This window comes from Apteryx mantelli, chromosome 16 (genome assembly GCF_036417845.1).
Source record: "Apteryx mantelli isolate bAptMan1 chromosome 16, bAptMan1.hap1, whole genome shotgun sequence".
Classification (NCBI taxonomy): domain Eukaryota; kingdom Metazoa; phylum Chordata; class Aves; order Apterygiformes; family Apterygidae; genus Apteryx; species Apteryx mantelli.
Genome location: NC_089993.1, coordinates 17,390,113 through 17,456,660, shown reverse-complemented (window position 1 = coordinate 17,456,660; position 66,548 = coordinate 17,390,113). Strand labels below are relative to the sequence as shown.

General features: G+C 58.2%; 3 protein-coding genes across 3 annotated transcripts; 2 read left to right on the top strand and 1 right to left on the bottom strand.

Moving 5' to 3' along the window:
* The first annotated feature begins 2,994 nt into the window (after positions 1-2,994).
* Positions 2,995-21,785, top strand: MMD2 (monocyte to macrophage differentiation associated 2). The gene is made up of 7 exons (XM_067306554.1): positions 2,995-3,041; positions 18,509-18,590; positions 19,038-19,198; positions 19,781-19,855; positions 20,171-20,272; positions 20,850-20,919; positions 21,388-21,785. Exons 1-7 carry the CDS (start codon positions 2,995-2,997, stop codon positions 21,589-21,591), a joined length of 741 nt encoding a protein of 246 aa, XP_067162655.1. The 3' UTR covers positions 21,592-21,785.
* A 12,516-nt stretch (positions 21,786-34,301) lies between these two features.
* On the top strand, positions 34,302-51,921 carry RADIL (Rap associating with DIL domain). The gene is made up of 14 exons (XM_067306120.1): positions 34,302-34,860; positions 39,965-40,275; positions 41,056-41,727; positions 42,064-42,101; positions 42,795-42,955; positions 44,841-44,953; positions 45,908-46,145; positions 46,787-46,959; positions 47,052-47,202; positions 47,315-47,508; positions 48,478-48,844; positions 48,974-49,113; positions 49,996-50,135; positions 50,906-51,921. The coding sequence occupies exons 1-14, from the start codon at positions 34,311-34,313 to the stop codon at positions 51,012-51,014; spliced, it is 3,357 nt and encodes a 1,118-aa protein (XP_067162221.1). The 5' UTR covers positions 34,302-34,310; the 3' UTR covers positions 51,015-51,921.
* A 2,101-nt stretch (positions 51,922-54,022) lies between these two features.
* AP5Z1 (adaptor related protein complex 5 subunit zeta 1) lies at positions 54,023-65,646 on the bottom strand. Its single transcript, XM_067306360.1, is given in 17 exon segments — positions 54,023-54,426; positions 54,754-54,968; positions 55,134-55,266; positions 55,741-55,838; positions 56,244-56,355; positions 56,603-56,752; positions 57,605-57,747; positions 58,489-58,667; positions 58,942-59,104; positions 59,184-59,221; positions 59,616-59,756; positions 60,205-60,373; positions 60,868-60,978; positions 61,924-62,085; positions 64,250-64,436; positions 64,796-64,933; positions 65,570-65,646. Coding segments are annotated over 17 exon segments (2,451 nt in total). The 5' UTR covers positions 65,611-65,646; the 3' UTR covers positions 54,023-54,155.
* Positions 65,647-66,548: the final 902 nt, after the last annotated feature.

The window sequence follows — 66,548 nt, the reverse complement described above, 5'->3', positions numbered from 1 at the left end:
GTCCCCTGGGCAGCCGGTACTCGAGGGAGCCGCCTGCGCGGGAGATGTGTCTGGGCCGGCTCCCGGGGCGGCGTGTGAACGCACCTCTCCGTCTCCCACCATCAAGCAGGTCTTGGCCGCGTGCAATTCTCTGGCCACGAGATTTGGAGGCAGCGCTTGGTCTGGAGTTATTCCACAGCAGGATTCGGGAGGCTTCCGTTGCCATAACAACTGAATTCAGGCTTCAAAAATAGTAACTTATTTTTCATTCAATTTGCCTTTTGCCCTCTGAGGCAGATCTATTTCAGGACTGATGGTTCACTCCAGGTGTCCCTCTCCCGACGAGCTCTGCATTCCCAGCCCCGTCCTGTCCTGGCGACGGGACAGAGGCTTTGTGGCTGGGGGTTATTTCGTTAAGTATGGTTCATCACCATTTTCTCTCTCTCTCTCCCACCAAGCCCGAGAGAAAGGTACAAGAGGGAAGAGGCATCATTAAATAACCTTTGCCAAAGCCTCATCATCTTGCAGGCTGGGGAAGCAACTTGAAATAAATCTTCACAGTTAAGTGGCAGAGCGTAGGAGTGGTTTTCGGAGACGATCTCGCTGTGCATCTTGGTTTGGACCTGCCACTCTCAGCCAGGGCTTGGCTGTCCCAGATAAAGTGGGAAGATCCTACCGAAGATGGAGATGTTCTGCTCCTCCTCGTGCCTCCTGGGGTCCTGCTGCAGTCAGCCCCGCGCCTTTGAAGGTTTCTTCCAGCTCCTCAGCCCTGCGCATGCTCAGCTGGTTCCCTGTGTGCTGAGAGGCTGCAGGATGGAGGCCAAACTGGCTTGAATCCCCAGGAGACAGGACCACGGTAGAGAATATGCTGCAATTTCCCTGGTGCTCTTGGTCTCTCTCACTGTCCTGCTACGGTTGCCCTGTGTTTCATGCTGATCTTTGCTTGCTAGAGCACCCAAAATTTCACCCAACATTTTCTGCAGGAGGAAGCCTCCCGCTTGCCTGCCCATGCTTCCTTGGTGGGGACACCAGGATTTCTGCCAGGCTAAGGAGAGGCCTTGACTTCAGCTGGAGAAGGGAGGTGGCACCGCAGGTGCAGGAGCCCTGCAACGGGCAGTCAAGTCAGCCCGGAAATCTCCACCTGGTGCTTGACCCATCTACGCAGCAAAGCAGTGGACCCCAAAAGCATCGCGTCCTGCAGGACTTCTTTTAAGCCTGTCACATCCCAGGAGGTGCCCTCCCTGTTCCCACGCGGAGCCGAGCATCCCTACGAGACGGCACCTCCAATGGTCCAGAGCTGTTTATCACCAACCTGTCCTAGATAAAATACATGCCTCCTTGCCAGTCTCCTGGTGACTGAGCAATGAGCACTGTGGTGCATCAGAGATGTGGAGGGAGACCTTGATACCCAGCTTTAAGCATCTAATTTAAGCCAGGTCCCCAGCGGAGCATAGCCCCTTTTCCAGCACCTCCAGCCCAGCCCCAGGAGGAAGAGGCTGCGTTTGGAAGTCTCCCTGGGTTTGCAGAGGCTGGCCGAAGGGAACCTCAAAATGCCTCAAATTAAAGCAGGCAGCACATGTGTACGCAAAACCCGAGGGATTTGGGGTTCGTCAGTACACACAAAGCAGCTTAAAAGCATGATTTGAAACCGATGAAAACGGGTGTTTCACACCAGCCCGAGACCACTACCCCTTCCCAACGCCCGGCAGCCTGCCTATCAATCAGCAAGCCCCCGTCTGCTTTTGAGGTTCCCCCTGGAGCTGCCCGACCTCAGATTCAAGTGGGGATCCCATATCCCAGGGCGGCGGGGGAGAGGATGGGGTTGGACCCTTGCAGAGAGGATCTCCAGCTCCATGCAGCCCCTCTGTCCCTCTGCTTCCCCTGTCCCTGTGCCGAGCCGGCACGGCCACGGAAAGCCTCCCCCGGGGATTGGGCCAGAGCGGCATAAAGGCTGAGGGGGGAAAGCTTCGGATGGAGATGGGGAGAGCAGCGCCGGGCTCTCCAGCCCGCGGCTAACTCCATCCCTTTGCTCCCGAGCGTGGTGAGATGGCTGGACTTTGCCGGAGCCGTGCCCTCACCCCGGGCACCCTGCGGCCACGGCCCGGCAGAGCCGCACAGCCCTGCTAGGGCCCCCGGCAAATAAATAAAAATAATAATAAAAATAATAAATAAAAAATAATAAAAGACAAGAAATAGAAGCAAAGCCAGACGCAGCAGTCCCCTGGGGCCGGTGGGGATGCTGGGCGGGCTGGCCCTGGCTGGGGGCAGGTCACACACCGGCAGGGACCCCGCGGGTCCCCTCTGCTCCCGGGGGAGCCCCGGCGATGGGGACAGGCTGGGGGAGCCGGGCAGCCCCCGGGGAGCTCGCCGCTCCCTTCCCCCACGTGCTTTAATTACATTTTCAATTCAAACCCGCTGCTATTTGATCCACCGGGGGGGGTGACGGCGGGGTGTGTGTGTGGGGGGGTGGTATTTTTAGCTGTGCTTAAAGCCGCCTGGGTGGATAAGGGGGATTGTGCAGGTTGCCGCGGCCAGGCGGAGTGGGGTGGGATGGGATGGGATTTCCCCCCCCTCCCTCCGCCGCCACTTTGCCTCCTCCTCATCTCTGAACATTGGATCGCCGGAGCGGCCGCGGCTCCCTCGCAGGCTGCCTCCCTTCGCCGCCTTTGTTTTCGCTGTGCTCTTCTCTTGTGCAACAGGGGGGCGGGCGGGCGGGCGGGGGGGGCCGGGGCCGAGCCGAGCCGTCGCTTTCCCTCCTTCGCCCGCTCAGCCGCGCGGAGAGCTCCGCTCCGCTCCGCGGTCCCGGCGCTGCCGCCGCCGCCGCCGCCGCCGCCGCGCGCCCCAGCCGAGGGACAAAGCGGGAGCCGGCGGAGTTGGTGCGGCTCCCCCGCGTCTCGGACAGCCCGGGCTGCCGCGGCGGAGAGCTGCCGAGTTTGCTCCCCGCCTCCCCGACGCGTCCTCCCCCTTCCCTCGGCGAGCCCTGGACCGGCGCTGGACTCTGATGGCACTGCCGAGATGTTCATGTCCAGAGTCCTGGATTTCCAGAAGACCCGATACGCCAGGTAAAGCCATTCGCATGGCATTTTCGATTCCTTCAGTTTGCTTTGTGTTTGCGCTCCCCAGGATAGTCCCCAGCCCGCGCATCCCCCTGCCAAGGGTACGGCTCCCGCAGGGCGGGGGGCATCGAGCCGAAAGAGACCTTCAAAAGATGCTGAGTTCCTCAAAGCCCAGGGCAGGTGCAGGCTGGTCCCTTTGCCCTCGCGTGCTTGCACAGTTTGTCTTTTGGGATAACGCAACCTGCCTTTCTGCATCCCTAAGGGATTCAGCCCAGTTGCATCTCTGGGAGCTGGGATCTCTCACTCCCTGCTGGAGAGGATGAGCCAAGAGTGACCAGGGACAGAGGTGCTCTTTGTTATTTGGGTGCTGTTTCGATGTACTGACCCTAAAAGCCTCCATTTGAAATAAAAGTATTGGAATCAAGTAGCTCTCTCAAGTTGGTGCTGGGTTTAAGGATAGGTCCCGGACTTCTCCCCCCAGTCCATGCTGGGTTTAACTTCAAGGCTGTCCTTCTACTGGTGAGGGACCTGGGAGCCCAGGTCCTGATTGAGTCAGTGGGTGCAAACCCTCCCCATAGGGGACAGACATTTCTCCATTGGTCTCACTGCGACACTGCTGAACCTGAAGTTCACCTGGGGGAGATGCAGGACACTTCGTCCCACACGCTCCCTGCACACACGGAGACAGGACCCTGGTGGGTCTCCAGGGCTGCCCATAGGCAGGGGCTTACAAGAGGATGGACCAAGCTGCCAACATCTGCAGACCCACAGGTCTGTGAGCACTGTCTGGAGCTTCCCATGTGGGGCTGGGGCACAGCTCCTTCCCTGCTGTGAGACACAGGAGGTTTCCACCAGAGCAGCTGTCTCCCACAGGAGCAGGACATGTTTTAATGGCTCAGGGCTGCTAGGAGGCAGCGGTGCTATCTGCTTACGAGGAAACCGGAGCAACGCTCGGGCCAGGTCAAAGAGCACGCTCGGCTGTGCACGCGCCGCTGGCAGGGCTCAGGTGCGGATGGTGTCAGCGAGCTGGTGGGTAACCCAGGGCCAAAAGCTGCCCCACATACATTGGCTACACAGCTCAGCTGAAGGGTGACTCAGAAAGCAGAGCCCTTGGCGTAAACTATAGCCAAAGGATGCTGCAGGGGAGGGACGCCAGGGATGGCTGGTTAAGAGATCTTCTAGCAGAGTTTTGCACTGAGGTCGGGTTTTGCCGACGGCTCTAGAGACCATGGCGATGAGCGAGCCTGGCGTTTTGGGGCTTTGCAAGATCCCTGGAGCGTTTGCCCAGAAGGGTTCAGCCTCCATAGCGTTCCCACTGGTGACAGTGGTGGGGAGGTTTTTGCAGCTGTGGAGGGGCTCAGCTGGCACTCAGATCTCCACTTCTGGTGGTGTCAGACTCAAAGTGGTCCCTACAGCTGGGGTTAGAGGCAGACGTCCACAGAAAAATAGATCTGGAGAGAACCAGGAGCAGTAACGGTGTTTCTTCTCTTGCCTCCCACTTCAGTACTCCCCTAGCAAAACCCATCAGCCCTGTCTTTTTTCCCCAACACCAGCTTGCTCAAACATTGTAGTCCTCCAAGGAGAAAACTTGTTGAATATGCATAGCATTTTAAAAAGAGCCTTCCAAGTGGCAGAGCACAAGAGATGGGTAGCACCGCAGCAGGCCTCAGGGCAAGATCAGAGCTTTGCATTGCAGGGCACAAGGAGGATCAGGTCCACAGGGCATTTTCCACATATTTTTCATCTCTTCCTGGATACTAGCACTTGAGCTGAGAACTGGGCCACTGGACATATCCCACAGATGACTCCAATAAGCTTTTGAAAGGCTGTGGACAAAGCAGGAGGGGAAGGGAGGAGATTTGCTTCTCTCCTGAGATGGGGACTCTCCGCCCTGCTTTTCTCCCCTTCCCAGCATGGTTCCCATGCATTGGACTATCTTCTCCACCCTGAGATGGGGAAAACCAGACAGAGGAGAATAGCTGGGTGATGTGGGAAGTCAGGGGAAGATAAAAAGCCATTGTGACTCCTGGCACAGAGGGGACAGGGGTGCCACCCTGAGGTCCCTGGCCAGCTCTGCAACACCAGTGACAGCCCAGCAAGCAGGATGGGATTCCTGCTCCCTCAGCTTTCACCCAGAGGAACACCAATGCATCGTCAGCACGTGACGCTAACCCAGAGCTTCCAACATCACCCAAGAGATCATCTTAGCTTATCACTTAAAAATAACCATCAGCTAATCCCTCTCCCCCCCGGGGCTTCACGCACAGGCTTTCCTCTCTGCAGAAAGCTCCCAGTGCCCCAGAGCTGAGCTGGGAGACATCAGGCCCACCACCACCAAGGGGAAAGGTGCTTTCTGGCTGTGCTCCAGTGTGGCACATCCCAGAGGGAAGAGCTGGCTTTGACAAGGAATGCGCTCGCTCCAGGCTCGCAGGAGGAAGCCCGGCTCCATCCATCCTCCCTCGGTGTCTGACTCGGCAGTCTGTGGGAGGAGGCTAAAGGGGGACACGGCACCTCGCGGGACAGGGGGTCAGGATCACCCTAGCTGACAGCAGAGAGGAGAAACATGGACAAACCATGCTGGGACATGCTGGAAAAGTGACCCTATAAACGGATTTTTTTTTTTTTTTTTTTTGCCTGGGGACCCTGTCTCTGCTCCTCAGGCCCAGGTGAGCAGTGGGGCAGGACGGGGTTCTGTGACGGAGGCTGGTATGAGCAGGAGCTGTGGGGTCACTGCTGCACACATCAGCACAAGCTCTTCAGATGGCCACAGAAATAGCTGGGCTTTGCAGGAAGGCAGTCGAAGCACCTCACCACATCTTTTTGGAGGAGGATGGGGAACACTTGCTTGTAGCCTTCCTCAATCCTGCAAAACAAAAGAAAATAGCAGATAGTTTTTCTTGCAGTGGAAGAGTCTGGAAAAACTCCATTTTTAATGTCATTTTATCTGACTTCAAGTGAGGATGAAGAAAGGAGGAATTTAGCCATCAATACACACACCAAAAGGAATAAATAAAATGCAGTGTTATGATGAAAGACCTGTTGGGCAAAAGCTGCAATGAAGGCACCAAGCTTTGAACAAAGATGAAAGGCAGTAATCAATGTGGGAGCGTTCTGTGGACTGCCAGGAGAAAACTAGGGGCTGAAGGGGCACAAGGATGACCCCAGGTGCCTCCCAGCTTGGCTTCGTGGTTTGGAGATGGGCATTGCAGCTGGGGTGGATGGAAAGAAAGAAACTGGAGGTGGCCTGTCACCATAGTGGGAGGGAAATATTGATGCACCACGATGCCTTTTGAGCAGATTGGGGTTATAAGTGAACCCCTTGGTGATTTTTGCCTTCAGCATGGGATGGTGGGGGCAAGCAATAGGTGAGGGCCTGGTGTCCCCTCCTCTGGAGCCAGAAGGACACAGGAGGCACAGGCAGGGTCAGCAAGAGCTGGGTCCCCTCTACTCCTCCTCCAGCAACTACGCCATAGGCAAAGGGAGTTAAAGCCCCTTCTGCTTCGTCTGGCCACCTCTTAGTTCCTCCTCGTTAGCCTTCTGCCCCTGCCCTCACCCCCTCCCTTTCTCCCCACTCACTGTATAAGTGGTGCTCACTTCCACACCCCCACATTAACAGAGTGGTGCCAACTGCACATCTTCATCACTTGAGCTCATCAGCTAAGTTACACCAAGCTGGTAACTGATACCATCCTCCACATCACCGCTTTGACACTGGTTTGTCCCACTTTTTACTCTGGATTCAGAAGTGGTCCAGTGCCTCCTGCCTACATTGCTAGCATCCAGCTGTGGCTTATCCCAAATCCCCCTGCAGGCACATAAAGTGCTTCCTGGACTTTAGTCATCAAGAGCTGTAATTGAAGGGAAACACGATTAGACAGGGGGCTGGCGTATCTGGCCATCTTCACCAGCCCTGGCCCAGGCAGTGGAGGGAGGTCTGCTGGGAGCCACCGGCTGTGCGGGGCACTGAATCATCATAATTTGCTGATACAGATTCAGGATCTGATTTATGCATTATTGCATTTGCCTGTCTTGCCCTGCACAGAATAAGAAGAAAAAGATGAGCAGCCAGGAAAGCTAACATTAATTTCTCAGTCAGGAAGGAGCAGGAGGTTAGAGAGAGTGAAGACCTTCATAGGTGCGCAGATCCAGGTCTGGCCCTCCTGCCTTTAGGAGCTGGCTTGTCCTTGCCAGCCCAATGTTTGCACCACCTCCTCTCCGGCATGAGGTGATGGAGATCCAAACACCACATTTCCTCAAAACCAGACCTTCTGAATCTGGGGAAGGGCAGCTGGGAAGACCTTCCTCATTGGTCCCAGCACACCTAGTTATGGAGCAAGCAGAGACATCAGCCTCCCCCCAAAGCTCCTCTACCTGCCTCTCCTGCTCGCAGATGCTGAGGGAGGGAAGGAGAACCAGCATGTCCAACACTCCACAGGGACAGCAGGAATAGAAGGGAGAGAAAACATTGGGATACTAAAATCACAAACAAGGAAAGAAAAGCAACAGCAGGCTGACAGCCCAATGAAAGCTCCTGCTCTCTAGTTACTGGATCAGGAAGATTCGCTCCATTTGCTTTGCAAAGAAAGCATGATCAGCCCTTGCCAGCTCCCACACGTTCTGAGATGCTTTCCAAGAGCTCTCCTTCCCCCACAGCCTGAGTAGGATGAAACCGCGAGAAGGGAAATGCTTTAAAGCACCGATACCATGGCTCTGAGCCACTGGAAAGGTGGTGGATCTTCGTGGTGCCCCCTTGCAAGGAGGGCCAGCTGCCCCATCCCTCTGTGCCAAGGAGGACCCTGCTGTCCTTGCAGCTGGCATAGCCCAGTGCCGCCCAGGGCTGGCCTCCAGATGAGCAGGTCCAAGAAAGGTGCTGCTCCAAGAGATGAGAGAGGCCACACAAGGCCCCTAAAAACATCTAAAAAAAACAGGATCATCTGATCTCACTGAATAATTGAATATTGCCTGATCTGTGGTGCCAGTTTGACTCAGATATCCTTTTAATATACCACCGGTAGGACTCGTCTCATGTAGTTTTAGATGTCCAGGGTGCAATTAGCATTGGAGCCAGTTATTTGGCAGGGAACAAGTACTCAGAGAGCAGGACTTGCACAGCCCACCGGAGACGAGGCTTTCCTTTAAGCTGCCCATACACCCTCACTGGGAGGGCCAGAGGGGACCACGCGCGGGGGCTCAAGTGGAGACCACCCACCACAGGAAGCGCACAGCAGTGGGCACAACGAGCCCTGCACCTTGCGCTCAGGACCGCCTCTTCCTTGGCAGGGAAACAGATGCACAATGGTCTTTTCCCTCTTGCCACTGGTGTTGGATATCAGCCTGATGTGATTTTTTTGGCACAGCTCGCTATGGCCCGTCTCACAAGATAGCAGCCAATGTGATGCATGGGAAATTCAAACCACCGCGCAGCTGGGAGCCCAGCGCACACAGGCACATGCAAGAAACCAGACGTTGCCAGAGCCCGTCTGCAAGGGCCTGGCGTGACCGCAGCTCCCCGGCTTGCCTCTCCCTCAGTCATCTCTTCCCACACCTCCAACCCTACAACATACCAGGTGACAGAGCTGGCAAACCTACTGCCACTCCTATGGAAAAGGGGGAAGAGCATGACTTTGCCGTCCCTGGGGGTGCTTGGCCGCAGCAGCAAAAAGAGGTTGTTCAAGTACCTAAAGAGATGCTGCAAGGAGATGGCCATTTGGATCAGAAAAGCCAAAGACAGCGGAGGAAACACGATTACACACACACTTCAGGTCTCCCTTTGGGGTTTACCAGGCATAAGCAGAACTTGAACCTCAACGTTTTCACAGTGCACACAACCCAAATGGGCTTAGCGTGATGCAGCGCAAGCTTCTCAAAACAAAAAGAAAATACTGTGAGCATTATATTCCTGGTGCTTGCCCCAGGAGTCAATTAGCTGAGCAACCCTGAACTTCAGGAAAGTTTAGATCAAAGTTGGTGTCCCTGTTCAAGTTTACAGCACAGGCTCGTTCCTGCCAACGAAAGGATTTTACACACAGAGAGACATCAGCAAGTCAGAGGTAAATAGTTACCTCCATGCTTGGCTTCCTCCTCTGCTGCAGTCAGCAACACTGGCTGCTACCCCATAGCATTAGAGATAGCCCTACCATTGGTTGTAGTAGTACTAATTAAAACCATTTTATCTCCTTTCCTGGTTTGTGAAACAGCTGATTCTCCTTCTCTGCATTTGTTGTCCAGAGGCATTTGCTGAATAATTTACAGAGATTATTTGTATTTCAGTAGCATCCAGAAATCCTAAATGAGAGCAAGACCGTGTCTCTCAGGGGATGCTATGGGGAGGCTCCAGACATGAGAAACAGCAACCTGCTCATGTAGGTTAGCAGCAGTGGTAGAAGTCAGGTCTAAATAAGGGCTCTAAACTTGGAGGCATCTAATCACTAGAGCACGTTGCTGGCTAGAGGGAACAAGGGATCTCCTTCAAGATTTTGAACCAGACTCCGGTCCCTGCTATGGGCAGGGCTTTAAAGGAGCTGCCTAGGGCCATTGGCAGCCTGAGGGTAGAGGTTTAGGAAGACTCCAGCCTCTGAGTCCACCCAACGCCTATGCCACAGGCCTTGATGGAGGGAACACAGCCAGCTGGGTCTCACCCCTGTGATGGGGCAAGCAGTTGAGATCACTTTCCTGGCTTCTGGGGGCTGTCACAGAGGTTTTAAACCAGTTTTAAGCTCAGAATTTGTCCCACTAGCTTCTGTACTTATAAGTAATGCAGGCAAGGCGGCAAGGAGCATGTACAGTAACTTTTCAAACAAGAAAATAATGAATAGACGATTTTTGGCTATGGAAGCAGTCCTCCTAGCATTTGTGAAACACCTGGGACAGAGTCATTTTGTGACTAAGCTGCTGCTGTTGGAGGTCTCATGAGTACCAAATGAAACAAGAAGTCCCAGCTCAGAAAATAATTTGGGGAACACTCACCAATCCCATCTGTCATGAATAAACAAACTGATCTGCTGTTGTTGCAGGGTCATTCATTGCCTTGAAAGAGTTAGAGATACCATCTACATAAACAGCAGAAACCCCACTGGGGAGAAAAATAAATATCCCTACAAATAGGGTGGGAATGGGGACAGATATAATCCTGCTGGCAATTACCTGCTGAATTTCGTTCCACCCATCAACTAAAACCCCAGAGATGCATGGGCTTTCACAGGCATAGGAATGGTCTGTGCCTGCAGGCCTGGCTTGGAAGGCTTCCAAGGTTGTCTCTGCTAGGGTAAGAGATAAGTAATATGAGTCTGGTGTACCCTTGGTATAGTCCTGTTGATTTATAAGGGGAAAAAAAAATCCAAAACATTTCCATTTCCCTGAACTCATGAGATGAGCAGCAGCACATACCCTTCCTCCAGTCTCAGTCCCTCACACACACTATCACAGCAGACTCTCCGAGGGAGAGGACTAAACACCTCACCTTAGACCCTGAGCTTGCCAGAATTGCCCTTTCACACCTTCCAGCTCACTCACAACCTGCTCTGGGGCAGCAGCTCTGCTACACCAAGGAGCTGATTTGAACTTTATATAGAGCCTCAAAGTGCTCAACACCCCTAGGCTTTTGAGAAGTCTGCTCCCTCCTACCCTCAGGACTAAGGCATTTCCATAGAAATATAGCTATGCATGTGCAACATTGTCATTTCTGTCACTGACAGGGGTCCAGAGGACAAGTCAGGGCAGGGATCTCTTCCAGCTAGGCACGGCACAGACAACTGAATAGACAGTGCCTGGCCTGGAGCATCTCTAAGAAGGCAAGTGATCTTGCTCAGCATTTCTCAGCCTGTGGCGTGCAGACTGTATAATGCCAGGAGGTGGTCTACAACTAGCCCAGCATGTTTGCACATGTCAGAGCACTGGAAACAAGCAAAATGGGGATGGGGGCAATTAAAGGTGATAAATGAGCATTTAAGCTGCAGCCCATTTTTACTTGCTTTGTGGAAGGAGAACATTGCGGCTTCTGGGCTGGTTACCCAAAGATCTGGCGATCCCCTAGTTTACCCACAAGGAAGGAGTGAGGAAAGCTGTTCTAGATGAAGAGCCTTTCAGTTTCCTGTCTCAGTTGCTCCCTATCCAAGTTGTCAGCTCTTTGCATAATGCTGAAAGCAGTAGAAAAGAAAACAGGGCTGTTTTGCTTCTTCAACCTTATTGTCCCTTCTCACACAACATGGGCTGGAGTCAAGGCAAAGGAGAAACACAGAGCTGGCTTGTTCTGGCTGCCCAAGAGGCACAGGCAGCTGACTTGCAAGTTTACAGCATGCACAGCTCATCTTTCCAAACCTGGAGCACCATATGTTCGCGTAGGAACATGCGGACACCAAGAAACAGGCATGGAAATAGAGGCTTCAGCTCTCTTCTAATGGGGTACCACACATCCATGCACATGCCTGCGTGGGGGGCCTCACAGATGGCAATGCTGGGCAGTGTCAGCCCAAGCCTCTCCCTTTGTGTTTTCCAAGGGACAGTGTTCTTTTGGTGATGGGTAGGAAGAAAAAGCAGGATTTCTAGAGTGCTCCAGGTCTGGAGAAAGCAGCTTTGTGGTACTGCAGAGTTTGGGGGCTCTACGCAGGGAGCTGCAAGCAGTTTAGTGTGAGGGGGAACTGCCGAGCCTTTCCCATGTCATCAAGTTGCAGATGGGATGTCCTAGACTTGAGAAGGCCAAGAGCACATCCTTGTTCTCCTGCCCCCCATCTCACTCAGCCTGGGTGACATGTCCCGTGCAGGAGCCACATTTGGTGCTCTGCTCAGTACCAATCACACCCAGCTACCCAGGAGTGAGCTAATTACAAGTCACAGAAGAGATTGAGAGGATGAATCCTATTAGCAGGGACCAGAACTGGAGCATTATCAGATTACAGGTCAAAACCATAGCATACGCCAAGCTTACAGGGGCATCCACAGCACCTCATCACACACAAGCACAACTCCAAGGCTCAAGCTCCAGCATTTGTTGCAGCTGGGTGGCATCACCAGGGGCTTATTAGGGCAAACCCAGTGCACTAGACTGCAGCGTGGAGGGACTCTGTAGAGGTAGCACAGACACAGTAAAGCAGCATTGGTGCAGAGATGCTTCCAGCCTCTTGAGGATGTACATTGCCTCTTGGGGAAGGCACAAGCAGGCAGGAGGTGCACTCTTGGTGGCTTCCCACACTGCTCTAGAAGAGCAGGTTATATAAAGTCAGGAGCCTTGAAGAAGTGGGTCTAGGAGCCAGCCTGCCCCACAGGGACATGTCCTTTGGGTCACCCTTACCTCAGGGCATTGCAACACAGACATGCTCTCAAGCCTTACACTACTGAGGGATGACCAGGATGCCAGAAAGGCCATAGCAGAACTTACCACCATTGCAGGTCAGCCCCTGTCAAAGGCTTGTGCTTTCTCTATCTTTCCTCTCTGTCAAGAGGCCACCATAGTACTACAATCCTTCAGCACTTCCACTACTGTTTTAAAAGCAGTTGTCACATACACAGTCACAAGGAGACAAATAAATCCTAGAAACTTGCAGTCAAATCCCAAAGCATTGCAGAGCAGCCAGCAGGAAATCCAGGACAGGCCCTGCCTAGAAATGTCTTCCTCACCTACAGCTCCTAGGGCAGGTGCACACCAAACCAGCACCCCTGCCTCTGAAAACATTAGGTCAGATCTCACCCAAACCCAGCCCTTTTCAAAGTCATTCACAGCTGAAACCTGTGAGGATTAGCCAGTCTAGGGGGATTCACATCACCTGGGAACCCTTCCTGACACATCATCTTCTCCCAGTCCCACCCTGGCCTCCCAGCCTGCCTTCAGCCCCAGCCCCAGCCCCATCCAGCCCTAAACACTCCCCCCCCCCCCAAGCCAAACCCTGCACGGGAGCTGGATGTTCACCTACCAGTTTGCATTTCCTTCCCATGTGGTTCCTTCTAGCCTTTGGCTCACCAGGATTTTCACACCTTTCTATCTTCCCATGAGAGGTCTTTCCCAACGACACCGAGGTGCTGCCCTCCTAGTACCCAAGGCCGCAACTCAACATGTAGCCCAGTGTTACTGCTTAGTGGGAAGGGCAGTTACGTGTTGGGTGTGTTGGCTCTTCAGGTGTCATAGCCATGGACATCAACTGAGCAATGTGCAGAGAGGGCCCAGCACCTTAACTGTGTATCACATACATAGTGAAACATCTAGCAGGACTGAGGATGTCAAGTGTTGCAACAGCTCCTTTCAAGGACAGGGAAAGCAAACAGAGGGATGTCCCAAATTTGACCCAAAATTAGTTGGATTCAACAGGCCTTTGACACCAACCTCCTCTCCGTGACGAGATACTCAACGCCTCAGTTTCTCAGTACCTTGAGGATTTATGAGGGACCCTCTCGGAGCAACCTCTTCCTCCCCAACCCTCTTCTGGCCAGATGGGACCTTTTTGCCACCTCCTCTGCCTGTTTCACGCTGTTTCTGTGTAGCAGAGTCATCAAACTGGTCTCCATCGCAAAAACAGCACTCACCTGAGTCCCCAGCAGGGAGGAACCCCAGGGCACTTACATGTCTTGCTGCGGGTACCTCTATCCTGTTTAAATGAGTGGAGGACAGAGCGGCTCTGGGAGTATCCAGCCAGGAGATGTGCCTGGGCGACGAGGCTGTGGCCTGCTCAAGCTGAAGCGAGGTGAGGGAGCCCCCGGGGTGCGTGGACCCTGGTGCAGCTCTTCCCGGGAGGTGGCTCGAGCCTGGTCCCCGGGGCTGGCTGAGAGCTCCTCCGAGCCCCGGGGAGGTGCCTGCTCCTGCGAGGAGCTGCGAGGTGGGTTTCCCTGACAACCCTTCCACTGACAGCTGCCTGAATAGCTCCACGTTTTGCTTCTTTTTGCTTTTTCCCACGCCGTTGCAGCCTGCAGCAAGCCCATGTCTCATCGCACACGGGTGCGCGCGACCCTGGCGTGCAGGTTCGCAGCCCCAGGTGCCCTGGAGAGGCCAGGTGCTCTGATGCTCGCACACGAGTTGTCTCAAGGAGCACTTTACTTTAATCCTCTTTTCACCTTCTCCTCCCCCACCCCTCGCAAAGCAAGAGCCAGGAGGCAATTTGCAGATCTGCATGATTTTGAGGTCAGAACTTTGTTCTTGGATAAAAGTCTTAAAAAAAAAAAAAACCACCAACAAAAACCTCCCCAAACAACCCCACAGAAAAGCAGAGTGGGAGAAAGAGAAGGAGAAAGGAACAAGCCTGGGAAGTCGGCTCCGCGCTTTCCCCGGGCTCCCTGGGACAAGGGGCTCTTTGTTTCCCGGGGCCGGAGACTCGGGACTGGCCCTTTGCGATCTCCCTCCCTGGGAAAGGGGCCAGGGCGAGGCAGGCACAAGGAGGGCAGGCAAAAGCCCCGGGGCTGCAGTTAATAACCCTGCGCCTCGGCTCCCCACCAAGCCCCAGCGAGGGCTGATCGCTCCGTAGAGCGGCTGCTAGAAACAGCGCCTGGAGGAGAAGGAGCCCAGGAGCCCCCCGGCCTTGCTCCTGCTCTCAGGGTGACATGCACCGACGGCGAGGGGGCTCAGCACGGGAGGAGGAGGGGGACGGACACGCAGTCTGTATTCAGGGACTGCAGGCACCTTTTATAAATAAGAGGGTCATGTCCAAGGAACATCCCCCTCGCTCCAGTTCCAGCACCCCAGATACACCGCAAATTTTTGCGTTTTTTAGCTGCGTGGGTCAAGAGAGGCAGCAGCCAGACACCTGGGGTTTGCTGTGTGCCCTGACAGGGTGCCCAGCTGCCCCAGCGCAGCCTCTGCTTCCTCCTGCAGCGGCCCTGGAAGAGCGAATGAACAGACTCACGTTGCCCTAACGCAGGAGGTTTGAAACCCGTAAGCGTCTTTTGGATGCAAACGCATAACGCATTTGCTAAAATGCATTAAAGCATCCAGCCTGGTACGTAACCGCCTGCCCACGGCTTAGCGGGGCCCCGCCGTGCCGAGCAAACCGTATCGCCCCGGCCGTGCTCGGGCTCCCCCAGGGTAGGCTGCCCGCAGCCAGGGCTGGAGGCCGTCTGGGACGAATGCTCTTGCCTCTTTGCACCCTGGGGAAACCCTCAGGATGTCCCCAAGCGTAGGGGTGCAGGCAGCGAAGAGCGTAGGGTGGGGGGTATCCAGCAAGCCAGCCCGGAGACCTGCTGGTGGGAATTGGATGCCCCAGGTGTGCTCGGCTGATCCGTGCTCTCACCAGCGGTGCCGAGGGCCTCGGGTGCCCTCTGCAAGCTCTGTGCCTGCGGGAGGGCATCCAGCACAGGCTCCGTTCCAGCACGGCAACTTTCAGAAGACCGTCCTGGAGGTGCCGCCGGGCTCCTTGCGCGCCGGGGTGCTCGCCCGCTGCAGGCCGGCAAATCCGGCCTGCATCCCTGGGGAGCCACTTGCTGCAGGACGGGACGGGGCGCCTCCTCGCTGCCCTGCTGGCAGCAGCGCTAAAGCGGGATGCTCCTGGGGCTTGTAAACCCGAGGGGACTCCCGGCTGCGGATTCAAAGAGAAAAGCAGCCCGAGGGAGAGGAGAATTCAATTCCCTTGATGCTTATTAGAAAGTGAGACAGGAAAATGAGAAAAATCTCTTCACAGGTCAAAAAGAGGTACTCTGGGCAACTGAAATAATAGGATTTTTTAAGGCTGTTTCACCCTCCTGGAAAAGCAGGCTTTTGCAACGTGCCTGCCCCACACGGCGTTGGGCTTTGGGGAGGTACGCGCTGCCAGACATCGCGGGGACAGCGGTGTGCATCCCAATGCCACGGCCTGGCGCTGCGTCTTTATCTGGGCACCACCGAGAAGGAGCCCGACGCCACCCGGACGGGCCTGGGAGGCGGATGCGCCCAGGGAAGGTGCTGGGGCTGAGCCGCGGCGGCGGGGAGCGGCGGCACGTCCCGGGAGCGGCGGCAGGGAGCGGCGCCAGGCACTTTTTAGTTGGATCAGCTGCTCTCCGCTATTCCGCCTTTGCCATTTCTGCCTTTATAAGCGCTTGCGGCAGTTGAATGCTCATGAAAAGGGCTGGGCTGAGCGCCACGGAGGAGGCGTCGTTTCGCGCTCCTTCGCAGGGCCGGAGCGATGCCGGCAGCCCAGCGCCTTCCCATGCCCCCGGTGGCGGGAGCAGCTCCCAGCGAGCCCCCCGCGCTCCTGGAGGCAGCTGCCGTGGGGGCAGCGGGGCTGCGGGATGGCCCGGCCCGCCTTCCCACACGGAAAACCCCCGTGGGCGGCCATGTGCCCCTCGGCCCCACGAGGCTGTGGGAACCGGCTTCCCTTAGCCTTATTATTACTACTGCTAATAGCAATGACAATCGTTACGGCCAGAATGGCAGGAGAGACAGAGCGAGGCTTTGTTAAAATAAATAAATTAAAGGCAAAGGCCTCCTGCGCGTTTCTGCAGCAACCGCGACGTCACGCGGGGCGGCTGGGCTGCGCGCAGGGCCTGTTTTTTTTTTTTTTCCTGCTGATTATTATTAAAAGGGAAAAGAAAGCGAAGGGGAGCTGGGGACAGTCGCCTGGCAACGCTGGGAGAGTAATGTCCTCCGGCGGGAGGGATATTGTTCCCGGCCGGCAGGAATGTGCCCGCCCCGGCTGCGGGAAGGGCCTTGCGGTCCCCGATGCCCCGGGAGGGAGCCCGGCCCTGGAGCTGAGCGATGCTGTGCTATGGCCAGATGGTTCGTGGTTTATGAGTGTATAAAATCCCTGGGACCTGGAGGAGCCCCCCCGGCCTCATGGGGGTCCCCAGGCTGCGGCTGGGGGACTCGGTGCTGTGCGGCTCCTGGCACGAGGGACACTGTGCGGCTCCCAGCACGAGGGATGCTGCACGGCTCCCAGCACGAGGGATGCTGCGCGGCTCCTGGCATGAGGGATGCTGCGCGGCTCCCAGCATGAGGGATGCTGCGTGGTTCTCAGCAAAAGGGATGCTGCACAGCACCCGGAACGAGGGATGCTGTGCAGCTCCTGGCACATGGGATGCTGCACGGTTCCCAGCATGAGGGATGCTGCGCAACTCCCGGCACAAGGGATGCTGCGTGGGACAACAGGTGTGAATGGCCTTTGGCGGATGCACCTCCCAAATCTAAGGATTGCTGTGCTGAAAAATAAGCAATTGCCTTAAAACTGTGCCATATTTCCCGGGATGAGCAGCCTTCCTAAGCCCCGGCGGTTTCGCAACCTGCCCTGCTCGCGTTTTGCCAGCAGCATCCCCTTTCTCGGCGGAGCGGCGGGAGCGCGACCCTTCCGCTTCTCGCTCTTAGTTAAAGCTGTTCCTCAGTAAATGCGATCGCGATCGCGCTCGCTAGCGGCGCGGGCCGCCTCGCCGCGGTGAGGCCAGCGGAGGCTGAACGCCGTGTCGGCCGGGCCGGGCACCGCGCCTCCCGCGGGCCGCCACTGCCGCCTGCTGGGGCTGCCTCGCACGCTAACACCTCCTCGAATCCCCCTCGTGACCCCAGCTGCGAAACGGCACAGCGGCCAGCCACGAACCGGCCGCGGGAGCCCTCTCCCACCCACCGCCCACCTGGGCTGCAGAGAGCACGGGAGCTGCCAGACCAAAACGGGTCAGCAAGCAAATAAACCGGGGCCTGGAGGGCAGCTCCGTCGTGCAACTCGGCTGTCCGGATCTGGTCTGCCCCAGAAAAGCCTTTAAACCGCCGCTCACCGGGAGCAGGAGGGTGCAACCTGGGAAGGATCCCTCTATATTTGCCCATTTCTTATGTTCTTTCTTATGCCCACTGGCAGGACCAGGGTGCTGAGCTAGACGGCACTTTGCTCTGACCTGCTTTTTGACAGCTACGCATTCAATTTGCCGCCTGGTATAGCGTTATGCACCTAGCAACAGCCTAGTGCACCCAGAAACTATTTTTTATCACTGTGCGCATGTTGATCTGACAAGGGAAATTGATATGTTCCTCCAGACGCCAAGAGCAATCTGATACCTCAGCTTAGGAGAGAAACAGAAGAAAAGATAAAAGTTTGCAGGAGAGCAGGTGGCGCGGTTTCCCCTTGCAGCGATTTGTGCCGAGATGCCGCCTCTGCAGGTACAGGAGGCCTTAGAAACAGGTATAGGTGATACCCCAAAACCTGAGGCACCGCAGGGGATATCACCTGGAGGAGAAGCCAGAGCTGGGCATGGTGCTGGGTCACACTGGTGTCACCACCCACTAGTGCTGGCCCCACAGCGAGTCCGACTCATCCTGGTGTCCTCGCTCCTGCTGCGGGGCTGCGCTGCCTTTTCAGCCCAATGGGTCAAGACTTTTCTCTCCGGGGCAGAAAGTGCTCCAGACCTTTACCAAACCGTATCTGCAACAGCTTTCACGTGCATCTTGCATGCCATCATTGCATCTGTCGTCTCCTCCCCGGAGCAATGGGCAGAGCCGGCTGCTTCCCTCACTCTTCGAGCGCTGCCAGCTGCACCCGGGCAGACCCCGCGCGAGAGCGTTTCCCCCCAAACCCTGTCCCCTGACCCTGTTTCTCTCCCCGCAGGTTCATGAACCACCGCGTCCCCTCCAACCGGCGGTACCAGCCGACGGAGTACGAGCACGCGGCCAACTGCGCCACCCACGCAGTGAGTCCCGGTCCCGCTGCTGGGGGGAGCAGGGCCGTGCCGGGGGCTCGGGGACGCGGACCAGGGCACGGACCGGGAGGCTCTGCTGGGAGCTGCTCCCTGCAAAAGCAAGGGTTTTCCCACAGGAACGGTGTGAGGGTGGGATGCTAACAGCGATAAAATACTGCTCCCTGCGGGCACAGTGCATTCAGCAGTCCGGGTTCAGCCCCCAAGGACAAGGCTGTGGGCAGCCTGCCGAGCCGCCCAGGGTCCCCCCTTTTCTCAGATTTACGGGGTTCAAATAAAACCGCTGCCAGCACAAAGTGCTCGGTCGTTCTTTGCCCCCCAACCTTACCGAGGCGGCTTCAGCCCGAGGTGAAAAACCCCCTAAAAGGAAAAGCAGAGACCAGATCATACCGTCGGGTGGAAGCGCGGTGAGCGAGCGACAGGAGTGCTTCTCCCTTCCAGTTCTGGATCCTGCCCAGCATCCTCGGCAGCTCCATCCTCTACGTCCTCTCCGACGACCGCTGGGAAACCATCTCGGCCTGGATCTATGGCTTCGGCTTGTCCAGCCTCTTCATCGTCTCCACCATCTTTCACACCATCTCCTGGAAGAAGAGGCACCTCAGGTAGCCCGGCCCTGGCCATGCCGGGGTGAAGGGAGAAGGGCCGAGGTGGCAGCCGGGAGCAGTCGTTTCCCGAGCCCCGCGAAGCAGATCTGGCCTCCTCCTCTGCCACCTGCTCTCGTGCTGCCTCTCTTCTTGCTCAGCCAAGTCCTCTCGGTCAAGGGTTTTTTCTTAACTATTGCAACGAAGTAAAATTTTTGCAAAAGTACCTGCTTTTACAGAACACCTTGTTTTTCCTTTTAAAAGTGCCCAAGCTACCCAATGAAAACAATCACTAAAACCAAAAAATCAGTGAAATATTCCCGACAAAAAAATGTGAGGACCTGAGATCCTGGTGTCTCCATGCAGTGCCATGGGGACTCCAGTGACACTGACTCCTTCCCCTGCCAAAGACAGAGGCCAAAGTCCCCAAAGCCAGTAGCAGCAAGTAGACCATGGAGCGGTTGGAGCCATGGCTCACACCAGCCCTAGCCCAGAGCACCCCAAATTTAGCAAGCTGCCTAGGAGGGGCAGCACTGGAAGGGGTTATTGGGGCAAGCCTGTCCCAGCGGCACCCTAACGCCCGTCTGTCTGTCCGTCCCACAGGACGGTGGAGCACTGCTTGCACATGTTTGACAGGATGGTGATCTACTTCTTCATAGCAGCCTCCTACGCTCCCTGGTGAGTGCCCGAGAGGGGGATCGGGGCCGGGGCCGGCACCGGGTCCCACCGCAGCAGGGAAACTCCGACCGGCTGCTCCCTGAGCACGGGGCTACGAACCTGCCCCCCAAGCGATCGTGCCTGGCTTTATACCCGCTCTGGCGATGGCTTCGGGCTCTCCCTGCGGAGCCTCCGAGCTGTCCCGGGCAGCGCTGCAGCCACGGACGCTTCCCAAATGATTTGGGGTTTTTCCTTCTTTGCCGTGGGGGTGAGGGCAGCGTTTCCCCCTGCACCTGCTGACCACAGCTGGCTCAGCGCAGACCCCGGGTTTTGCAGGCTGAACCTGCGGGAGCTGGGCCCCTGGGCGTCCCACATGCGCTGGATCATCTGGATCATGGCCTCGATCGGGACTGTCTACGTTTTCTTCTTCCATGAGCGGTGAGTGCTTTCCCGCGGCCCCGCGCTCGCAGGGGTGCATTGCGTTGCCCAATGCAGCTCTTCCATCCCCTCTTAATGCCCTGATGGTAGTGGAGCTGCAGGGCAGAGCAAGAAGGATGGAGATAGGTAGGTAGGAAGGTAGGTCGGTCTGGGGTCTCTGGGCAGTGTCCTGAACAGCAGGCAGCGGAGGGCTTCCTTGCACCGCAGCTTTCACATCTGCACCCTGTTTTTAGGGTTGAGGACGGCGAGGTCACAGCTCTGGCGGCAGGGACGTGGGAACAGAGGACATGCTGCTGTGAGGTGGTTCATCCACATGGTGGCACCAAATAGAAAGCAAAAGGCTCCCAATGGAAAGCAAAAGGCCCCAGATGTCTTCCCAAAGTGCTCCAGAGCTCCCTGGAGAGGGGGCGGGGGGCCATGGGGTTTGCCTCTTGCCTGCGGGATGTGCTACCAGCGCTGCTGGCACCGGCGAGAGCTCCTCGCCTTTTCCTATAGCAGGGTGGCAGTCACTGTAAGCCTAAACCGCGGTGGTTCCTCCACACCCTGCCTCCAAGCGGCTGCTCTCTCCCCGCTGCAGGTACAAGCTGGTGGAGCTGGTGTGTTACGTTATCATGGGATTCTTCCCTGCCTTGGTCATTCTGTCCATGGTAAGTCATGCCCGGCCCGGGAAGCACACGGGCTCAATACTTTGGTCCATAACATCTGAAGAGCAAGTCTCAGCTGGGCTGATGTGTCTCCCGGCTGTTCACGGGCTGGCGTGGTCCAGCCCAGAGGTGGCTACATGATGGATAAAGCGATGCCCAGGGACAATGTGGCCTGGCTCAGTTTTGCACGTTTCGGGTGCCCAGCAGATGTCCATGCGTGTCACTAGTCTTCTCCAGTGGACCTACTGTCTGGATGTCCTTGTGTTGAAAGGGTCCCAGCAAAACTGTGCTCCTGGGCCACACGCTCCCTTGCTGGAGAAGAGGGTGTAGTAGATGGGAAGGCAAGGGGCCTGCTCGCGTCTCTCAGCCATCACCACTGTTCGGTCTTGACTGTGCTCCGGGGACAGGGCAGGAGCGAACGAACAGGTCAGCGTGGCTCCCACTGACCCCTGCCTCCGTGCTTGCTCTCAGCCCAACAGAGATGGCCTCCTGGAGCTGGTGGCTGGCGGGCTCTTCTACTGCCTGGGCATGGTCTTCTTCAAAAGCGACGGCCGCATCCCCTTCGCCCATGCCATCTGGCACCTCTTTGTGGCCATCGGAGCTGGTATCCACTACTATGCCATTTGGAGGTACCTCTACCGGCCTGGCGCGCTGGAGGCCAAAACGTCCCGATAGACGCCTTAAAGACACTGTTTGTGCCAGCCAGCATGTCGGGGGACCAAGGGGGAGCAGGGAGCGGGGCCTTGGACCACGGACTTGCCACAGAGCCTCTCCCATCACCTGCTCTCCCGGCAAACAGCAGCCTCTGGCGCCCTTCCTGCACAGAGAGAAGAGCCTGAAGGTTGATTTTAAACAGATTTCTTTTTTAACCTTGAGAACTGTCTATTTTTGTAGGCAAAGGTTTCGTAACATGGTGACCAACCGAGGGGCTGCAGGGCCACTTGCCAGGGTCTCAGGGAGGTTTGTCCCAAAAGCTTTGTTCATCCAGCTGTCCCCAAGCGTCCCATGGGAGCTGGCAGCTCCGCACAGCCCTGGCCACGAGCACCCTGGGTTTGGCTACTAGGGCCCTCAGCTCGGGCCACGCGAGGTGAGAAGCTGCTTTTGGACCCAACCTTGGTCTGGTGCCTCAGAGCCACAGAACGAGGTGCGAGGGGTTTGTGAGGGGGGTGACAAGGGATTTGGGGTGTGTGTGGCCAGGGGGATCTAAGGACCACATGCCCCTTGCACAGAGCGTTCGCACAGGAAAGACCAGCCCCAAGGTCCGATCCTGTGGTGGCCATCCTGGAGACACCTCCATTTAGGCAGGGCTGGACGTGGCTGGCGTGCGAGCCATGCAGGACCTGAACTCTGGCATGCTGAGCGCTGGCAGGTCCCACTGCTCTTATTGGAGCTGCAGATGGAAACTGGGCTTTGCCTTGGCTGGGATGTCAACGCAGCGGTGTCCGGGGCTGGTTTGCAGCCGAGAGAGGGAATATAGCCAGGTCTGGGGAAGGGGAGCACGCGGGGCTGGAAGGAGCCGGCAGGGGAAGCCAAGGGTGTCTCCTGGTTAGGGCACGAGAGATGTGGCCCGCTTCTCGGGGCTCTCTGGCCACCTCGCTTCCCAGCTCCCGCTTACACATCTCCGAACAGACGCAGTCTGGGAACCCTGCGTTTTCCTCCCGTGCTTTCAGAGGGAGCACCCGCAGCGGAGCCGCGCCGGAGCTCTGGAGCCCCGAGCGCAAAACATCGCCAGCTGCAAGGCCGGAGCAGCCCGGGAGGGGGCTGCGAGGTGGCACCAGCGCTCGGCCGGCGTTTCCTCTTAAACGCTCATAAATCATTTTGGCGTTAACCTCCCCCTCCCAAATCCTCGACTGGAAGGTCCAGAGTCAACAAAGCCTTACATGTGATTGAAACTTGAACCCCTTCCAGGTCTCCCCAGCGTCCCGGAGCACTGGAAAACCCTTTGTCTGAGCCAGTATTAAGTGTAGGACGTGATACATTCCTCCTGGACGGGCGCTCAAGAGCCCGGCCCGACACTTTCTCTACGGAGCACTTTGTTTTTCTCCCCAGCTGCGGCCGCGGCGGCAGCCCAGAAGCAAGGTCCCCGCTCACAGCATCTGCCACGTGCGTGCCTTTGCCCAGCAGGGAGGAGAGGGAGAACTCGGCTCTCGGCATCCATCTGGCTGCATTCAGTCGACCTACATCAGGGTTTTATTTTTATGTTGTTGCCCTCAAGGGAGGGAAGCGACCCTCTGAATCAGGATTACGGGGCCGCCTGCCTTCTCTTCTCCCCTTTTGCAGTTTCTCGGCTTGCTCCGGTCTCTCGCTGATCACTAGATTAAATCGCCTCTTGGGAGGATTTCTGGCATTCCCGGGAACGCCGCAGGGAAAGGACGCATCCAGGGGATGCTTGGAGAAGAGCAGTGAAGGCAGAGAAGACCTGGCGACGCTTTCTTTTCCAACACGAACACACGATCCCGCGGGGCGGCAGGGAAGCGGTGGCGGTCGGTAGATCGAGAGGGGCAGCCCTCGGCTGGGAGGGAGACGGGCCTGGCTCCAAGACGGCTGCTGCCCTCCAAAAGCTGCTGCCGCAGGGGCAGGCCCCCTCGGCGGGAGGCTTTTGCTGCCGGCGGGGCGCGAGCCAGCCCAGCGCTCGGCACGTAGGGAGAGATTTAGGAGCGCCGAGCGGCTCCACGTGCTTCTGGCGAGCGGGGTCCCTCCACGAATGAATCGCCGCCACTGTGGGTTTTTCCGAGGCAGGATAAGGAGGACACAGCTCGCTTTCTTCTGCATTTGGCCGCCTGGGCGGCGGGGCGGGAAGCCTGCACGCCCCAAGGTCTGCACGCGCGTGAGCGCAGTCGCGCTACAGCGCTCGCTCCTCCCCAGCCGGGGCCGTAGGCTCCTTTCCCTCCATCTGCTGCTGAGGACTGAACTCCTCTGTCGCCCGACCATTTGCAAAGCCAAGGAAAACGAAGCACCGTCCGCTGCCAAGCCTTGAGCCCCGCTCTCGCGCTGCCAGGTCCCCGCTGCGGTCCCCAAGCCCGGCTCCCCGCGAACGTGAGCCCCGGCGCAGGCTCCTCTCCGAGGACAGGCTCTTTGGGCGATGCATGGTCGCTTCTTCCTGGCAGGAGAGCCGGGACCAAGCCGAAAGCGGAGCCATGCATCCCCGGAGTCCAAAGTGCTCGGCTTCAGCCTTCGTTTTAACCGTGTTAAAAAAAAGAGTGGCGGATCTGCGCGGCTCCTGCTGAGCAGCGAAATGGAAACGTCTCCAGCCTAACCGAGCTGCAGCACATTTCCTTTCCAATCCCTTCCCGCTGCCCAAGTTTCCGAGACGAGCCCGGAGCGCCGGGGCTGTTGCCGCCAGCCCTTCGCTCCGCAGGGTCTCCTGGGGCCCCGCAGCCGGGGCTGGTGGTGGGGCCGGGAGCCGAGCTGGGTGCGCAGGGCGCCGCGCGCCTTCGGGTGCGGACGGGACAGGGAAGCCAGGCTGCCGGGTGGCACGCACACACCGCTGTCACCAACTGCTGCACGGCCTCGCCCAAGCCACTTGATTCCCTGGTGCCTCAGTTTCTCTCCCGTAAATAGGGAGGATATTATTCGCCAAGAAGTTATAGGGAAACCTTGCGAGATCCTCGATTTTGGTGCTGGCAATTTCTAAGATACAACGGTGCTACTGGGAGACCACGCCAGCCAGCCAAGGCTCAGGAAAACCGCGGGTGATGCCACCTCCCAGCCACGCCAGCAGCGCTGCCGGCCGCGGGGGCTGCTCGCCGTCCGGGGTTTGACGCCTCTGCCCTTAGCCCTGCCTGCAAACTCCTCGCGAGCCCCTCGATGCATCGATCTCCTATCGGCCCCGCGTGTCCCCTTGATTAATTGCAGCTGCAGCAGCTTCAGCTGGACTTGGCAAGCGAAGGAGATTTACAGTCCTCCAGCTCCTGCTTCTCCAGCGGCCCGGCCAGGAGCCAGGCTCCCTGCCTGCCTGCTCCCCAGGAGGCTGAAGGGTCCCCCCAGCCTGGAGCCGTGCCGAGGCGAGCGATCCAGCTTCGTGCCCCTCGCAGCGAGTTACTGGCCCAGCCTCAGGGCCCCGGAGGCGAATGAGCCAGTCTGAGGTGGATATCGCCGTTGCTGTTTCTCCCCTCACCCTCCAGGACCCAGTTCTTGCTTCTTTGCCCTTGGCTGTTCTCAGTTTTACTGGTCGGAGGAGAAGCTAAAGCTGTGAATTGAGTGATTGGCTGTTTGTGGAGCAAATTTTGGTTTGGAATTGAGGGATGTGTGATCCCAGAACGTGAGCTGCCATTTTTGCTGCTGATTTGCTCTCTGACAAGTCATGACCCTTCTCTGTGCCTCAGCTTCCCCGCCTGTAAAATGGGGGTAACGCAGTTGGGGGGACGGGGCACCAGGTCTGCTAGAGGGTGCGGGGAACATCGCTACCCTGCCTTGAAACCCAGCCATTTTGCAAAGACCCTCGATTTGCCGAGCAGGAGTCTCCATTGCTGATACGTTCTCCATCTTCTCTTGCTTTATGAGTCTTTTCCTTGTAAAGCATGGGGGGGGCAGGGGGAAACGTTATCCGACTGTCATCCCGTTTTATACTAACTTTAAATGAGTTGTAACATTCAGGATGTCCGCGAACGAGGATTCGAGCGATCTTTTTAGCATCCTGTACTTTTCACCCTCCATTCCTGCTCAATCAGTATTTTATATTTAACACCGTATTGGATAAAATTAAAGGCCAGCGTAAGAAAGATAACACTAGTGAATATTGTTTCCTGTGGAGTAGGACTGAAATAAAAACTCGAGATACCTCACTTCTGCCTGCTTGTTAAGTCAAAATGAGTTTCCCCGAAAGACCTGGAAAGAAACCCAAACCCATTTTCTATCGGTCCGGCATCACTCAAGGGACAAAAGAGCAGTGAATTCTCCCCAAGCAGAGCCGGTGCTTCTGTTGGCGCTGAGGGACTGTCCCGAGCACCGTGGCCCGGTGAGGAGGGAGAAGCCGGCCCGGCTGGAGGGGCTGCGGGGCAGCGCCCGGGGCGAGGGCTGCAGCTCAGAGCCCCCTCTGCCTTCCCCCCCCCCGGCCGCGGGGGAAATTTGGGCTTAGCGGGGGGGAGCAATGTAGGGCCTGGCAGCCTCCCCGAGGTCGGGGTTGGTCTCCAAGCCATGGAGCTTCCTTGGGGAAAAAAAAAAGACTGCTGAGTTTGCTGACTCCAGCTGTCGTGTTTGAGTAGACCAGCCGAAGGGTTTTCAAGCCCTTCACCCAAGCGGGTTCGGTTTAAACCCCGGGCTCCTGCTCTGACCTGTCATTTTGGCTCTTGCGATGCCATGTGTCAAGGCCCCGGGGCTGCCACCGCCGGGGGAGGAAGGACTGCCAAACCCGACAGACGCGGTCCTGCTGCAGGGAGAAGGGGAAGCTCGCTGTCGCGGCAGGCCGGGCAGAGAGGGGAACCGCCGCTCCCCGCGGACCCGAAAGGCACCGTGCGCAGATGTACCCCCGTCCATCGCCTGCCCCCTCCCCTGACCTCCCCCACAGCCGCCAGCTCCTCCTCTGGCCTGCGGGCAGGATTTGGCCCCACGCAAGGAGACTGCCAGACAGCGGCTGCCTCCTCTGGGGCATGCCCTGGGCTATGCACGTCCACTGGCTACCCTCTTGCTCGCACCTCTCCCTCGACCTTCTCGCGCTGCTGTTGCACTCTTCCTGGTGCTGGGTCCCCACAGGGCGTGGTGCTTGGCAGCATCTCCCAAGACCTAGGGAGGGTTCCCTGCTTTCAACGGAAGCTGCTGAATTCATCCCGAAACCTGACCCGTCACTTCCACGTCTCCCATGACTTCTCCCCGTCACCTCTTGGAGCAGGGAGGGGGTATAATCGCTATGATCGCTGCCGGATCGCCGAGGCCGGCTGCACTGGGACACCTCCCGGCCTGGCTTTACTTTCACTCTGTGATTCCCAAAGGGCGTCTGGGTCGCAGGGTGCCGTGACAAGTGCGTCACGGGGTGGTTTGTCACCCACCGGGAGCCTGGCAGCACGGGCAGGCAGGATTTGGCCCCAAGGAGCCCAGGGGAGCCCAGGGAGGGGGTCACAGTGGCGGGGGGGGATTCTCACCCAAAAGGTACCCCAAGCACCAAAACGCTCCTTTAACTAAAAGGAGAACTTTTAACCGAGCAAGGCAGAGCATCGGCAATGACCTTGGCTTGAATAACTCCTCGCTGGAGTCAAAATCAACTCCTTACTGATTTCAGTTACCAACCTGTAATAAGCCACCGTCAAACCAGGAGTCTCCAGGTCGACTTTAGAACTCGCTTGCTAAAACCTGTTTAGCCAAAGCGTCTCGCAAAGCCAGTGCCACGCAGACGAGGCGCCGATGCCCGCGCCGGCCTGTCTTTCTCGCTCGCTCAGGTTTTAATCGCGTTGCCCTCCCCAGGCGGCGACGGCGAGGCCCGAGGCTCGCCAGACGGCCGCTTGCCCGTTTGGAAGCGCCAGCGCAGGGCCACCAAGGCGCGGGCAGCCCCGAGCGACCCCGCCTGCCTCCCGCCCTGCTGTCCCGGCAGCTCCAAGCGAGCAGCCCCCACCTCTGCCCCCGGCGCCGGCGGTGCTCGGCGCTGCGCAGCGCCGCCGCGGGCGGTTGCGGCGGGCGGCCGCGGGGTGGCGCCGCGGTGCCGCCGCGCTGCGCTGCGCTGCGCTGCTCTGCGCGCCGAGCCGAGCCGCGCTGCGCTGCGCTGCCGTGCGCTGCCGTGCGCTGCGCTCCGCCCCGGCGGCGGGACGCGCCGCAGAGCCGCGGCGGCTCCGGGCGCTGCAGCCCGGCGGGGCGGCGCGGAGCCCCGCACGGTGAGTACCTGGCGCCGGGCGCGGACGGAGGCTGCCGGCGGTGCCCCCTTTTTCGGGGGGCAGATCCCCCCCTCCGCACATCCCCGCCGGCCGAGGGGGGACGCCCCCGCCCGAACCCCCTGCCCGCAGGCACCGAGCCCCACGCTGGCACCGCGGACCGTGGGAGCAGGAGCCGCTCCTCGGGGTGCGGCCGACCGGTCCCCCCGCCCGCTCGGGCGGCAAGAGTTGTTTTTATCCCCTTGGAAAGTAGGGGCAGGGGAAAAGCAGCGAGAGTTGCGGCTTGCGCTGTTGCCCTTGGAGACCTGCCCTGCCCTGCTGCCTGCCGAACAGCCCCGGGCAGAGGGAGGGCGGGGGGGGCTCGCGTGGGCACCTGGGGATCCTTCTCCCGTTGCACGCTCCCTCCTTGGGATCCTTCTCCCGTTGCACGCGCCCTATGTCGCTTGCTTGCGACTGCCCTGGCACCCCCGGCCTTGGCGGGGAGGCGGCGGGATCGTCCGTGTCCGGTGAGACCAGAGCGGTTTCTTGCAGAGTTGTAACTGCCGCAGAGGAAACTCAGGGGAGTTTGTCACTTGCCTTCAAAGCGCCTATTTTCAGGGCTCTCCAGGATCAGTTAATTATCACTGGAAAAAAAATATATATCGCTAAGATCTTATAATTAGGCAACCTACCGAGACCCAGCTGCTCGAAAGGCAGCCGAAAGCAAACCCCCTCTTTGAGCTGTTTGTGTGCGTGTGAATAGAGGTGCGTGGCAAAGGCAGAGGGCTATCATTTGCACTCGCTCATTACCACGGAGCTGGCGCGCGTTGGCAGCTCAAAAGACCCTGTAAAATAATGAAAACTGCAAGAAAAGAACTGCTAAAAGGACTCCTGTTTCCCTGAGCAGAACATGCTGCAGCATGTCCCTTGCAGAATTGGGTCCCAAATCGTTATAATCGGTGGAGCTGTAGCTGCTTTTAGGAAAAACTTAACCTTTGCAGGGCTGGGGCTGCCTTTGCATCCTGTTTTAAGGGCCCCGGGGCCGTGGGGTCTGGGGCGCTACCGCAGGATGCCCGCTGCTAATAATAACACAGTAAGGAGTTTACCGGCTCTGATCCGGCTAAAGACAGCGGCCAGGCTGGCACTGACATTATCGGGCTCGGACCTGCCCCTGGATTAGACAGATAAAACACAGGCAGTAAAATGCCGGTCTCGAAAGTAGAGGCTCGATCCGAAACTGAGGGGAGCGGCTGCGCGGGCTGGGGAGGGGGGCGAGCGCGGGGCCGGGCACCCCGCGAGCCTCGCCGGGGAGGCGGTCGGGGATCGGCGCAGGGCAGGGCTCGCGCTCGAGGAGCCCACGTCAAAGCCGCCGAGCCCAGAGCCTTCTCATTTCCTTTGCTCTCCGAGTTATAATTTGTTCCACATTGTGGTGCTGGAGCGGCCTCTCCCTCCGCTCGGAGCATCGAGGCTGCGGTCGTTTCCATTATACCGAGGCCGCAAATCTGCGTGGTTTCCATTAAAAAAAAAAAAAATTCAAATAGGGATCTGGGGAAGTAGCTTTTCTGCTTGTAGTTGTGGGATGGCTGTAGCTGGAATCTCACCCGCCTGTCCGTGCACGCACACGCGCTCGCTGCCGTGTGCAGCCGCATCTACGCCGGGATAAGCCCTAGGGAAATTCCAGAAGATTAAAAAGTGTTTTAATAGTGTTGCTGCTCTTCCCAAAAGGGAGTAAGATGACCTGGTAGCTACAGGTTGATTGGCTTGATATCATCCTGCCGGGGGAAAATAAGGAGATACCTGGCTCAGGATTTAATTGATTAAAGACTCAAGCATCAGGAAAAAAATTCATGCCATGCAACATGGCTGCATGGAAAATAACTCTTGTCAAGTAAGAGTGATTTCATTCTCTGATGAGAGAGGTGACTGTGGTGCACTTTTGTAAGGCATTTGAGTTATGCAATGTGATATTATTGTTAAAATCTGCACTATACAGTATTAAAAAAGTCAGTCCTCTGCGGTATTTAGAGCTGGCATTACACAGTGTCAGGGAAGCCTGTGTTAAATAAACCTGATACATCGCAAAGGCAGTTATCAGGGGAGATTATCACCCACTGCTGGGCACTGCTAGTTGGTAGTTTCAGTGCTTTTACCAGTAATCAGAAAAGAGATGTAAATTATTTCTGGAAAAGTCTGTAGATGACACAAAGTACAGTACAGTGTTAATAGTATCCGGGCTGTAAACCGGGCAAATGAAGGGCATCGTAGTTAGGGCAGAATGGAAGTTTTTGCACCAAAAAATCATAACCGGAGTCTTGAACGTTTTCCTGTCCCTAATCGGGGTGACAAATTGAACACTCGCCCTTTTCTGGCGAAGCTGATCTCCGGATGCTGGGCCAGGCCGCACGGGAGCTCCCCGTCGCCCTCCGTCCAAAGCAGCACGTGGCGGCCGCTGCCTGGGCGGGCTCGCGTGCATCTGCCCCTTCACTTTCCTGCTGCAGGACTGAAAATTTTCCGGGTGACAAAAATTTCACTCGGAGGGAAGAAAGAAGTCAGTCCTTTGCAGTAAGGGCATTTTATGTCACAGCACCACAAGAATCGGTTTTGAGCTGATAACAGGCAAAAGCAGAGTTTGTGCGTCTCAGAAGCGGAGACGCGGGGCCGCTGCGGATGGGGCCGCGGCCTGGGAAGCAGGAGCACAGCGCAGGCGTCCACGCGTTTTGCCCCTCTGGATGCACCATTAGTGGGGCTGGAAAATGGGCGAGGACGCTGGAAACCCCCCAAAAAGGATGCAGAAAATGCCTTGCAGTGGGAGACAAGAACAGCATCCGTTTACTGTATTTATAAATAAAATGAAGGGAGAGGGGAAGGGTGGCTTGATTAAACTGTCTAAATACTCTCATGGAGGGGAGAAAAAAAAACGCTTGGTACCCCAAAGCTCGTTAACGGAGCAGAGAAAAGCGTGGCAAGAATCCATGTCTGGAAGCTGAAGCCAGACACGTTGGAAATAAGGCATAAATATTTCAGCGGCGAGAGTGATTAATCATAGGAAGAAACCGTGAGAGGCGGAGGCAGGTTCAACGCCTCTTTGCCTTTCACCTCCCGGCTGGTCGCCTTTCCGAAAGTTTCCTCCGTAGCCAAACGCTGCTTACGGGTCGTGCGCGCGGCTGAACTGAGCCGGTTGTACAGCAGCCGCGATTAGGAGATCGAATTAGGCGACGCTTTCATCTTTAACCTCAGCAGAGCCATGGAAAAGCTTTTTTATTGGATTCTGCCGCCTTTTTCCAAGAAGCGACCATGAGATCAGTCCCGCGGGGGACAGGGGCCGGCGCGGGGCTGCGCCGAGCCGGCGGACGAGCCCCGTGGCAGCCGAGACCGCGCCGTCTCTCCCCTTGCAGGAGCGGGACGATGCCCGACGCGGGGGGAAGCCCGAGGCTCGCGCTGAGGACGAGGACGGAGGGAAGGAGGAAGGGCGCATGAGGAGGATGGCAAGGTAAGAGGAGGCCTTTGCGCGGGGGCACTGACCTTGCCGATCCGGGAGGGAGCGGGAACGTTGCGGCCTGCGGGAAGCTCTCCGGGGGTTGCTGCTTGCTACTATCAGGAGCTGCCCAAATGCTTTGTTTTTTTTCCCCCCCCCACCTGGATTTCAGTGTTGTAGGCAGGTAAACTCAGACTGCCTTTAGACTTGAGGGTATTTTGCTTGCGGGGCTGCCGAGCAGCGGTCGTGGAGCGACGCGCGTTGGCCGCGTGAGCGCCAAACCCATTTGTCATTGCTGCAGAGCAAACAGCAGCCTTGGCAGCGCGGAGGGGCCGGTTTCGGTGCGGTCAGGCGCGGCGTGCAAAGAGACCGTCAGTACCCGACGCACATCCCTCGGGGAGCCAGCAACAGGCTTTCGGCTAATTCCTGCATAGCTTGCAGCAGCAAACGCCAGAGAAGGTTTTGCCATATGCTGAGTAAGGAAGCAGAGCTTTGGAAAGTCTGGATCACGCTTCCTTAGCTGCGAGCTTTGCATCCCCAAACAGCACATGCTTTATAACGGCAAGACGGGGAAACAGGGCTGCGTGCAGCAAGGAGGCGACGTCCGAACGGGCTCGGGGGGTTTCGGAGCCTGCGTCCCAGGGACTCGCAGGACGATGTGCCCTAACGGCTCGTGCCGTCGCCGGTTTGTCCCCAGATAGCGAGGCAGAGCCGGAGCAAGGCGGTCGGTCGCACGCAGCGGCTCAGACGCCTACCCGCATTGCACGCGCCGTGTCTTCCCATTTAGACTCGCAGGCGATGGCCGTGACCGGCATGTCTGAGCGTACAGACGTGGGGAGAGCACGTTTCATTACCCTCGCCCGACGTCTGTGGGATTAAGACCATGCATTAGACTCTCTTCTGGAGAAAGCTGCAATTGCTCAGGTGGACTGGGCTGCTGCCCAGGGCAATCAGAGGTAGCTCTGGCTATCGAATAACGAAACGGCCAGGCTGGCAGCTTCTTTCCATGCAAGCTTCGTATTTTTCCTAACACTTGCTCTGTGCAATGGCTTTGCCCCTGCGCTCCAGAGAAGCTGCGTTTGATAGAAAGAACAGGAAAATAGCTGAGCTATAAATAACATTCAAAACCAGGCGGGGACCTGCAAGACGTGAGCGTGGTTTCGCTGCCTGTGATGTGGGCTTGAAGGAATGATTTTACCAACAGCAGATGTGAAGGGGTTTTGTTTTGTGCTGGATGGATGAGATGAGACTAGATCTGCATATCGAAAACAGCGATTTGATAACCAAGTTATTTTGTCTCTCTCATCCTTGATAGCGGGGTCTTCCAGGGACGCCCGGGCAGTTTTTCCTCTGTCCAGTGTTAATGATGGTTAACAAGGTTAACTGTTTGTAAGTCAAGTTGTGGGGTCCAGGCCCCCTCCGTCCAGGCTGCCGGAGGCATTTCGGATGCCCGCGTGGGAGCGACGCATCCCAGGCGGTGGCCGAGCCCGACGGGGGCCGCGGGGATCGGGGCTCGGATGCGGAGCCATGCGCCTGGCAGAAACCCCCCGAACGCAGCCCAGAGGCCCTTTCTGGGCGAGAAGGTGACCTCTTCCGTTAGCAGCAGGGACGCTTTTTCTTCCTGAATTAGATGGCGGTTTGGAGGCTTTCCAGGACCGGCATCGCTCTTCCTAATCGTGTCTGTCTCGGGGAGCGATGTCTATGAGCTCCAGAAATGGGGAGCTGCTCACAGTCCCAGGGAGAAGTTTAAGACTCTGGAGTTGGGCAAACTTGGCCCTGTCCAAATCAGAAGTGCTCAAATTCGGTTTCTGGGCCGTTCCCCTCGGTGGTTCGTTATAGAGCCTGTAACGTAGTCAGCGCTGTGCAAACGCCGAGCGTTTCTGCGTCCAGCATGCGATTTCAGAGCCAGCCCCAGATGTTGGCAGCTGCATCGCCTCGACCGTTGTCTGCCTAGAGCAAAAAAAGCCTCGTGGTCTTTGGCCTGTTCCCAAGGCCCGAAGTGCCCCCCTTGCCCCTGCGCCGGGGGCTGCCCGGCCGCGTGGCCTCCCCGCGAGGACAGCGTGGGGTCAGCAGGAGCACCGGGACGGGCTCTGGGGGTGGATGACTTCTACGACAAAACGTGCCCCGTTTTCTCGGTGGGGGATAAGTTCTCAGAGAGGAAGATCCACGTTACAGGCCTTGCAGAGGCTGGTGCTGCCGTCTCGCCGTGCTGAGCGCCGGGCAGATCGGGTCGCTCCTCCGGCCCGACCCAGGAGCACGAGATGCTTCCGCCCCCCAGGCGTCCCTTGCCCGCAGCCTCCCCGAGCACGTTCGTTCCAGACGCAGAACTGCAAAACCCGAACGGGGCCGCTGGCAGCCCAGCGCATCCGCCGTCCCCTCGCGCTGCCCGGGCCGCATCCTCCAGCAGCCCCCGCGACCAGCGTCCCGTCGTGGGCACCACTGTCAGCGATGCCACGGTGTGTTTTAACATCCTTAGCACACTAGCATCTGCCAAAAGGTTTGACAGGCTAAGGACGTTTTTAGAAAGACTAATTAAAGCCCATTCTCACCCGGTGCCTCTTAGCTAGCAAAGGCGTTTAGCAGCGACCTCCGAGCATGATTTAATTTGCATTGGAGCTTTGTGTTTCACCTTTAAAAAATGGGATTGCTCCATAACCTTGTTAGTGAAAGTGACTCCTAATGCGTTGGCTCCCAACCAGGAAGGTCCCTCTTGGATCCCGGGTGTGACAAAACTGCTGGGCTCTGCTTTTCTCTCGCTGCAAGACCAGCTGCGGATAAGCACGTTCCTGCTTAGGCAAGAGGGATCACTATTAATATGTACAATGCAGAAATTTGGGACCGCTCCAGGTCAAGTTTCTGGGGACAAATCCATCCCAGGGCTAACTGTGCTGATCCCAAGGAGCCTGGATGAACCTGGCTGCTGGTGACCTGGGTTTCCCAAGGGAAACCACCTTCCTTCTCTGCTCTCCTCTTTCCATGTCAGAGGAGAAAGCAGATCCTCTGCGGGCCACCAGCGACAGGCTGCCGTGTGCTCCCCGCGCCCCATCCGGAGCGGATGGCTGCTTTGCTCTTACTGGTCACACATCTGCCCTTCAAAGTCCTGATCCTTCCCTTTTTGTCTCCCCCCCACCCAGCTCTGTCCCATGACGACCTCCCACATTATGTTTTATGGGTCCTCCTCCACCATGGCTCCACCATCCAAGAGCAGGCTGAAGCGTCAGAGCCGCATTTTCTCCCAGGTCTTGTACCGGACGCTGAGCTACAAGGACCGGAGCTCAGCATCCTCCTTCCCCACGGCCGGCAGCGACGATCCGGCCGAGCTCTCCACCCAGCTTTCTGCCCCGGGCGTCCTGAAGATCTTTGGAGGCAACATCTGCGCGGGCACCAACTACAAGAGCGTGCTGGCGACGGGGAGCTCGGGCGCGCGGGAGCTGGTGAAGGAGGCCTTGGAGCGCTACGGGCTGAGCCAGGTGAACGCGGGCCAGTACGTGCTGTGCGACGTCATCGGGCGGTTTGAGGGCTCGGAAAAGCAGTGGCAAACCGAAGGGCTGAGGGTCCTCGGAGACACCGAGAAGCCGCTCCTCATCCAGGACCTTTGGAAGCCCCGGGAGGGCTTTTCCCGGCGGCTGGAGCTGCGCAAGAGGGCGGAGGTGGAGGAGCTGGCGTCCAGGGACGTGGACACCACGACCGCAGGTCAGAGCCGGGCGCGAGCGCTCCCCGTGCCGGTGCCGGGAGAGGGTCAGGGAGCAGCTCCCACCGCGGTGCCGGAGCCGAGCCCTCCTCGCGGCGCGAGTCATCCGCCGGGGCGGACGGCAGCCTTCGTTAGGCTCGGTCTGTTTGCTTTCCGCCCTCCTTCGCGGCTCGGCGGAGCTCGGCAGCTGCCGCGGGGACCCGGGGGCACCTCGGCCCCGCTCGCCGCTGCCTGCGCAGGAGGATGCTCGGGGCTGCGCCTGGGGGCTTGGGCAGCTGTATGGGGCCACCACGATACCTTTGGCTGTGAAGAAAGGTGATTTCGGGTCTGTCCTCCCGGGCACAGGCGCTGGGTGCGATGGGAGCTTCGTGCCCGGCCGCCTCCGCTTCCCTGCGAGGGTGCGCGGGGCTGGTTTCGCTGCTGCTCCTGCAACGAAGCGCAGCGAGAAGATAACGGGTAGAGCAGTGCGGGCAGAGGAGCCTGTTGGCCGGTGGGCAGGGCGTCACGGGGACAGGAGCTGATGGGAAACGGGCTCTTCTTTCCATCAGTTTTGATGCGGGAAGGAGCCCTGGCACACGGCGTAAGGGCAATGCAGTCTCAGCAAGGCGGTGAGAAGCCGCACAGATTTCCAGGGAGAGCATCCAGCTCCCGCGTTTCCTGGCGCTGGGCCGGGCTCTGAGCAAACCTGGCTCTCCCCCGAGCGCAGGAACCTGCCTCCCTAGCGTAGGTGGCAGCTGGTTTCTTCAGAGCATCAGGAGAATCTTTTTTTTTTTTTTTTAAGAGCAGTCATCAAGCAAGTCTCAGTGCATTTTATCTCCCCTTTGTAAAAGCAAAGGGGCTGCGAGACCCTCGTGCTAGAAGCAGGAGACGGGGCTGCCAGGGCCCTGCCAGCTGCAACTCGCTGGCTTGCAGTTGCATCCCAGAAACTGCGCATTGTGCCCCAAAATCCAAGTGGGGGGTTTGCAATTTCGGGAGTAGCCTGAGAGCCTTCCTGGCTCCTCGGGAAGTCGTTCCTGCTCCACGGCGTGCGGTGCAAATGGAGAAAGCGGGGCTGCTCCTGCCGCACGCCTGGTGCGGGGCTTGGGCCGTAGGGTGAGCAACGGAGGAGGACACGGAGGTGGACGCCAGCTTTTAGCTCCTTCTCTTTTTCCAGCGGGGGATCAGAGAGAGGTTAAGAGCCTTGGAATAGCTGCGGGCTGGACAGACTCTAAAAATGGCTCCTTTGGAGTGGAGAAAAGGGAAAGAGCCAAGTGCAATAGTTAGTTAGCTGCGGGTGCCGAGGGTCACCCGCCGGCCCTTGCAAGCCCTCCCGCCGCCAGCTCGGGGTCACTTTGACGTTGAGCCGCACGGCGGGCTGCAAAGCCCCAGCCAAGGCGGGAAGCGGCGCTGCCGCCCGCGACCCGGACGCCAGCATGGGCTGGGGCTCATTCCGTACTGTGGATGCGTGCCGGCACAGCAGACCCCGGCTCCGGCCCTTAGTCCAGTTGCTGGTCCCGCTTGTCCCCTGGCAGAAGGGCAGGAACACAGCAGTGAATTGCATGCTGACCCGTGCAAGGCTCCGGGAAGTCACCTGTGATTTAAGGCTCCCTTCTGCGAGGGGTCTCCATGGGGAGAGGGAGCATTCGCACCCGTGTGAGCGGCACCCAGGTGCTGTGGCAGGGAGGAACGAGACCTTTGCTGGTTTGCTGGACCTACAGAGGTGCAGTTCTGGTGGGGTTTCCCTCTCCTTTGCCTGCGGTGAAGCTTGGCTGGTTCAAGAGCCGGCCCCGCACCGTCCGGAAGCAGGAGCAGGCAGTGCGGAGCAGTTCCAGGCTTGGCACCCTCCCGTTATTTCTTGCCTGGTGGCCACATCAGAAATACCCAAAACACCCAGCATGACACGGGCTGCCTGCAAGCACCCTCCCGGCTGGCTCATCCCCGTGGCCAGGCGAAGGTCCTGGCCGAGGTTCCCAGGAGCTGGCACGGAAAATGCAGCACCTGCGCAAGAACAGTGAGACTTTGGGCTCACAGCAATGCAGCAGAGCAGGATCCCTGTGGAAGCACATCCCAGGCTCTTCCCAGCCTGGGGAATCGCCAGGGCCACCCAGGAGGACCAGGCTTTGCTGCCCGCTTGGGCGCTGCAGCCTGCCCCTGTGCTGAGCTGCCAGAAAAGGCTCTGTATCCACCTGTGACCTGTTAGCAAAGGGCTTAAGAGTTTTATCTGCTCGGTTACCCATTATCCTAATTAGTTTATTAGCTGCTTCTGCTCCTGGTGCCACTAATTAGCAGCCTGGGTTGTGCACCTCAGTTGTAAACGAGGGGCCACATCCTCTCGCGGCATCAGCTCCTGGCTTGGGAGAGATAAGGCAGGAGGAGCCCTGCTCGCCCGCCAGGAGCAGGAGCCACAGCTGCGGCACCACGTCCATCCTCCGCACCGCATCCGTTCTCCACTGCAGCAGCCTGGTTTTGAAACGCGTCCCAAACTTGCCGTTCACCCCTTCCTTAGCCCTTGCTGGCCGGGGCTTTCCCAGGAGTTCGGAGGCAGCATCACGTGCAGGCCCTGGGAAATGAAAGTTAAGCCTATTATGTTAAAAGATATAGGTATTGAAAGAGATCTTTGAGGATCTGGCTTTGTAGATCAGTTAGAAATAAAAAAACCTTAGCGTGACTGCATCCAGGGGGGTTCCCTTCAGATTCGACGTAGCGACTAAGTTAGGAAGGACCAGCCCCGTGTTAGCTCCTCCTGGTGAATTCAAAGCCGAGCTTCTTCACGGCGGCCGCTGGCCTGGGGCGAGCAGGAGCAGCAGCTCCTCTCTGCCGGGGAAGCAGAAAATTCCTTGAAAAATCCGGGCATTTATTTATTTATTTATTTATTTCTCGATGGACGCGGCCTTCTGCGTGAATAGGCGGTTTCAGCACCTGCCTCCCTCTGCAGTTCTCCTCTTTCCCCTTGGTCTGCTCAGGTTATCGCATCCCACCTTCAAGTTTTCCCTTATTTTTATTATCGGCAAAGTCTAGGGGTGCGGCGGTGCAGCTGGGGACGCCGGCGCCGGGAGCGCTCGTCCGCGGGGCGCTGGGCCGGGCGGGAAGAGGCGCGAGGGAGCCGTGATTCGCGACGGCGGTGGCGGCCGTGTCCCCCTCCAGCGCTCTCCATCGCGCCCGGCCCCGGCCCCTTCCCCGCTACGTTTTTCTGGCATTTAAGCAAGCAGCCGCCAGCTCGGCCTGGCCTTGGCGCGGCTTTCCCGGTGTTTTGGGTGGGTTGACCTGCAACTGAGAAAATGGTACCGGAGGGCTGAAAAAACACCGCGGTTTATAGAGGCCTGTGTTACGTTCAGGAAAAGAGCCGTGTTTATCTTTCCAGGGCCGCTCTGGGGTTAGCGGCCGGCCCGCGGCGGGGGCGCTACGCAGAGTGAAAAAGCAGCATTTTCCTTTTAGCTTGAATGCCACAAAATAAATACAGAAGCTTCCTTTCCCCTAGATAAGGGAGCGACGATGGCCGGTCCGTCCTGCCGTGGGACCCGGCAGCCCTGCTCGCTCCCGGCCCGGCTCGTGCTACCTGGGGCGATAACCGCCGCCACCGCCGGGACCCGGCCCTGCGGACGGCCGTCCCGCCGCGCGCGGACCCCCCCGGCCCCCCAGGACCCAGCCATCAGGCCCCAAAAGACGATGCTTTGCGGGGCTCCCCGGGGAAACAGCGCTGCTGGGGCGCATTAGGCTCCCGCCGCCGTTCCCGCGCCGCCGTTCCCGCGCATCCCGCAGCAAGCTCGGCCCGGAGCCCGGCCGAGGGCTTTGTTTGCCCCATGCCGACACCGGGCCGCTCGCCGGCCGCGCAGGGGATGCCGGGGCGCGTGGCTGCTTGCCTTATTGAGGAGGAAGAGGGGCACGTGGAAGGGCATTTCCCGGCCTGCCCCGCTCCGCCTCCGCCGGCGGTGGCTGTTGGCCACGTTCCGGACCTCCGCAGGCCGCTTGGCCATGCCTTGCCCTAATCTTAAGGCATGTAAACAGCAGGGTTTATTTTCTCCCTCTCCCAACCCCATCTCGTTCGTTTTCCCAGCAAAGGAGCGCTCGTTTTAAAACAAACAAACAAAAAAAAGTATTTCAGAACCGGGAGCCCGTTCCTCGCCAAATAAGGCAGATGGCATTTTCGGGGTCTGAGCTCGCGAGCGTCCCTTTAAGCAGCCCTCGGCTGGCTCCCGTCTCCAGCGCGAGCCGCTCGGCTCTGTGGAGCGCAGCGCGCCGGGGGCCGAGGGGCCGAGGCGCGAGCGGGGACCCGGCTGCCTGCTGCTGCAGCCCCTCCGCCGCGCCGCTGCCGAGAGCGAAGCCCGCGGCTCTTTCCCCCCACTCTGCGTTAAGCACCCGATGCCGGCGAGCTGCTCCGCGGAGGCTCCCCATGGAAGGTACATCCCGCACCCGCAACTTCTTTCTTATTCCTTCTCCAGGACTCGCCCCCGGGGCGCGCGGTGCCGGCTCTCGCGCGGGGGCAGCCGGCGGGGCTGCGGCGGCGGCCGGGGCTGCTTTCGTGCCTGCGCCAGCCCCGTCCCTTCGCTCGAGCTCCCATTCGTCTTGCTGACAGCTCTTCCCGAGCTGCCGCTGGGCAGAAGTTAACGGCAGGCGGCTGCTGCGGCAGGCGGCCCCGCTGCGGCGCCGGCGCTTGCACCGGCCCCCGGCAGGTGCCCGCGGCAGCTCGGCGCCGCATCCCCGGGGGCATCCCGACCCTTTCGCTGGCTCTAGCCGCGGTTTCCCCTCCGGCTCGGCCGAGGATGCTGCAGAGGATGAGCCGCTGCCCGGCGGGGAGGAGGTTTGGGGCGCACGGGGCGGGGGGGGGGGGGGGGGGGCTCCTCGGCGATGTCGTGGGGGGGGATGTTGGCACAAAACGCCCTCGTATTGGCATCCAGCAGCTGCTCTCGGTGTCACCCTTCGGGGGACGGGGAGCCCGGGGAGGGTGCATGCCGCCTCGCGCCCTGCTCCCAGGGGCTTAAACTGCTCCATCCCGGCTCGCTCCGTGCTGCGCCGGGAGACGCGGCTGCGGCGATGCTGCAGGGAGGAGGGTGGCACGGCGGGGGGGGGTGGGGGGGATGGTGGCGGTGGCGGCGCGGCCTGGGACCGATCCCGGCTCTCGTCCCGCAGGCATCAACGCCCAAGCCCGGAAGCTGCAGCGCAACCGGGCCAAGGGGGCCGCGCGGCTGCCGGCGGGCGCTGAGCGGCGCGACACCCCCCCGGCCCTGCGGCGCAGCCTCAGCGAGACCAGCCTGGGCCGCCCGGCGCCGCGGCACGACGACCCGCTCCGGCGGCACTACTCCACGCTGCCCGAGACGCTGCGCCGCCCCGCCGGCGCCCGGGACGGCCCCGCCGCCGGCGAGCGGCCCGGCAGCAGCATGCGGTTCTCCCTCTACCAGTCCCCGCACCTCCTGCTCCTGCAGGGCTACAGCCAGCAGCACGTGAGCACCTTCCCCGCTCCCCGGCCCCCCCTCTTCCGAGCCCCCTCGATCCGCGGGACGGGAGCTTCTTGCACGGCCCCAGTTGCTGCGAAAGAGCATCCTTAGGAAAGATGCTTTTAGCAGCGTTTCCTCCCCTCCGCGGAGCCGCGGAGCCCCGGCGGTGGGTTTTGGGGGAGCGGGGGGGGTGTTTCTGCAGCGGGAGGCGAGAGGAAGGTGTCTGTCGCGGTGCTGTGCTCCGGAGGCGGAGGCGGTTCGGGGTGGGAAGGGAGGTGTGAGTCTGGGGTCCGCACCCTCTGCGGCCACGGGCCGGTGACTTCGGAGCTGCCCGGGCCCTGCCTGCCTCCTTGCTAGCAAAGTACGGAGAGCGGAGGAGCAGCCGGACCGCCTGGGACCGCCTTGTAGTTAACGGCTACTTTGTCCGCGTTGAATAGCTGGCTATTCCAAGATTTCCTGCTCTACCCCGTGGCAGCACTGACGCTGCAGCCCTTGGAAGCAGCCGCTGTCCTGAACCCATAATACAGTTGGGAAAACTGAGGCACAGTGTGCCTTGCCGCAGGGCCTGCCGCCGGGCTGGGAAAGGGGCAGGGAGGGGAGCTGGGGCGCTGGCGCCCATGCTGCAGGGACACCCCTTGCACGGGTGCAAGGGCTCGCGGTGGGGGGGGGGGGCTTAGCACCATTGCCCGCTCCCGGCAGCACACGGCCCCGCGTTTCGGGGTGGTGACAAGGGGGGGGGGCAGTGCTTTAGGCGCCGGCCCCGTCCCACGCGCCCTCGCTTCGCAGGACAGCCTGGTGTACCTGCTGAACCGCGAGCAGCACACGGTGGGGCAGCGGACGCCGGCCAGCAGCCCCAGCATCGCCCTGTGCGCCCCCGACATCCTGCCCCTGCACTGCACCATCCGCAGGCTGCCGCCGGCCCCCCCTCACCACCGCCGCTGCCCCGCCGCCGCCGAGCGCCTGCTCCTCGAGCCCGTGGCCGGCGCCGCCGTGGCCGTCAACTTCCGCGAGGCGCCGGGGCCCGTGGCGCTGCGGCACGGCGACCTCCTCTCCCTCGGCCTCTACTACCTGCTGCTCTACAAGGACCCCGGCGAGGCTCAGCCGCTGCCCACCCAGACGCTGGCCAGGCTGCGAGCCCTGCAGCGTGCCACCGCCGCCACCGCCGCCACCGCCGCCACCGCCCTGTGCGCCGGCTGCGGCGGCCGGCTCGGCCCCCGGCGCCCCGCCGGCGGCCCCAAAGCCGGGCGCCGCAAGCCGCAGCTGGAGTTCGAGCGCGCCGCCGAGGACGCGCTGCTGGGGCGCATCCTGAGCCTCGTCGAGCCGGCGGGCGACGACCGCAAGCTGACGCCCGCTTTCCTCCTCTGCCTCTGCATCCAGCACTCGGCCGCCGCCTTCGAGCCGGGAGACTTCGGGCAGCTGCTGCTCAAGGCGGCCAAAATGATCCAGCGGACGGTGCGGGTCAGTCCGTGGGCTGCATGTCTCCCCCCCGGGCCCCGGCGCCGGCTCCTTCCGCCACTCGCGTTTTCCCCGTGTCCGCGAGCTGGTGGTGAAGTCTGTTTCCCTGCTGGCTCTTTCAGTAGAGCTTTTGGCAGGAGGGGGAGGAAGAGCAAAGGTGCGTTCTCCCTCTGCGGGGAGCACGGACCGACGGAGGTGTCCCCCCCGCGAAACAGCCTCCGCGCTGGCACACGTGCTGGCATCCCCTGCGTTGGCGCCTCTTGCCGCTCCCGGGCTGCATCACCCCCTCGGCTCTTCCCTGTACTCACTGCTGCCGTTTCTTTTTCTCCCCGCTCCCAGGAGAAGACGAAAGAGCTGGCCGAGAAGCAGTCCCAGCAGTAAGTGCGACCTACCTCCCCTGCTTGCTTTCCCCGGAAAGGGGGCGAATCCCACCCGCCGGGAGGGAGCGCACCGGCGGCACGCTTCGTTTTCCTGCCGACTCCCGCGTCCTCGGCTCGCCGGTGCCTCTGCAGCGGTGCCTGCAAGGCGCCGCGCTTGGGGGTGCACGGGGCTGGGAGCCGAACCCCACGTCCCCAGCGCCAGCCCCGTACGCCGAGTCCTGACCTGGCCCCTGCGCGCGTGGCCCTTGGGGACACCAGGTCTGGGGCAACCGCGTGCAGCTCACCACCTTCCCCCCGGTCCTGGAGAGGTTAATGGTCCCTGTATTAATTCGTGCTCCCACCTCGTTGCATCCCATGGAGACCTGCTGTTGCCCCAGCGTTCGGGCTCCAAAGCAGCAGCTGGAGAAGTTCTTCGTGCTTGTTCCCAGGTCTCTTCTCGGGCAAGTTCTAGGAGGAGCTTCCCAGACTTTATTGTAGCAGGAAAAAACAGTTCACCAGTTGAGAAGCTTTCCAGATGCTTTTTATTTATTTTTGTTTTATTTTTGAACAGCTCAGCACGGGCGGGCTGGATTTAAACCTCCAGAACTGGCATACGTAGCGCATACTTCTCAGGGAGCTGCTGTTCAGCCACGCTTATTTGCCGCAACTCAAGTGGATCAATAGCCAGAAACGCTCTCCCTGTCTCCGCAGCCAGGATCCCACGTCCCTGTCCCGCCTCACCATCACGGACCTGCTCCCGGACCTGCAGCACATCCTCTTCTGGATGTCCAACACCATCGAGATCCTCTACTTCGTGCAGCAGAAATCCCCCACCTACATCCAGAGCATGGAGGAAGAGCTGGACGTCAAAGGTAGGACGCGGGGCCGATGCAGCGCCGTGCCTCGTGCCCGGAGCTGGGGATGTGCTGGAAGGGGTGATGGGGGAGAGCAGCGTTGCACCGCTTCACGGCACCCAAAAGCACTGGTGGGCTCAGCGCAGCGGATGCTTGCTGGTCCCTGCCGGCCTCAGCTTGCAGCGTTGCTGCCTGCAAGCCCCTTCTTGAGGATGCTCTCAAGCCTGGTCTTCCAGCACTTTTCCCATGGCCAAGCTCTCCTGGAGCGGGGTATGGAAAATGTCGATACGTATTGCAAACGGTCTGAGCTGGTTGCTAGCGTCTCAAGGAAACGCTCTTTGCCTCTCTCCAAGAAGCCCGTGTGCCTGGGCACCGCGTGCTCCCAGGCTTGACCCCGCTGCTTAAACCCTGCTCCCTGCGCGCGGGGACAAGCCCGCAGCGTCCCGACATCAAGCCGCGGCGCTGCTTCGCTTCGGGAACAGCCAGCGGTTAAACGGGGCCAGGTCGCATTGCGTTTGCGACTGGGGCTCCCGCTTCCACCGCGGCAGCTTGCAGAGCCCGTTAACGGCTTGCAGGTGGCTTCCCACCTCCCAGGCTGCTGCGGGGAGCCCGGAACATGCAGGAAACCCGCTGGAATTGCTCAGCAGCCAACCTGTGCTAATGCGAGGGGAAAAAAGAAAGACAAGGGGATGAAATCAGCTTCAGGAGCCTTCTGGTCTATGCAGCAAATAATTAAAGTCTCCACGGCTGCTGTCACCAAGATCAAGCAGGTCTCACTGCATCTGCAGCCGAAAAGCAGGAGCCCTTCCCTGCGCCCCAAGCCTGGGCCGTGAAGAGGATGAAGGCGAGGAAGGCGGAGGGCTGTGTTCATCCTGCCCCAGACCCCGGAGATGGCTGGGCTGCCCCGGCATCGCCGGCCGCGCGCCGTCGGGAGGGACGCGGTCCCCTCCCCAGCGCACGCGAGGCCGATACCGCGGCCGGGAGGAAGGCATCAGCCAGGCGTCGCCCTCCGCGCGGCCCCGCTTCTCTCCCGCGCTCCCCCGGGCGCCGGAGGGAGCGAGGCGCTGGGCACCTCCGTTCCCAGGCTGATAGGAGCCGCGCAGCCCCCGGCGTGGGAGCCGGGCCGAGCCGCCGGCGCATTCTTAACCGGTGACAGCTCGCACACAAAAAAATATGCGCCGAGCGGCTAAAAATACGAGCGCCTGGCAGGAGAGGAGACCTGGGGCAGCCCGGGAGGGGGAGACCCGGCAGCAGGGTGCAGCCGGGGGCTGAGCCGCGGCCGCGGCACCCGGTGTCACCCGCGCTTTCGGCCGTCTCCGTAGCGCTTCCTCACCCGCTCGATGAGCCTGGCGTTGCCCGCGGACCCCGTGCTCACGCCCAGGGTTTGGGTCCCCATATATTTGGGGCAGGGGTGCGCACCAGGACCCCCATCTGGCGCATCCAGCGAAGCGGCTGATGGGCAGCGTGCGGTCACGGCAGCACCAGGGAATAAGGAGGCCAAGGGTGCAAGGGGAAGGGGACAGCATGGGGACACGATATAAATACACCTCCTGCCTGGGCCGCTTGCATCTAGAGCCCCCCGCTGCTCCCCAAAATAGCTGTCAGAACCTCTTGAAGAGTTGAAGCGTCCTGTGTCAAGAGGACACAGAGCGCGTTTGCTTTCCCCAGCCGGCTCAGCTCAGGGCTGGAGATGGAGCAGGGCCCTTCTCTGAAGCAGCACGGGGGTTTTCCGTGCCTGCTCCGATCAGGAGTCGGATGCTGTTCCCTGCACAGCCGCGCTAGGTCTCCCCACCCAGGACTGCCGGGGCAATCCTGGTGTCCTGCCCGTAGCATCGCACAGCCACGGGGCAGCCCAGCTAGTCCTGTGCCCAGGCTTTATCTATCTCCACCTTCCCTGCCGTAGGGTCCAAGGAGTCGCTGTTCTCCTCGACCATCACAGCCAGCGAGGAGGCGATGACGGTCCTGGAGGAAGTCATCATGTACACCTTTCAGCAGTGCGTCTACTACATCTCCAAGGTACGCGCTGCCCTGCTCACACTGTGCATGGCGGCTTCCTGTGGACACGGGGCCACCAGCACCGGTGGCATCTGGGTGTCACCACCAGCGCTCTCCAGGTGGGCAGGAGTTTAAGTCAGCTCCGAGTTTCTTGCAGCTGCATAATGCCGAGGTGTTTTCCTTCGGGCTGAAACGCTCCAGTTTTGGTCGCAGCCCAAGGAAAGTATTGCATTACAGCGGCGCGCTTCCCTGCCCGCAGTAACAGCGGCTCGGGAGGGCGCCTCGGCCGGGAGGAGCTCGGGGAAGCTCGCTCGCCTCCCCGGCGCGGGGAGGCCGGACTGCGCCGCGTCCAGCCGCCGGCACAATGGGCCGATTCACGGCCGCGGTGCGAGCGGCCCCCCGGGGCTGCGGCTGCGAGACCGTGCAAGCAGAGCGGGTCGCCGGCGCCCGCGCCGCGAACAGAGCGCGCAGTGTGAGGCAGCAGAAAGGCCGCTGTGTCCGCGGGGCAGGCCCCTTTCCAGCGCGGGAGACGCCGGGCTCGCGGGACGACGCTGCTGCCTTCCCGCCGGCATCCGCCCGCCGGCGCGTGGGATGGGCGGATTGGTTCTGCGCAGCTGTCCCGGTGCAAAGCTTATCCGACAGCGCCGGACACCCCCGTCGGCTCTGCTGCACCCGCCGCTCTTTTTTAGCCTCTTGGCAGAGGCACCTGTTAGATGCCGCTCTCTCCCTGTTTAAGCGATAGGGAAAGGTTGTCCCCATTTCCCCACCACCACTTAAAAAGACCAAAAAACCCCCCCCAAAACCACTGGAGCGTTGCAAGGGAGAATACGAGCAGGGACTAGCCCCTTGCTGGAGTAGGGGCAGCAGGGTTTGCTTGCAGAGGTGAGGAGGTCTGAAGGGTTTGGCTGGCAGAAGCAGGGGGAAAAAAAATCAGTCCCGCTGCAAGTCTCCAGCTCTTCGTGCCTCCCGGTGCAGTGTCTGTACGCGTCGCTCCCCGCGCTGCTGGAGTGCAACCCCTTCCAGAACGAGGGCCGCGAGGCCTGGCGCACGTCCCCCGCGCTGCCCGAGGAGTTACGCAGGGTCGTGCTCATCTACCAGGACGCGCTGGACCTGCTGCGCCAGTACGAGGTGCACCCGGAGATCACCTCGCAGATGTTCGCCTACCTCTTCTTCTTCTCCAACACCCTGCTCTTCAACCAGCTCCTGGACAAGGGTGAGTCCGCCCCGAATGCCCAGCCGGGGAAGGGTGCTCCCTGCTCTATCCCTGCCTGGCTGAAGCCGATGGCTTTGAGGGACCATCCTGGGACATTTTGAAGCATGTCCATCCCTGTCCCTCCCTTGGGAGCTCATGGGGCTGGGAGAAGGGGCTTTGCCAGGCAGCTTGAGGAGGCTGGTGATGGGCACATCTTGGCACCACCATCGCGGGGAAGCTGAACCCAAATCCAGCTCTGGGCTAATGTAGCTCTGCTCCCCAAGAGAGGTTAAACCCCGTGTCTCCTTTGGTGCACTGCCCTTGTCCCCTGCGAGAGGGCTGCTATCTTGAGCCCAAGCAGAGGAGGCCAAGTGCAGCACCTTTCCCAGGGCCACCTGCTTTTTAATTGAGAAGCAAGATGGTGCTCATTAGCCCTAATTAACACAGTGCTGTTCCCTGCCGCTGGCACCAGGGGAGGTCTAGCGTCCCTGCAGCCACCAGCATTAACCTGGACTTGCTTCTCCATCCCGGGGCGGCTCTTGCCTCCCCCTCGGTCGCGGGCTGCCCCGGAGGCAGCGGTCCGGCGGGGCGAGACGCGGGCTGGGGGACGCCGGGCCCCGCGGGGCTGGGGGCGCTCAGCCCGGCCGCTCTGCCTCCCGCAGGCTCCTCTCTCGGCTGCTTCCACTGGTCCAAGGGCGTGAAGCTGCGGGCCTGCGTGCGGCTGCTGCTGGAGTGGCTGCGCGGCGCCGGCTTCGAGCAGCCGGCGCAGCAGTTCTTCGCCAAGCTGGCCAGCGTGGCCGACCTGCTGGCCGTGCCCGGCTCCCAGCTGCTGCAGGTGAGCGGCTGCCGGTGCCCGCCGCGGAGCGCCGGTGCCCCCAGGGCGCGCGCGGCTAACGCGGCCGCCCCGCGCCGTGTCCCTCCGCTCAGATGACCTGGCCGTGCCTGCGAGCCGAGTTCCCCGCTCTGAGCCCCGCGCAGCTCCAGCGCGTGCTGAGCCAGTGCCGGGCGGCGATGGACGTGGGCCGCGTGGCGGCTTGGCAGCCTGCCGAGGAGGAGAGCGCGGCCGCCCTGCGGCGCGGTGAGCCCCCGGCGAGCCCCCCGCCTCGCTGCTCCCGCCGCCGCCGCGGCCCCGTCGGGATGCGGCGCTGCAGCGCGGGCCGCCGCTAGCCTCGCTCCCCTCCTGCCTGCAGATGAGGTGCTGGAGTCCTTCGACAACCACCCGCCCATCATCCTGCCCAGCAGCGGCTTCAGGGTGGACCTGGAGGTGGAGACGCTGGACGATGACATCTACCGGCACCTCCTCTACGTCCGCCACTTCCTCTGGAGCCTGCAGAGCAAGAGCCCCCACGGTGGCGGTGACATGCTGGGCCCGGCCCCCGCCAAGGTAGCCCTGGCGCCGCGGGGATGTCCTCTGCTGGGGGGGCTGCAGGATCTCGGGGGTCCCTCTGCATCCCGCCCGTGCCGCTCCCGCGGTGCCCGCTGCGGTGGCCCGGGCCGAGGGCGCGCTGCCTCGGCGGTGCAGTGCCCTTGCGTGCCGCCCGCTCGGCGCCGCTGCAAGGGATCAGCCCCGCTAATCCCCCCCCCCACAGCCCGGGAGCGCGGGAAGGTGAGCGGAAAGGACGGGCCTGTCCCAGCAGCCTCGTTAGCGGGGAGGGATGTTCGTGAGGCGGCGTTCCCCGTCCTCCCTGCCCTGCCCGGGCGAAGGCGAGGGCCCCGGAACCGCCTCCATGCCCCAGGGCTTCTCATAGCCCGGCAGGCTCTCGCCAAGGCATCAATTAACGTCCTGAAAGCCCTGGGAGGGCGAGATGTGCTGCGGGGGCAGCGTGTGATTGCCGTTCGCCTCCAGCTCCCTGGGAGGGGGAACGTTCTTCCAACCGGTCTGATCCCTTCTCCTCTCCCTGCCCGCTCCTGTCGGCCCCAGCACCCGCAGGCTCTGCCAGCTCCTCCCCGTCACCCCGGGGCTTGTCGCCCAGCTCTGGGGCACACGGGGAGCCCTGCTCCCCCCGTGACCCCTCTAACGAGATCTTGCTGGGGAGCCCCTCGCTCAGCGGGGACGGCACTAGCCTGCGTCCCCTCCTGGCTGGCCACGTATCCCCAGCCTGCATCCCCTCCTGGCTGGCCACGCATCCCCAGCCTGGTCCCGGCTCTGCAACTGCGGCGTTAGAGCTGTGCTGGGAGCCCAGGACGAGCCCCAGCGGCGTCCTCGCTGCTCGGGCTTCGGATGGAGCCGAGCACCGTGCAAAGCGCCCAGGGAGCGCAGACAGCCTCCCGCGGAGAGGAGGACGGTGGAGGGCAGATACGATGCGAGAAGCACCTGCGCGGGCTCACACCGAGCATTTTTCTCCTTCCAAAGAAAGAAGCACCCACCGCGCTCGATGTCCCGGACGTGTGTGAGAGCCCCGTCCCTGCCCTGGGAAGCACCTTGGGCCCCGTGGCCTGCTGCTCCCCGGGCGGCTGCGCGGAGCCGGAGGCGGACGGGTGCCTCCCCCGCGAGCACCCCGGCAGCGAGCCGCAGCTCCAGGAGAAGCTCAAGCAGCTGCAGCTGGGGCGAGGCACGGCCTCGAAGGCCGGCGCGCTGCCCGCGGACCCCTCCTGCCTGCTGACGCCACCCACCACCCCGCTGAACTTCGACTCTGGCAGCCTGGAGTCCCCCCAGGGCACCGGCCTCCAGGACCCGCGCGGGAACGGGCTGAATGGCACCAAAGCCGGCACCCCCGAAGGTACCGAAACCAGCCCTGGGGCTACCCAAGGCCAGTGTTGATGGGGCTTCGGTGGGACGCTTTCCAGGGAAAGTCGTAAGGCAGAGTTTGGGCGATGCCAGAGCAGTAACACAGTCTCTCTGCTGCCAGGCTGCTCTCTGACCCCCTACGACTACCCCACACCAGCATCTTCCAGCCGCAGCTCTGCCACTGATGACTTCTGCTACGTCTTCGTGGTGGAGCTGGAGAGAGGCCCCATCGGGCTGGGGATGGGACTGATCGACGGCTTGGTGAGTTCACACCAACTGCGGGACAGGGCAGATGCCCCAGCAGGCAGCTGGAGCGGGACGGGCGGGAGGGAATGTTTTATACCTCATGCAAAGCCAGCAAAGAAGCTAATGCCAACCCTAGCGTCGAGGTAGGCTGCTTCTCCCCGGGAAAGGAGGCACAGAGGAATCGCATGGGAAAAACAGATCCCTGCTCCTGGCTGGCTGCGCTGCGCATGCTAAAAGTCCAGCACAGCTGTCCTGCAGCTGGAGAGAGCAAACGGGCCCAAAGCTGCTGTGGAAGGAAAATGACTCAGCCGAGGTCTTTCCTCCACCCTTCGGCGAGGGGCAAAGGGAGCGGGAGCAGCGCGGCAGCTCGCCCTGCCTTCGCGGGCGGAGGCCCGGGAGGCTCGCAGGGTGCCGGCAGCACGCAGGCAGCGCCGGCGCTCGCTGCTCTCCCTGCTCTGGCAGCAGGACACGTCGCAGTCTGGCTTAGTGCAATGGATCATCTTACTAAGTGGCCTTTCGCAGCAGCGCATTAGTCAGTAGGAAACAGGGCATCACTCAACCCCGGGGACAGTCTCGAGCAAAGCGCTCCCATTCTCCAGACAGGGCGGCAGGCTTAACGCCGTTGTACCTGTAATTAAATTGAACAAGGAAAGATTGCCCCTACCGCTCCTTTCTGTGTCCGCACGGGCTATAAACACTGAAGGCTCGTGTTTCCTACCCGTCACTGTTAGCAATGCTTCCCCAGCGCCCAGCCGTCGTGGTCCCGAGTGCCTCGCGGGTCCTGCCCGGCAGCAGGCACCAACCTTGCTGCAACCCACGGGGAGGAGGTGCCGGCCAGGCTGGCACAGGGAGCCCGGCTGCCCCGGCTGGGCGCTCACTGCCCATCCCTGCCCACAGCACACCCCTCTGAGCTCGCCGGGCATCTACATCCGCACCCTCATCCAGGACAGCCCCGCGGCCGCCGACGGCAGACTCTCCATCGGGGACCGCATCTTGGCCGTCAACGGCACCAGCCTCATCGGGGCAGACTACCAGAGGTGAGTCCCACCCTGACTGAGGGTCCGGGCCGGTATCGGCACGGGAAGTTATTGCCGAAGCCCAGGTTTGCTGCTGTTTTGCAGCAGAGAGCTGCACAGGGTCTCCTAGTGCCTGTTGCCACGCTTGCAGCAAACAAAACGTTGGAGCCTGCAGCAAGGGCAGGCATTAGAGAGCAGAGCTACCTAAGCCCAAAGCTGGGATGTGGTGAAAGCAGCTGTACGGGGAGCTTGCAAGAGGATGCAGGGAGGAAAGGCTGCGATCACATCTGGGAGATAAACATGACCCCCCCAGAGGTGTGTCTGAGCAATGCAGAGCTGCTCCAGTCCTGTCCAGCCTCATCCCGCCCCAGGCTTCCTTCAAACGCCGCAGGACGAGGCAGCTTGCACCCTGCCTTGCTGTTTGAGACAGAGCCGCAAGGGTCAAAGGGGCAGAGCAGCTCTGGGCTCATTTTTGCCCGTCCTGGCAGCGCTTGCATGAAGGCCAGGCTCTCTGTAAAGCTGAACGCAGAAGAGAAACAGGCCCTGCTTGTAGCACTGAATGAACCCGTGCAGGCACAAAACGGAGGGTGGGGGGTGTTTTGCAAATAGCGAACAGCTGCCCTGTGCTGCCCAGCATGACTGCTGCTGGAAGCCGGGTGACCAAGGGAGATGGAGGCCTGGTGGTTTAACGTGTGATCCATGACCTGGAAGGCTCCTAGGGGGAACTGTCAGCCTGCGGCCAGGCAATGGGAGAACCAGAATTCACCTCTCCCTGTTGCTGGTCTCTGCAGTGCCGTGGACCTCATCCGCTCCGGAGGGAAGAAGTTGCGGTTTCTGGTTGCCAAGTCAGATGTGGAAATAGCCAAAAAAATCAGTTCCAGCTCCTCTTCTTCCTCTTAGTTCTTGTGAGGGTCGTTCTGCAGCGGTTTCTGGGCGCAGCTCTGGTTAAGGCTGACCTCTTGGAGCCTCGTGTGCAAGAGGGAGAACCTGGACTCCACTACTGCCCTCGACTTGCTTTTCAGCATCCTGCCCTGTGCTGCAGCAGAAGAAAGGAGATGCAAGGGTGGTGCAAGCTTCTCCCACTGCACTGGCTGGGAGCATCACTCCCTAATCCATTGTCTGGCCTCACCTTACACCCTGTGTCTTCCTTCTCAGGAGTTTTCCTGCTCTTACGTTCCTCTCAGCAGAGGGCAGGAAGGGGGTGTCCCCTCCATGGATGCTGTAAGCAGGCTCCTCCATTCCTCTAGGCTGACAGCCCTGCATGATCTTTCTCATTCGGGCACAGGTTTTGGGGAGCGACTTCCAGCTCTCCCATAACTCTTTAATGCTGGCAGATGAAAGGCTTGAAACACCCTTGGAATTCAAAGATTTACATGCGGACCAGGCCGGGGCTTCACTGCGACAACGGCCACCTGAGGCTCTGGCAGGTCAGGCTGGGAAAGGGGCAGCCAGAGCAGGTGCCCAGCTCTGCGGGTGGCAAACACAGCACAAGCGTCCAGGAGCGGCGGCTGCGCAGTGCAGTACCATGGCGCAGCACAGGGTCCCAAGCAGGATGCCTTTGCTAGGAGTTAAGTCCCCTGGTGCTGTACCCTAAGTCAGGAGCCCTAGTGTAGTGCCTTACTGCTGCTGGGCCACAATCGTGCTGCCCCAGCCCTGCTTCAGGATGGAGAACAGCTACAGCGGCGGGCCGACACCACCAGCAAGTCCCTGCGAGTCCTGGGGGGAGAGCCTTCATGAAAAGGGCTCCCTCTCCCTTTCTCACGCAGCAGGTTTACTGCCCAGCCCTGGCGCCACACTCCTGGCAGAAGACCCCAGACTCCTCTCCCCAGGGCCAGCCCAGCAGAGCAGGGCATTTGTAAGCAGGCAGCAGCCCTTTTCCCACGCAGGCGTTGTCGCCCCCCTCCAACGGGCTGGTTAATGCTTCTGCGCCTGCCCCTGCGGCCTGCGACCGGAGGGTCTGTGCCTGCTGCCACCAGTGACCTGACTGAACACGGCAGCGTGCGGTGCCAAACCCGAGGTGTGGCGGATGCTAGCCCAGACAAACGACATCTTGGCACCGTGTCCTGGTCCTCTCCCTCCAGCTCTCCCAGGCCATCGCAAGGCCACCCTGTTTCCTGCCTAGTTCAGAGCACCTCAGAAGTGCTTGCCGCTGACATGCCGACAGGCGATGACGGACAGCACAGGCTCCCTTTCGAAGGTCAGTCTTACAAGTCCCAGAAACAGCTCCATGATCTGCTGCCAACAGAAATGGTGTCAGCAGAGCTGAGGTGGCAGCTCCACCGTGCGGCTGGCTGGTCCCCTGCACACAGAGCCTCCTGGAGACCATGCCTGATAAGCTCTGTGTGTGCTTTTAGCAACATTAACGGGATAAACCTGACCTGATTTCCACATATAGACAGATATCAAGACCTAGTTTAGCTGAACCCTATTAAAACAGACTGCCACAAAGCCCGACATTACATCCTGCACTTATCAAGCCAGCATGCTTCAGGCTCCGGCAGCATATTAGATATTAACATGGCATTTCACAACAGCAAATCTCCAAGGACTGTGATGTTAAAAAGGGGGCACTTAAGAGGCTGGCCTTAATTAAACCTTAGATATTTCACTGCTATAGTTTGGTTTCCATGCTCTTAGTCCTGCATTTCACAGGTAGCAGATGGAGAGAGATATCAAAATAATGCATGCAGTGGAAACACCCAGGTGACTGAATTTGAACACAGCCTGGACTGCCTTTTCTAGGGCAAGATGGACAAAGCACCTTCACCAAAATGCTAGTGCCTTGCTTTCCTGCTGGGCCATGCTCACACCAAATGGCCTGGGACACCACCACAGCAGGGACTGGGAAAAACTCATCACTCCTGCCATTGACACAGCTGTACCAGACAGGCGAGCAAAGACTCAGGGCGCCACAGGGCTCCTGGTGACTTGCTCAACTTTGAGTCAAGTGGGTATGTTGGCCCAGTCATCCTCCATGGCGTCAGCAGTGGCCCTCCTGAGCTCTGGAGAGCTGGAAATAGGCTGCCTAGAGTCCCTGGGCAACTGCATGCTCTCCTTATTACCCTCTGCCCAGGAGCCAGGGCTTGGGAGAGGCTTGGTTTGCACTAGCTGCACACGGCCTAGTTCCAGCGGTACCAAAGCAGCCACAGTCCAGGCTCGCTCTGCTTCCCACCGAGTCTGACCCCCTGGAAATGGGAGACAGCCCTAGAGCTGTATGTTGCTCATACAGGTCAGGTATTTAAGCCAACTGTAAATAAACCCTGCTATTTACTAGTGTGCATGAGGGCTTGCTTCTCCTGGGAGGAGCAGTGGGACATACTTCCCCAATTTGTTAATACTGTACAGCTTGAATGTGTATAAACTTCTAGTGCAGACAGAACACAGCATGACACCTGTTTGACATGGGGCTGATGTACGTTAAGAAATGCTCTCGGTGTCAACAATAAACTGGATCAATAAATCTCTCTAGCCTCGTGTCTGGTGGATGTATCTTGGGTCTCGACATGTTCATTGTGTTGGTAGGCCAAAAAGCTAGTGAAGGCTCACAGCAAACTTAATGGAGTCACTTCTGCCATCTCCACCTCACACAGGCCTTTGCTTGGCCCATCTGCTACAAAGAGAGGGAAGAGAAGAAGCACATGTATAGCCCTGGTGTAGCAAGGGAAAAGGGAGAGGGAGAAACAAATCGGAGAAGAGGAAAGTAGAGAAAGAACATCTCCCAAGGGACAAGGTTTGATGGCAGGGTATTGATCCAGGCACTTACTCTCCTGTCACATTCACATAAACCCACTGAGATTTTCAATCTGTAGTGGCCAAGGAGCGCTAAGACAAGCGTGGGCAGTAGACAAGCAACAGGCGCTAGGAAAGAGAAGTACAACAGGCTCAAGCCAGAACAGATGCCTCAGCTCTTCTTATTCCTGTTTCCCATTTTATTTACAATTATTTGTTCCTCATTTCCAGTTCAGAGCAGGGCCTCAGCCTCGAATGTCAGCAGCAGATTAGTTATAACAGAGGCCGGAGCCTCTCAGAAACCCTGTTCTCTCACCCTGGCATGAAGCCAGCACCCCCTTCTAAGAGCCGGCTGACTATCCTCAGGGCAAAAGGGAGGGATTCATTCGTATCTCTCTGAAACTGTGTACTGGCCACGTCCGCAGGTGGCGTGAACACAAACTGAGCCACACTTGGCATTTTCAGCAGGTTCATGAGCTCAGTCGCCCGGATGAGGATCTCCTCACGGTCCTCCTCACAGTACACAGAGGTGACAGCAGGGCTCTGCACGAACATCCTCATCTTGGATAGGAACAAGGATACTCTGCAGGAGAGAAGGACAGAGTCTTCAGCAGGCAGGACCTTTACACCCAGCAAGGTCACTACTCAAGCCTGTGTTCTCCAAAAGACTTTGTTGCAGGTGAACACCAGATGCTAACTACCCCCTCCTCCTCGCACACAGAGTATTAGTCACCATACAAACCCCACTTCCCCAAACTGTGCTCCTCCACAGCTTGCTTCCTCAGTCCTGTTTCAGTTTCAGGTTCCACCAGTTGCTAAGTCTGATCATTTAACAGTGGCAAACATTTGTGTTTGAACACATCAGATTTGTATGTCCCAGCCCTGTGCCCTTCCTGCCATCCCTCCTCACCTGGGGATCAAGTCCTGGCTGCGAGATGCCAACTTGGTCAATGTGGTCATGAGGACAGTGATGACGCGGGGCGCGTAGTTGGGGATACTGGCCAGTGGTCGGAGCTGGGTGATTTCGAACAACATGGCTTCCAGAGCCTCAAAGAACCGGTTGATCTGCTCCACGGTGCAGCGCTTGTCGTAGGACACAGACATGTACTCTCCAATAGCCCAGACCTAAAACCAAGGCAGATGTGCTCAGGGCAAGCCAAAGCAAAGGGGACTGAATCTTTTTTAGGGAATCGCAAATCGGATTAGCTAACACACAGGAAAGGGAAGGTGACCAGCAGAGCGCATCACAGCTGGAGCGTCCTGGGGCAGAAGTAGGCAGGCCTCACTTACCATGTGGGTGTAGAGGGCTTCCTTGTTCCGGATGTTGCCGACGGATCCCAAGAACTCCAGAAGCTCCTTGGACAGTTCCACGATGAGCGCAGGGTGCAACTTGCAGAGGGTCAGCAGTTGCGAACTCAGCACCCTAAAGGAGAGAGGTGGTGAACACTTAGACCATGGCCAAACCAAGGAGCTGCTAGCAGCATCTGGCCATAGGCACATAGGATTGACAGCTACCCTAAGGCACATCCCAAAAATGGTCTCCAGAGCAACACAACTTACAGCTTTTCAAGCTGTTTCCCTTGCAGTGTCATCCCCCTTGATATCTCCACAAGAGAGAGGAGCTCAGAACCTTTCATTAGTGAGTCCCATCCCCAAGGCCAGTTGGACCTTTCTCTTCCCTGGGAAGGAGGCTGTGAGCCACCCCATCACAGCTCAGGCTGTACACTCAGTGAGTCTACGGCAGGGGTGAAGGTGCAGTTCCCACTTTGCATCCTCCAAAGACAGGCGATAGCAGGAACTTGGTCACAACTGAAAAGGCTCCTGGGCTGTCCTGGGAAGTCAGGCTGTAGCCAGTGGAGGGGCTGGAAGCTCGGCTGTGCCTCCGGTCCGGTCTCACCTGTACACATCATCTTTAAATGCTGGGGTCTCATAGAGCTGGTCACTCCTCTGCAGCACCAACAGCACCAGCTGGTTTATCAGCAGCTTATCTGCAAACTGAGACACAGCCCTTGCTTCAGTGTCATCCAGCAGCCAAAAACCAAACTATCCAGCCAGAGAGGACGAGGCTGGCACAGAAACAGCTTGATCTAGCAGGAAGGGAACAGTGTACAAAGCAGGCATGAGGCACTCGTTTTGCTCCTTCCTGCCTGCTTTACAGCTGGCTGAGAGAAAGCATGAACACTGATGCTACACCACAGAGCTTTTCAGCTTCTCTGGATGAAGGAGCTGGCTCAGCCTATGTTCATGCCAGCACTAGATCATCCCACCCTCCCCTCACTCACCCCTCTGTCAAGGTTGCAGGGTCTTAACACTTTTCCATCCATGACTGCTATCCAGGTAACAAGAGACTCCCCCCCTGCCCAGCATGTCCAGGAGCCAAACTGCCTCAAGAGTGCCTACCTCTGTCACCACGCTGAAGAAGAGCTCCAGTAAGACAGGGACGGTGTCTGCACACTGCACGACCCTCGGGCTGCTGGCCAGGGATCCCAGCAGCTGCCGAAGTGGAATCAGCCTGTGGGCAACAGATAAGCTACTGTTGAAGCAGGCTTGATCCCAGCTACTTTCCAGGTTCCCCTTCCATATTTCCCCGCAAGACTTTCAAGCACTTGGCAAAGAAAACACAGGAAAGTCAAGCCCACCGCACCCCAGCTGATCCCAGCTAAGAGCAGCTACACCCTTCTCACAAATCCCAGTGCTGCCTCCCAGATCTGGATGGCTCAACCAAACCCTTGCAGCAGCCTCCTACGGCTGCCTCCTACCTCTCCGGGGAGTCTTCGGGGGAAGCCTCGACGCGGAGAAGGTACTGGAACATGCTCTTGTAGAGAGGATGGCGAAAGGCCTCCAGACAGGTAGCTGGCTTCACAGCTGGGTCACAGGAAGCCTTCTCGGAGGCAGGGAGAGAGGTCGACCTAGCAGAAGGCACACAAGATGTGCTGCAGTGGGAAAATGGGCTAGACCTTAGCTCGGATCCTGGATAATGATGACTACCCTGCCATTGAAACAGGGACAGCAAGTCAGCCCAGTCCAGGCCTCCTGGAAGCCAGAAGACCAGGATAGCAGGAATGCAGAGTATAAGCCCCCAGACCAACCTCAGCCTCCAGGCTCAGGCAGTAGTTCCAGAATTGCTTCTGTATCCCTCCTGGGAAAGCAGAAAATGCTGCTCTGTATCCTCCAGAGCCCACCGACTTCCTGCCTCCAGGGTGAAATCCCCTTTCTAAGCACTCCAGAAAGTGGTGCTAATGTCAGAGAAGACAAGGAAGGGCAGGGGTACAACTGAGTCATTCCCAGTCCTATGCCATCTCCCTGGGGACTCTGCCTGTCCCTCATGACCTTAAGAGGGAACTTATGTTTGCCTCCAGGAGCACAAAGCCAGCAAAGAGGGATAAAAGCAGGGAGGGCAGACCAGCAAAACCCACGCCTTAATGTCATGGCAGTGGCTGATGGCAGACACCCAAGGGGAACAGCACATTGTGATAGTTTGGAGCTGGATAAAGGGAGGGGGATGACAACATCCTGAGCCCCAAAGACAACTCAGCACTGAAGTGTGAGAGCTGGTTACCTTCTCTCCCTGTGCATAGCACATGACTATGAAAACTGGGCTGACATATGCGCAGCTTTGTTTTAACCTGGCTGTAGCAGATGCCTCTCGCTCCACAATAGCAGCAGCCAGAGGGCAGTTGAGGCTCAGAGCAGTGGGTACTAGGCTACAGCCAATGTCAAGACCCTGATTAGCAAGCAAGAGGAGGGGAAGGCAGCCTTACCTCAGCTGGATGTCCAGAGCTGCTGTTAAACAGGGCAGGTCGAGTAGCAAATGGAAGATCTCAATGGCTGTGCCTGCATCCAGCAGAAATGGGAGAAGGTCCACGAACTCAGAGATAAGGGATGGGCTGTTCCATGCCAGGAGCTGCAGGGAACAAGCACCAACTGCTGCACTAACCTGCCACTCTGCCCTGTGGCCCAGATGATTCTCCCATTGTGACCAAAGGGGATGGGGAAGGGAAAGTCATTTGCAAAAAGCAAGAACAGAGACGGCTGAGGGTTCAGTCAAGAGCTGGGAGGCTGCTGGTAGCTCATCAGAGGTACCTGGCAGCTGGTTCAGTGGTTGGCAAGCTGCAACTTATGGAAGTTTTCCAAAAACTAAGTGCTGGCTCCTAACTGTGCTGACTGACTTAGCGTGAGGGGGCCTTCCTTGGCCATCCCCCAACAGGAGGCCACCACAAGCTCCTTTGTAACCATTTATATGAGGGTTGATCTCAAGACTTGTCTGGAGGACTTACAGGTAAATTAAGCTCTCATGGCCTCTAAATGCTGGTGCCCAAGCTCAGTGCACTCCACAGGAAGGAAATATGTTTGTCAGGAACAATCCGGGATCTTGTCTGTGCCAAAAGCCAGACCTTCCCCTCTACTACAGCCTGCTCCTTTTCTAGCTGCTAAAACGCTGTACTTCCCACCCCACTGACACTAACCCAGACTCCCCTCTACTAATCACACCCAGAATCACCTTTCCTCCTCAGACTCACTCTTGCTTTTATCACAGTCCTCCTTCTCCTCTCTAGCACTGCCACAGAGGAACAGGAAGGACTCTGAACTGCACCAAAAGGCACACACACAAGGCTCTCCTCTGTGCTGCTCCAACAAGGAGTACCTTGAAGAGATTTGGGAAGCTCTGTCTGAATATGCTGGAGGTGTCAGTGAAGAGCTGGCTATTGTCTTTGCAGAACTGGATGAACTCGAAGGCCAGTGACGGGTTGTGGAAGAGCTGAGCTGGGATCTCAGTGAACAAGTGTTTGTAGATTGCATCAGAGTCCACAGCTGCCATCTCACCTGGGAGGACAGAGCACACTCCTGAGCACAGCCCTCCCAGCAGCCCTGCCAGCACAGGCTCCAATGGCTGCGTAAAGCCCAAGTCTCGTGTTTGTTATTCCAGAGAGCACAAGGCAGCACAGCTCCAACATCTCCAGGAGTGGGATCACCCACCCTGGAGTAAAACCAAGGCTGAATTACCAGGTCTGGCAGCCAGCAAGTCCCCAGGACAAAAGGTTGTGCTGAGAGCATGCAAGACTGACCATGGAGAAGGGAGTGAGCGCTGCTGACTTACTGTGGTTCAGGAAGAACTGGGCAATGGGCAGCAGTGCCCTGGCATAAGCGACGTCCCCACTGATTCTGTCATGCAGGATCTTCAGGGAGGAGAGCGTGCGGTACACATAGGAGGAGTCCTGTTTGCAGATGATGTCCAGGATCGTCACCGCCTCGATGAGACACTGCAGGGGAGCAGCGAGACAGGTCAGAGTAGGGGAAGACCCATCTTCCAAAGCTCCGGCCCTTCCGCTGTGTACTTACAGCTTTCTGCAGTTCCCCATCAGCTTTCTTCAGGGCCCCTGGAGAGAAAGAAGTCAAAGTTAAACTTCGGGTCTGAACAGGTGCCCAAACTGAAAGGCTAATGTACAAGCCCAGATTTCAGGACAGATTTCAGGAAATAATGATCCCAGTTCCAGGCTCTGGACTAATGAGAGCCAAGAGACAGAGGATATGGAAGACACTCCCTGCAAATCAAGGGCAGGAGGCAGAACATGGGCATTGCCTCCAAATCTCTCCCAACACCCCAGCTCAAGGCTGGTCAATGACTTGCACCAGCAGCCGAAGCTGGTCCCATGCCTAGACCCTAACTTTAAACTCTAGGGAGTGAGATCCCAGTCCACAGAGGCAGCAAAAAGAAGCATTTTCAAGAATACGCCCAAGGAGGCTCCAAGGATGGTTCATGGCAAGACTCACGCCGGTTGCTCTGCTCAATAAGCCTCTGGCAGTATTCAAAGGCTTTCTCCCGCAGACGTTCCTTTGGGGGAAGCAGGTGACTAGATGTGGATGTAGTTGAGACCATGGACATGACAGAGCCATCCATTTCTGATCTGTCATCTACAAAGTAAAGGTCACCAGGTATCAGCCACACTATGGGCAGTATAAGCCCCACAGATGCCCAGTAACAGAGAGGGAGCTGTCTGTTATCAGGTGCACTGTGAGGTAAAGGAGCCTGTGGAAGAAGGGAGCGTTATGGTAACACTAGGGAGATGCTGCCTCCCACCACCCAGGACTGTTTTCCCAGGGACCCACGGGGGTTTTGCCTGAAATCCTGGGAACCATTGCATGAGTAACTCCTTGTGGAAGGATCAGTCAGGAGGTTCTGTGATATTCCTTCCCAAATTTTTCCTGCTCTTAGTCCAAGAGCCCTGAATTGCAACCCACAGTTATCACTTGCCCAGACCCTGCCACTTGCAGGGTTTCTGGTGAAGCACCCAAATCAGCTCAGAACACACACTTCTCTCGCGGTGCAATCCACACCGGTCCACAGACTTTCAGTTCGCACCTGAATTAGGGGTACTCATCCCCTCGCCCCCGTAGCACAGCAGCCACTTTCTCAGCATGGAGAAGGCTTGCATGTTGAGCCATTGGTCCTCTGTGTAGTGCTGACCCAGTGAGAGCACTGTGAAGAAGTCTGTGGCAATGGCACCGTCCACTTCTGTGACAGGGCCAGGCTGCGAGAAAAGATGCACTAGGTCAGATTCCCAGGGAGAGGCTAAGCAAGACTCCACCTACCACGTGGAGACAAGCAGCCCTTGTTTATATGTACCCTGGGGCCTGCAGAGGGGCAGTTCTCCAGAGAGAGAAACTGCTCAATTTTAGATTCATTTTCTCCAGCAGAAGCACCCCAAACATTTCCCCTCTGTCTGACAAAAACCCCATTTGCAATATCCTTAGTCCAAGGTACATGATCACCAGAAGACACTCCTTCACACCTGCTCCATAGACCAAAGTTCTGGCCCCACAGCACTTCCTAAATTTCGGAGCTATAATTTCCCCCTACTTTGATTTCCTATGTGTCTTGACCACTTCCCCCAGACAAGGCAACAAAGAGCAGCAGCACTTCTAAGCCACCATTTCCCAGTTGTTGTTGAATTGGGAACACAAAATAGCAGGGAATTGACTAGCAAATGCCCATGTGGGATGACCACAGCAAGTCAGCACTCACCTGTCTCGCTCTGGGGTTGGAGAAGAAGCCTCCAGAGGGCTGAGGGACTCCCTGCTGAATGCTCGCATACCTCAGCCAGTCGACCATCTTTTTACTGACCACATTGGTCTGCTCTATACAGGGAAAGTCACAAGGTCATTGCTAGAGCAGGCATAGAAGCGGCCTCCGCAGCACACCCTTGCTGCTTTTCGACTGCTGTGCTTTTCCTCTGGTCTAGATCTCTCTGATCTGGCACTCAGCCAAGAAATGGGTACCCACCATGTGGACGCCCTTTCCTCCTCACACTATTTCAGAGTCTAGGATCACCCACCCATCTCAGAGCTCTGTGCCCTTCTCTCACTCTTAGCCAGTGAGTTAGTTTCATTGCTGTCAGAAAAATTCAGGAAGCGAACACTAAAACCAGGGACTTCTGGTACTAGATCAGTCTGGAGATACTTGTTCCTTTGTCATGCCTCTAACCGCAGCTGCTACAAGGGGGAAGGTGCTAGAATACTGTCAAATATATTCACGCAGTAGCTGGCTTCAGCTCTGCAGACAAAAGCATAAATCCCTCACAGAGAACACACAGAAGCCGAGGCAGGTAATCCTGCCTATTCAGTCAACCCATATGCCCCAGCCCAGTGTCTTCCCCAAAGTTTCTCCTACTTCCTGCACAACGTATGCAAACCCCACAGGAAACTCCTAGAAACAAACTCAGTCACAACACATCTCCTCACCCTTTTATGCCCGCGGTCTCTCCTGAAGTTTATTCACCAGGACATATCACTCACTACTACCTTACTGTCCTGCCTCTCTTCTGAACTCTCCATTCCCTAGTTATTTTTGCTGGTCTCTTGAACAGCTACACAGACACAACACTTTTTATTTCTCACCACCTGGCCTGAAGCTCTTCAGGATAGCTACAGATTCATACTCCCACTGTATCTGGAGACCTCAGCTAGGGTATGTGTCACTTTGATATAAATCTGTACAGAATAGGGACTCTGTCTGTCTCCCAAGAGGGGCTACAGCACCCAAGGGCCCGGTACAATTTTAGAATGGTGGAATATACTTCACCCAAGAAGTCTACTTTCCTTCAGTGAGAGATACTGGCGAAAGACTGATGACATTTGACAGGACAGGAAGAAGGTGCCGAGAACTCTGACCCTCTGGCAGTCTCCCTTCGAGAAGTTTTACAATACGCTGCCCCACAGCAGACACTTCAGCCTTCTTATCGCCCTAAAAAACAAAGCAGAGGTAAAGCTAAGCAGGCAATTTTCTACCAGGGCTAGAGACCAATACCCTACAAACTCTTCCCCCAGGTAGCAACGCCAGTATCAAGTGTAAAGAGAACTCACAATACAGGCTATTTTACAGAGCTCTTCTGTAATGTGAATTCATAGCTCCCAGCAGGGAGGAATACTTCGATGAAGCAACAGCTTTGTGGACAACTATCACCTAAAGTGGAAATTAACAGCTGCAATAGATATCTTCAAATTAAATGCTACTTTGATCCATCAATTCTAGAGCAGTGAGTACTAGCACTAACTACTCCCCATGTGGTCAATTTGCTAGCTCAATTGTTAAAATAGAAATTTACGATCATAAAGCAGATCATTGTAGTATGTTCTAGGACTCCCTGGTTACTCTGTATCCTCAGAAGGAGGAAAACAAAGCAGCTTCCCCTTTTGGAAGCTGTTATAGCTGCACTTTTGAGATGCTGTCAAACCATTCTGTCCAAGTTGACTGTTACAGACTACAGGTGGACCAGCCTTTCAAGAGGCTTTTTTTCCCCATGAATGCCACCATGCCAACAAAAAATGAACCTTCTCTGTGCGCTCAGGGTTTTTGACAGCTGGTTGCTGAAGGTAGTGAACAAAAACCAATCTCTAACACTCCCCATCTAATAGTCAGATTTGTATCTGATCACTAGAAACAATTAAGAAGTTTCAGGTGAGCTTCCAGTGAGGAAATTTCATGTTGCAAACTCATCCACGACTGGGGCTACTTTCTGTGCTTCTCCCTTCAACAGATGTGGACAGACTGACCAAAACAACACGCAAACCAGGGAGTTTAAAGTCTGGGGACCTCTACAGTGAAGGAAAATAAAAAGGACAACCCCTCTCCTGCAGATACATCACTACAGCCCACTGCAAATGATAGGGCTACCTCTTATGTGTTGCTAACACATCTCTTGCTACTCAGAGCAAAACCTGACTGAACTCCAATCAACAGCAAGTTTCCAGTTCCTAATGCAACACCAGAGGCTGTGATTTCTGGAAAGCCCAAAATTTTATACAAAGAACAGCCTTGCAAAGCCAAGGGGATGGGGGGCAGCAGGCAGGCAAAGAGGAGGATTTCTAGCCAAAGCAGTAGCAAATGAGAATGAGCAGAAGACCTTTTTAAAGGCTCTGCTAAAGCTCGCCTGCTTTCCTGACTAGGGCTGCTGCTTGTCGCATCACTTCTAGCCATGTGTTAGAGAAGTGATACTGAAATAGTTAAAATATACTAACTTTATTAACATCAAAAATTTATGAAAACCTCTTCATGGTTCTACTTTTAATCTAACAAAAACTAATATGCATGCCATCTTTTTACATTTTAGAATTACAAAACTGTCTGAGAGAGTTGCTTTGTAAGGTAACACCCAAGTAACACAGTGCATCTGGTCCATTTTCTATGTTTTCATTCACTCTAGCTAAAAAAGACTCAGAGGGGTGATGAGAAATGTAGGAGGCATTTCTGATCACACTGAAACTCAGAATGAGAAGTTTCAGAGCAGTTCACAAAAAATATTTTTATCTTTAATAGGCATGATAATAGCATATAAAAGAAGAAGGGGGGAAAAAAATGTTTCTAGCATATTTCTTAGAGGGCAGCCCAGGCATGCAGCACTAAAAACAGGAACATCCTGATGGTTTCTTCTCTGTGACTAATCCAGATCTTTGAAACAACATCCACATTTATAGCCCCATACATGTCATAAGTTTTAAGTGTAATATTCTATATTTGACTGTGAAAGCCAGTACCATAAAAAAAAAAGTAGCAGTAGTAAATTCATTTTCAAATCTTTTCCTTACAGGTACAAGCAGCCTTGACTCGAAGTCTTTAACAGTAGCTACCATCAAAATGCTCGTTTGCACTTCCAGTTACAAGCCTACTGCTCCTATGCCCTCATGACCTACACAGTACAATTTTAAGCAATCTGTTATCAAACACCGAACACAAAAAAGTTGCCATCTGAGTTTACACAAAGCAGAATTATTAGGTTCCTTACACGAACGTGGAAATACTCCTGGAGACCTTCAATTGACTTTCACCCTCCTTAAGCTCAGCAGACAGGAAAAATCAGGAAGCAAATCTGCATTATGAGGGAAGATTTCTGATATGACGGGTTATTTACCTGAGCCAAAAGGATGGAGGATATTAGACTCAGGAGCTTTGTATCTTGAACCTCATCACAGGAGAGGATCAGCTCATTGCAAGGCGACATCTCTCTCAGGATGGCAGCGCATAACACCTGAACCTGCTCAGGACACTTGGGCAAACACAGCACCGTCTGCAGCAGTTCCACAAACTTGCCATCTAGCCTGCAAGAACCATGGGAAAGCATCACTGCCAGGCAAGGAAAAATGCAAACATTTATTTCCTCCATATTCTTGGTCTTGGGATGATTTCTTTGTGACTCCAACTAACTTACTTATTATCTTCGCTTCTGATTTTTTTTCTGCAGTACAACTTAAGAGTGCTGCAAAAGGAGACAGTATTCTCTTTGCAGTAGAAAGAAAGGCAAACGGGATTTTTACCCGTACATCTAGCTCAGTGTTTTCAAAACAGAGGGTTTCTTTAAAGCACCAAGCTTTTTTTTTATTATTATTTTTAATTATTATTCTTTTGTCAGGAAGGCAAGGTTTCGCCCCGAGGCTGCCGTCGCGGGGGGGACACTCACGTGCGGGGGTACTTGGTGGCGGCGACGACGAGGTGCAGGCGCTGCAGGCAGTCCACGGCCTCGGGGCCCACGTCGCGGCCCTGCAGCAGCCCGGCCACGCGCGACACGAACCGGCCCAGCTCCTCCTCCGGGATCTCCCTGGCGGGCCGGGGTGGGCCGTGGGGCCGGGCCGGGACCCCCCCCGTACCTCAGCCTGCTTCCCCGGTACCTCAGACCCCCCGGTACCTCAGATCCCTCCCGGTTCCTCCCCTCCCCCCCCGCCCCGACCGGTCCCTCAGGCCCCTCCAGCCCCGGTAGCTCAGCTCTCCCCTCCCGGTCCCTCAGACCCCTCCCGGTATCTCACCCCCCCCCCCTCCCGGCACCTCAGACCCCTCCCAGTTCCCCCGGTCCTCCCCTCCCCCCGGTATCTCAGCTCTCCCCCCCCCACCTCAGACCCCCCCCCCCCTCCCGGTCCCTGAGCCCCCTCCCAGTTCCCCCGCTTCCCCTCCGGTACCTCAGACCTCTCCCGGTCCCCCCCAGTCCCCCCGTTCCCCCCCGTCCCTCAGCTCTCCCCCCCCGCTACCTCAGACTCCCCCCCGGTCCCTGAGTCCCCTCCCGGTTCCCCCCCCTCCCCCGGTATCTCACCCCCCCCCCACCGCCGGGTACCTCAGACCTCTCCTGGTCCCCCCAGTCCTTCCGTCCCCCCCCCGGTCCCTCAACTCTCCCCCCCCGCCACTTCAGACTCCCCCCCCGGTCCCTGAGCCCCCTCCCGATTCCCCCGTTCCCCCCCGGTACCTCGCCTGCTTGAGGAAGCTCTCGGCCGCCGCCGTGAACATCCCGTCCCGCTGCTCCGCCGCCTCGGTGCGCCGGCAAAGCGGCCCCCCGGAGGAGGGCGGTCCGCACCGGGCCGGCTCCGGAGGGACGCGGCTGCCGCCGCACGAAGGTTCCGCCCGCCGCGCCGGCCCGGGGGAGGGGGCAGAGCTGCAGCACCGCCCGCCCTCGCCCCCCGCGGTGGGATCTTCCCCCTCCCCAGCCTCACTGCCCCCAAAAGGGGCGCTGGGGTGAGTATGGCCCTGTTTGAAAAAGAGGCTTTCTGAAAAGGGCAAGCAAGGGCCTTAAAAAAAAAACAAAAAACAAAAGCTGCTCAGCAGGTGGTCTGCGTAGCTTCCCAAAGGTTAAAAAGGCACTAACGTTTCCCCAATAAAACCCACCTCTCCTCCTCACTGCTAGTAAGGCAGCAGCCTTTCCTGCAGCGCTTTGCATCTGCCCCCGGGAAGGGAGGACATGGTGTCGCGCAGCGTGGCCCTTGGCCCCGCGGTGCCGTTCTGCCCTCGGCTGCTCGCTGGCCTGAGAGCGCGCGTGGACAGCGGGCCGCGGCCACCAAGGCACCGGCAATTCAAACAGATGCCAAAGAAGGGCTTTACAAAGACTTTAAATCGAACCTTCTTTAGGTGACAAGAGAAGGAAAATGTTAACTATTTAACCTGGGTAGATGAAGAAACATTTTCTGCCCTCAGCTATTTAAAGGAAACAATTACTATACATTACAGGAAGATATATTGAAGTGGTTTAACCTGCAAAATAACATGATGTTGCACGTCACGATAAAATGAAAGCTGGAGCTAGAGCTTGCAGCATGGTTTATGGTCCCAGGGGAAGCATCACGGATCTCAAACACACGTGAACGTATGTTTATTTCTGCTGTGGGTTCACAGTTTTCCAAATAACTGCCAAGCCTCAGGGCCAGACCTGGGGATCAAAAGGAGGGTGTCTG

What these genes read in the sequence shown, in the direction of transcription:
- RADIL (XM_067306120.1), top strand. Translation starts at nt 34,311, where the DNA reads ATGACGACCTCCCACATTATGTTTTATGGGTCCTCCTCCACCATGGCT. An exon ending in GGAAGAGCTGGACGTCAAAG is followed by an intron (nt 42,956 to 44,840) that starts GTAGGACGCGGG and finishes TCCCTGCCGTAG; the next exon opens with GGTCCAAGGAGTCGCTGTTC. An exon ending in CCGGCTCCCAGCTGCTGCAG is followed by an intron (nt 46,960 to 47,051) that starts GTGAGCGGCTGC and finishes CCCTCCGCTCAG; the next exon opens with ATGACCTGGCCGTGCCTGCG.
- MMD2 (XM_067306554.1), top strand. Translation starts at nt 2,995, where the DNA reads ATGTTCATGTCCAGAGTCCTGGATTTCCAGAAGACCCGATACGCCAG. An exon ending in CAGAAGACCCGATACGCCAG is followed by an intron (nt 3,042 to 18,508) that starts GTAAAGCCATTC and finishes CTCTCCCCGCAG; the next exon opens with GTTCATGAACCACCGCGTCC. An exon ending in TGGAAGAAGAGGCACCTCAG is followed by an intron (nt 19,199 to 19,780) that starts GTAGCCCGGCCC and finishes TCCGTCCCACAG; the next exon opens with GACGGTGGAGCACTGCTTGC.